The sequence below is a fragment of the Theobroma cacao genome, chromosome 4 (genome assembly GCF_053813885.1).
Source record: "Theobroma cacao isolate CCN51 chromosome 4, ASM5381388v1, whole genome shotgun sequence".
In the NCBI taxonomy this organism is placed as follows: domain Eukaryota; kingdom Viridiplantae; phylum Streptophyta; class Magnoliopsida; order Malvales; family Malvaceae; genus Theobroma; species Theobroma cacao.
The window spans coordinates 19550072-19622160 of NC_142642.1; positions in this window are offsets into that span (position 1 = coordinate 19550072).

Sequence of the window (72089 nt, forward strand, 5' to 3'; positions counted from 1 at the left end):
CTTCCTTAATGAGATCAAGTATCATAGGCCTAACCTGAAAGTGTGCCATTATAACATTAATAGGATAGTTTTGCTCATGCTTTTTCAACTGTCTAGAGGCATAAGCTATGACCTTGCCATGTTGCATTAACACACATCCTGAACTAACACGTGAGGCATCATAATAAACTATATATACACCTACTCCCTGTGGTAAGCTAAGTATGGGAGCTGAAGTAAGATAACTTTTGAGTTTTCCAAAGCTCTTCTCACAAGCATCATTCCATTGAAACTTCACATTCTTTTGAGTCAATCTAGTCGGTGGTGTTGCAAGTCTAGAGAAATCCTTGACAAACCACCTATAATATATTGCCAAACCTAAAAAGCTATGAATCTCCATCACAGAGGTTGGCCTTGGCCATTTCTCCACTACCTCTATTTTCTTTGGGTTTACCATAACTTTTTCTTTAGAAATTAGATGACCTAAGAAACAAACGTTATCTTGTCAAAACTTATACTTGTAGAAGTTAGCATACAATTGGTGGTCTTTCAACACCTGGAGCACGATCCTAAGATATCCTTCATGTTCCTCATTACTCCTCGAGTATACCAAAATGTCATTAATGAATACCACCACGAAACTGTCCAAATATGATTTAAACACCTGATTCATCATGTCCATAAAAGCTGCTAGGGCATTCATAAGACCAAAAGACATAACCAAAAACTCATAATATCCATACCTAGTATGAAATGTAGTCTTAGGCACATCCTCTCGCTTAATTTTGAGTTAATTGTAACCAGAACAAAGATCAATCTTGGAGAAACACTGTGCTCCTTGTAACTGATCAAACAAATCATCAATACGAGGAATTGGATACTTATTCTTTATCGTTACCTTATTAAGTTGTCAATAATTGATGCATAGCCTAAGTGATCCATCTTTCTTCCTCACAAAAAATACTGATGCACCCCATAGTGACACACTAGGACGTATAAAACCCTTATCCAACTAATTTTTCAACTAATCTTTGAGTTTTTTAAGTTCTGCTTGTGCCATTCGATATGGTGGAATGGATGTTAATGTGGTATCTATAACGACTGCTCCTTGATCGCTACCAGTGTTTGAGACTTCTAAGAGAACTCACTAAGTTCTGAACAAGCCTTATTAAAAACTCTCGTTATTTTCATAATACTCGTTCACCAATCGATATTATTGCTTTAAACCATATAACTCTTGTGACATGATTTGAACAATAGACATAATAAATCCACTCGATCTTTATTCCATATAATTGCAAAAGTAAATACATCGTAGTCTAAAATCTCCAATTGTACATTTATATTAAGACCAGTATCCATTTACCCAACAATAAAACACATTACAAATGACTCGACCTCTAGCAGTAGAGGGACTTAGAATAAGAGGCTATGAGATGCCTTTATCTATTTGCGATGGACAATGATTGCTGATGAATGTACGCAAGGCCGATCTTTATCTGTAAAAACGGAAATAAGGGGGGTGAGTCTCATAGACTCAGTGATCATCGGCTCTATGAGTAGGGCATAGATGGTAAACAAGCATAAAGCAGATAAATTTGAATGATAAAACTAGAATAAGAATAATAATCTTAGAAAAATCAAATCACAAGTAGAGTGTTTGTGCCTTGTAAAAATGATGCCATAAAATCATAAGGTAGTATTTCACTTGGCAAAACAGTGCCAAAAACAAGTGTAGCAAAACAGAGTTCAATCATCGAAAACATCACTTGGCATCAAAATATGAATAACAATATAAAAGCATGCACGCTCCCAAAATGTGTAGCATGTAAAGAAATTAATGTGTATAGCCACATAAACCTACTCATGATCGTCATAAGCACTGAAAGCTTTTATTCAAACAAGGGGACTAGTAGAGAAGTCTTAACTCTCCACCATGCAAAAGAGTACGTGTTGAAAAACTCACAAGGCTCTTGAGTAGCTAAAAATTGTAATCACCTGTGGACCCACTTTCACGAAATAACATTGGGAGCTCTGCTCCACCGGGTTCCTACAGCCATGGTAGTCTTGACGATGTTGGTTGACATCGGAGAAATCAAGTGGTCGCAACTGCGTATCACAACTTGTGGCCTAGCCACATATAGTAACCCATGGCCTTGCCATGAATAATCACAAACCATGGCCCCTACCATGTCTAATAGCTCGTCGGTGACCCAAAGTTCTCTAGCTAAAGCTCACTTGTGCAAAAAGGTTACACTATCCCGATGTGACATTCAGCCTACTCTCGACACTCCCAATTTGTCAAAATCGTTTTCAAACCAAATCGAGGTTTCCAAGTCTTTCACGTAAAACCATTTGAAAACAAAGTTCGATAACCTTTCAAATTGCTTTTCACGTAAAAAGGCATGGTGTAATCTCTTATAGAAAGATCGAACTAAAATTGGTACTCAAAACTTGCATTTTAGATCATTTAACAAATGCATTTAACTATGCATATCACACAAAAATATAAGGCATGGATTTTGATGCAGACATCGTAAAAAGGCTTGTTTCCCAGTGTCTAAAACACTTTACATATATAACTTATCTGTATATATATCCAAAACAACTTTCGAAACAACTTGCATCCACAATTTCCTATGGTTTTTACTACCTCATGCTTTCCATAAATCGCATTTAAAGTAAATCGACACGTCTATTAATCATATAGCAATATATATGTAGTATGGAAATTTGGAAATCGACACCCCCTACTTACCTTACAATAGCGAGATACTACATCACTATTGATTCGGGTGCGTATCTAGCTAACTCTATTTGCCAATCACTCGTTACTTCCTCCGGCACACCACCACAGCAACTTTCCTCACTTACACTTACTAGCAATAATTCAAACTCAATATCTTTAATTCCACACATGTACGGGTAGTACTTCAATCAACAAATCCTTAACCTAATTTCATAGTTAATCTCATGCTTACACACAATCATATATGGCAGTAACTTTACTAAGGAAGTCTTAAATCTTTGCATGCATAATCCTTATCCTTTACTTTCTTCAAACATTATTTTCTCACAACATCAAATCTCGCAGCCAATATAGGTATTCTTCCTAACCCATAATCATATAGCATAAACAATAAAGGATTAGGCCACAATTTTTCTTACTTTTCCTTAATAATTTAACTTGAACTAAAACCAAGAAATCTCAAGCTTCTTAGTAGTGTAATCTCACATTCCTTGCGAATCACCAACATGCATGGTTCCCTTGGCACCCTCACGGTGTCTTTTTTGTTGCCACAAACATTTTCCCACAATTACAATTCATTTCCTTAAGAAAGTCATATATCAAATTCAAACTTTACTTACCTAAACTTCCCTTGAACCCATGAATCATTCACACTTTCTTCCTTGTGGTTTCTAGGAGAAATGAAGCTTTGTGGCAAGAGGATAGTGAGAAATAGAGAGAAAGATCACACGGGTGCACTAAAGGGAAGTGTAAGTGCCAAGATATTTTTCTTCTTCTTCACGGGTTGAAGCTCCCTCATTGCTCAAGCTTTTTCATTTTCCTTTCAAATTTGTAGCTCTAATGTGGTAATTTTTGAGGTTTAGAGCTCATAAAAGGGTTAGGGAAGCACGGGTTTTTGGAGAGAACTTGGCAACTCTCCTTGTGTTGCAAATGGACGGATTCCCCAAAGAATCCTTAAAGCTTGGTGCACCTCTCAATGTTAAGAGGCAAAATCTCATTTCCTTGTTTACTCATGCATGGACGAATTGCCCAAAGTCATTTCTTTTTCTATTATTTTCTTTTCTTTTCTCTTTACATGTCATGCCATTCAACTCAAGTTTCCTTATTTTGTTTTCTTTCTATTAAATGTTATGATTTTGCCTTTTTCTTTTCAAATCACTTTACGAATCTTGCTTATTTACCATGGGCTATTCTTGCCAAACCATGGTTTTCTTCCACTTAAATACTCTTTAGTCTTTTTCTGTTTGTCAACTATCACATGGTAGGGTCCCACATGTTTCCCACTAATTTCCTTCTTCTTGCATGTAATAGTGAATTCACATGTACATCTCATATTCAACATAATCTAACCTTCCTTGGTTAGTAAATTCCTATTTAACTTCAAATGTTGAAATTGCACATAAGTCTTCAAACTTTTCCTTATTTACCATGTGACCCTTCAAACTTTCATCCTTCACAATTTGGTCCTTCCAACACTTTTTCAATTCCAATTTCCTTCTGTCTTTCTTCCTTTGCACGTGTATGATCAAAATATCAAAGTTGCACTTCACCAAGGTGTCACCATAATATTTAAATATTTACTTACCCGCTCTTGCTTTATTTAATAAGGCATGAGGGCCCCACTAACATCGTTTTTTTCTTCAAAATTCTTTCTTATTCCTTCTCCCCCACTTAGATTACTGATATAATCCTCCTTCATGACTAATTTCGATAATAGATAAAATATTAATATTTTAATATTATTTTATTCTAAAATTTTTCACTTGTCTCCTTGAGACCCAAAATGTCTCACTTTGTCCCGATTCACCTTTTAACTTGCTAATTTATCCTCGATAAAAAATATTATTATTTAATTACTATTTTCTCACGTGCAGAATATTTTATCCCAAAAAAGTCCTTTTAACTATCACCCTTCTTTGGCACTTAAATTTACATCAATTGACCCTTCGTCTTGTCAATAAGGTCATATTGGTATCTATACGAGGGTACGGGGTGTTACAGTATTATTCATCAAATATATACAGAACTCAACCTCTTTATTTAGGGGTAAGTTGGGTAATTCTTTTGAAAACACATCGAAAACTCCCTAACTATTGGCACATTGGCCACACATCCAACCTTCATCTGAGTATCTTTAATAACCACTAAAAATCCTTGGTGTCCATGTTACAACAATTTCCTCATTGTCATGGCGGATACCATATTGGTTGGAATAATACTACAATCGCCTTGAATACTAAAAGATGGCTGACTCAAGTAATTAAATCTAAATAGACTATGATAGCAATCTACGTTAGAGAAATTTGGTGATAGCCTATCCATACCCAAAATCACATCAAAGTCCAACATATTGAGCAAAATCAAAGTGGCTCATGTGTCTTTATTCCTTATTCGAACCACACATGAGTTGTACGCAAATTAGGAAATAAATATCTCCTTAAGTGGAGTAGTCACTACTAATGTGGGCATCAAATATATATATTTAATGGGAGATTAAATGTAGTACCTCGTATTTTGATACGGTGGCTAATAAAGTTTACGGATGTCAATTGAGGTTAATTACTGAGTTAAGAAGGGTAATTCAGAGGTGAACTTGTGAAATCTCGATCTCTATAGACACATAACTAGGAGTAGATGAGATAATGCGGACCAAGGGTAATTTCATAACTTCTCTTGGTGAGCTTCTACGAGTGGGTGTTTTTTTATGCTATTAAGGTCTAAATAGGCCTAAGGAATGAATGAATGATGTTTATGATGGTAAAATAAATGAAGAAGAAAAAAATAATGATAATTTCCACGATAGGGGTAAAATGGTCATTTTGCATCTCGGATCTAAATTTGTATGTTTTCATGAACCCGAGTATTTCTAGACTATTATGGACCTTGCCCTAATGTCAAAAGAGTAAAAGGTTGCACAAAGGATGAGAGGAAGACAAAGTCACCTGTTAAGGGCATTTTCATAATTTATGTGAGAAATGGATAAACTTTAGTTATAAATATCTAAAGCTCCAGTAAATTTCCAGTAGGTTCCAAAAACTCTTCTTCTTCCTCCCCTCTCTTCTCTCCATTTCATGTCTTCTTCATCTTCCATGGAAGCCTCCCATGGCAACCCTAAACCTTGTGTTTTCCTACACCTTTTCATAGGGTTTTTGATACTCTTTCTCTTTTACACCTCAAAAGTCCTTAAAGGTCTTTCCTTGGTATATTTTCTCACTAGCTGGACAGGTGCAGACACAGAGGGAGATTGTCCACAATAGCTTGAAAGCTTTTGAAAAGGAATTCAACTACAAAAAACCACCAAAGTGAGTAATGAATTAGGTTTAATTTTCAAGTTGTTGATAATGGCTAACAATGGGGTTTATGAGTGTTTTATCATTGAGGTTGTTTATTCACTCTTAGGGTGACTAGAGTAGTGTGAATAACTAGCCACTTAATGGCAATTGGAAGCTAGTTAGGAATAACTAGTAGAACTTGATTGAGAAAGAGCTTTTGGAATTATATTAATGCCAATTTGGGTTGGTTGTGATGTTATGTGTGTATACGTTCCAACAAGGCCTCACATGTCCATTTGGAGCATTAGTTGGGGTTAGAGTCAAGAAAAAGAATCAGCAAGATCGGTGAGTGAGCTTGCATCAGAGTGTTTTTGGGAAATACATATGTGTTGGGATGAAGCATTTAAATGATTTTACTTGGTTTTCATTAAATTATGCATGGGAACAAGCCCTTGAAAAAATGTTTTGATGTTGTGGAAATGTGAAATGTGTAAAAAGATGAATCCATGTGCTCCTATATTATGTTGGTATGCATACATATGAATATGTGTTGTGCATTGATGAATAATGTTGTGTGATGATGATGACCTAGCTATGTGCAATGTGGGAGTGCACATGAGTTGATGATGACCCAGCTATGTGCGAGTAGGGAGTGCGCATAAGCTGATGATGACCAGGCTATGTGCGAGTAGGGAGTGCGCATAAGTCAATGATGATGACCCAGCTATGACTATGAATGAAGTGGGGTGGTGTACGTGTTTATATATGTTTGTATATGTATATGTGATAGAAAGTTTATGATTATAATATGTGATTGAAATAAATAATGAGAAACTTGATTATTGTCAATGTGTTCACTTTGATGTGCAATATGGTAGGAATGGATTTTGTGGCATGTGAAAATCCCTTAATTGTCAACTGCCCTGAATCTCGCTGCAGCGAGAAACTCTCGGGTGGTGGGGGCACAAACCAGCCCTGTTTTTTGCTGTAGCGAAAAAGAATTCTAGCTGCAATGAGGAATTTCGCTGCAGCGAAAATGGATTCTCGCTGCAGTGAGAAACTCTCGAGTGGTCCCAAAATTCTAGTGCAATATTTCAACTTTGATGATGATTTTGACAACCTTCCACTCAGAACTGGGAAAAGTAGTAAACATAAAAGTTGTATCTCTTCCTCTTATCTTTCTAATAGTTTAAAAATCAGGTCAATTTGAATTTTGTAGTGGGAGATATGCTAGAAAAACTAAAATATATGCAAACTAAGACTGTTTCTCGCTGCAGCAATAAACTTGCTGCCATGCTTGCTACCTTGCTTGATTTTGACCTATTTTTCACCCATTTAACTTCATGGATTGATTATGGGTTTTTGAAACACTATGAGGTTATTAATCAATGTTTTAAATGAAGTTTTTGTCACGACCCAAATTCTGAGCCATGATCGGCGTAAGGGTCCAATGGACGTAATCCACTAAACCCAAGCAAGCCTATTATTTATCTTACTTATAATTCCATCTAATATCACTAAGTCATATTTCATAACTTTGAATCAAAATAGTGATATACATTTCCAACTCGTACTGGCATTACTCCTTAAAAATTTACATACAATGTCTACAACATGTATTCTAATAATTTACATTAAGTTCGTCTATACCAAACAAAATAACACTCGACTTCCAGCAGAGTACTCGGATGAATATACAGCTACCGAATGCCGGGACACCTACCAAAAGATGGACACAAGTCTACAAGGACACCTCGTCCTAGTTACCGACTGCCTCGTGATCTGAAAACATGAATTTAAAAATGGTGAGTATAAACCCAGTGAGTGAACAAGGAAGGGAACAAGCAACAACAACAAGGGAGAATTAAAATCATGATGCATTTCTTTCAAAACAATGCAATTTAGTTCCATTCATATTAAAAACCCCTCATTTTAAACTTAACTCATTTTGTCCTAAATGTTGGAAGTCCATGCTCAGATATGGTAGCAAAGAAGTGAAAAATAGGGCAGTAATTGGACAAGATAGGAGACAAAATAGAAAGTTTTTCGCTGCAGTGAGAATGAATTTTACTGCAGCAAGTTTCTGGCCAATCTACCCCTCCAAACCCAAGAGCTTCTCGCTGCAGCGAGATTCGTTTTCACTGCAGCAAGATACTACAATGACTATCTCGCGGCAGCGAGATTCATTTTCGCTGCAGCGAGAACCAGTTCTGGTGAAAGGTCCTCAAACCCGAGAGTTTCTCGCTACAGTGAGCAAGAATTTCGCTGTAGCGAAAATAGAGCAACAAAAGAAACATTTTTCCTCACTCAACAAAAAGCCATCCTGCTAAACTAACAAAATCAACATAAAACTCATGAAAATTCTCAAAGTACAATGTGCCAAATTTCACATATATGTCAACCATATATCACATTCATGAGTTTTCATTTCATAAATCTAGATATGCACAATTACATAGACAAACATCAATATCATCATAATCACTCCTGGCTCATGTACATCCCCCCACATCGTGCACATAGCCGGCACCATCATGTGCATCCCCCACATCGTGCACAATCAGTGCCATCGTGTACATACCCCCACATCGTGCACACGGGCACTATCATCATTTATCTCTCACGCCACCATCATCACCGGCATGTGCATTCCCCACATCATGTACACACACGGTTACAGTCATTGTACACAATATCATTCATCATGCACAACACACATATATATATCATCATAATACAATAAGTCATGAATCCATAGCAATCACATATTACAACATAAAACCATTTTTCAAAAGCTTGTTCCCAAGGCACTTATTTTCATGAAAAGCTTGGCAATTCATTCAAATGGATGGCAATTTCATTATATTTCCCAAAACAAGTTTTGAAGGCAGTCCACTCACAAGTGTCGAAAATTTGAATTCCGGGTGCACTCGGACTAATAGTCCTCAGGTGCAATTCCTTTACCTTTTCCGAACATCTCACTACCTTGACAAATAACAAAGCCGAGGAATTTACTATATTGTCCCTAAATTGATATAAACTAATTTAAATTACTAATACTTGATATGTAAATGCAAAAATACGTCCGATTACCGCTTAATCGCGGTATCGATTAAATTCGACCGATCACCCAATTAATTGGCAATTGTGTCCAAATCACCTCCAAATTAATCCATTTCTCCTCTACTACCTTAATTTACCACATACCATTTAAATAAAGCAAAATTCAGCATTAGAACCCTCATAGTTCCTTATAGAAAAATTCAGTCATTTGGTGCACTAGCACCGAATTTTTTTTCTACATAATCATTTCACCTTAATTCATCATTTTCCAAGCCATTTTCCTTGAAATAAAAATAATCCCCCATTGATATTCAGCCCTCATGGTTCGACCAACAAGGAACCCTAGAGAAATTGAATATTTCTTTTGTTTTTTTGTTCATAACCATGCTTAACTATCCCTAAACACTAACATAGTCTAAAATCAAATTATTCCAACAACAATTCCTCTTCCATACCCATTTTTCAGAATTGAATTCATCATGATAACTCAATATTCAACAATGGAAATTAAGAACAAAAGCATGGGTAAACTAGGTATCAAGGAGAATTAAAGAAATTCTAACTTACCTAGCTTGTTTCCTTGATTTCTTCACTTTTTCTTTGAATTTTCACCTAGGTTTTCTTGTTTTTCCTGTTTTTCTTCCTTTGTTCTTGTTGCTGGTTGCCTAGGCCGAATATGGTGAGAGAATTGGGGATTTAATGGGCTGATTTCTATAGAAAATAATAAAATAATCAAGCATGCCACGTGTCACATGCTTATTGGCCCAATTTTTTAACTTTTTGACATTTTCTTCTTAATTTTCCACCACAAATATTTTGGCATTTATCCAATCCTACCACAATTAAAATCCCTTGGTCTTGACAAGTGCTGGGGCAAAAAATTTACCGATTTGCCCCCAGGACTAAAAAATTATGATTTTGCCCCTATACTCCGAAATGTACCGGAATCACATTATTTCTACTTTTCAACCTCAAATAACACTAATATTGATCAATATTAACCAAATGGGGTAAAACATCATTTTATAAAAATTCCCGTTTAGTCCTCTAGTGGCAAAATTACCATTTTACCCTTGTGCTCCAAAAATACCGAGAATCACAATTTTTCACTGCTAAACATCATTTTATACGCCAATAATCATAATTATATTTCATATAATTATTCTTCGTCAAGTGTGATCAAATCTTGGCTAAAAATCTCCATTTTATCATCAAATGGTAAAATGATCGTTTTGTCCCTAATGAGTCAATTTTCCTGATGGACTCCAAACTGGACCTTGAACTCCGAATCACTATTCTAAGCCATTCTGTGGGTTTTAAAATTTTCAAATTCCTCTTAAAATTTCTATTTGAACTAGTTCAAGGCTCGATTTAACTTAGTTGTACCACTCGGTACAATATCGTCTTTTAATCGAGCTTGACAAGGTCTCACAAGTTTTTAGTAAGAAATTAAATCAAATGCATTTTGAAACAAGTGCATCATGATTTTTAAATTCTTCCTATCGATCGCTTGTTCCCTTCTTATGTTCACTCACTGAGTTTTATACACACGTTTTTAAACTTCATGTTTCCAAATTCGAAGGTAGTTGGGACCTAGATTGAGTGTCCACGTATGCTTATCCTCTTGGTAGGTACTATGGCATTTCAGTAGCTGTACCTACACCCACGGTCACTACGTTGACGGTCAAGAGTCTTATATTTATGTACATGTATAAGTAATGAAGACCACTAAGATTCATGTTAAAAATCAAATATGTATATTTGATTACTGATGCCACTGTAAGGTGGCAAATGAGTGATACTATGTTAACATAATACAAATGTGAATATCAGATTACTATAAAACGTTACTGAAATATTTATAATTGAGAATTGCAATATGTGGTTTTAGAAATGACGGTTGAGAATGATGATTGGGAATGCAAAAAAAAAAAAGGGCTTGCTTAGGCTTAGTGGGCTATGCCCATTGGGCCCATGCACTGATCATAGCCCAAAATTTGGGCTGTGACAAAGTTGGTATTAGAGCTTTAGGTTTAGTCGAGTCCTAAGAATTCTTGTGTCAGTTAGCGGAGTTATCGGAGTTAATGTAGAGTCTTGTTTATGGCTTGTGACTGCAGCACAAGCCATAGATAGGAGATTATATAAACTCTTATTCTTAGTAACTTACCCTTTTGCTAACATCATATAAAGGTCATATGTGGTGCTGTCGTCCGGGTTTGAGATGTCACCCGAGACATGAGCTATTGTTGGAAGATTTTAAGTAAACGTTCCTAATAAAAGGTTAATGTGATGGTACGTCCCTCCGATTAAGGATGGAGGAAAGTGTAGTTGGATTAATAATTCTATAATAACCTGTTCATTTGGTTTGGTTAAAAGTTGAGCCCAAGATTGTCAACAGAAAGAAAATTTGATGACTATGAATTGTATTTGAGGTCAATATAAAAGAGCACGTGTGATAATAGTAACAAGGGGCGCACTTTGATTGGAATGAATAATGATGGTTTTAATTCACTTAGAGTGTATAAATTTCAGCATTTGGGGTAAGAGTAAACCAATATTTGTGTTCACGGATGTAAGTGCACTATGTTAAGTGAGCTTGTTATGACATATATAAATGGTGTTGGGCTTCTGAAATAATTTATATGCGAATATGTGTGTAGTAGCCTAGATGGAGTTGGTTTTGATTCTAATTAAGTAATTGCGAGATTCCAAGGCTTGAATTGAATTATTGTGGTTTATGGTTATAATTGCATGAATTAGCTCAAGGGTGAAAATCACTGATTATTATAATTGATGTATGGTCATGAAGTAAAAGGCTAGTAAATGATCTACTCTAAGGATGAGCTTGAATTTTGCTATGCTTAGTGTGGAGCCAAAGGATTAAAGGACTAGATGTAGATTTAGCATTTTGAAATTAAATGACATGGAAATGACAAATTTAGTTTAAGTGTCATATGGAGTTCTATATGAAGATCGATATATGAATTGCTTTAAAGGTCAATTTAGAAATATGTTTGGTTCAATATGCAACCTATGATGTACATGATTAGTCTTGAATGTGACTTCTCCAAAGGTAAGGGACTTAAAACATGTGGATTTTCAAATATGCTATAAGAGGAAGCTTTTGCATCCTAAGCTTAAGAAATTTTGATCTTATGACTGTAAAAACAAGATACAAAAATTTAGTGAATTGTCTATCTTATGGATGTAATTGGTTAAGAAATGATGAGTAAAGTCAAGATCTTAACACTAAGTGGTGTACAATTTGATATATGTGTACCTAAGAGTAAATTTGGAGATCATTGCTTAATCAATTTGCACTGAATGTTGTGGTAAAGGTATATGAATGTTAGTAGTGAAATATGTCCAAAGTTAGATAAGTGGAGACTAATGTTCCGATTGCAAACTTGTGATAGCTAGTTTTGCAAATTGTGGTTTCCATGATCATAAAATATATAGAGGTTATCAATATGTAGGCATATACTTGGAGTTGTATATCTTGTGATTCCCATGCATTATATGGAAGGAGATATCCCATAAGGGAGTTTACCCTGATTTATGGTTACATGACTATAAGCTTGGCATGAGATTGAGAATGCCCTGGCATAAATGTGGAATGTATTGTGAAATGTTGAAAAGCCACATATACCTTGACAAGGTCAATAACATGAATGAGGGGGAAATATGGATGTTGATATGTTGAGCATAAAGAGCTTAAGGATAATTAATGCAATTATACTAAATTAGATGGTATGATCCAAACTAAGAACATGGACACCTTGGGAGATTTTAAAATAATGTCTAGTGGGGTCAGTGACCTAAAGTGTTATCGGGCATACAATGAACAGTTAAAGTTATCAGTGGCTTTGAAGATAAGCCTTTGATTGATTAAGTTCTCAATGGAACCCTATTAAAGGAAGTGTTTAAGTGTTTTGGAAGTGTATGGAAAAGAATAAGAGAATATATTAGCTTGACTTGCTATAAGAGGTCAAAATTTGGATGGCCATGAGTGGCTTGTGAGTAACCCAGCAATGTATAGGTAAATGTGCAAGGGAGCTATGATTGATAGATAAGGGTAGAACTTTAATGATGAGACTATGTTCACTGCTTTAGGCATTGAACTATAAATTACGAACATGTATCCACCTTGTGAACACCTTGGTGAGATAAATTCAAGAGATTTTTCACAATGAGAAAACACTAAAGCTCAAAGAGCAAATGGCTGTATAATTAAGTTGGGACTCGTAACAGATATGTCACATGAGTAAAAAAAAGAAAAGAAAAAAAATATGTTGCAAATATAAGGGTGCCTGGAAATGTTGGTTTGAGGCAATGATTACCTTGCCAATATCTAGATTTGATGAAGTTGTGGTCTCGATATGCTCGTAGATGTAAGGCATAAATTGTGAAATGTCTTTCCCCCACAAGTTTTAATTTATTTTGAGTAATTATTAAGGTAAAGTGCTTGGTAAGGGTAGGCAAAGGTTGAATTGTATTTCAAATGTTTAGAGAACGAGGGTGACATGGGTTGATTAAATGATACTACTATTGGTGAGGGAATAGAAATACATTATGGGAATTATAGAGATCTATGTAGAAAAGAGATGATGATTTCAGAATTCAAGTACTCGTATACGAGTAAAGATTTGGTAATGAGACATGACCTAAAGTTGGAATACTACTATATGAATTTTTAGTAAGAAAATCAACTTATAAAACTCGTGGTGTTTGGAGATGGTGACAATTAGTGGTTGACTCTTGTATGAGAATGAAATATTGAAATCAACTTTTTGTATTCACCACAAATGATAAGCATGATCTAACCAACCAAGAGAAGAAATGATTCTAAACTTGACTGTTGGTTATTTTGGTTTTATAGATGGCTTATTAAGCTTGATATGCCTAAGGCTATTCGAAGTTAAAAATTTTTGGAAATATATATGTATGGATATATATGTTGCATATTGGTATAAAAGCTCATGCGGAATTAGTTATAATTTGATTCGATGATGATATTCTATCAATGGTTATAGTGCTAGACAATGATTAAGATAATTTATCGCTGATTTTGGCAGTGAGCAAGTAGATTATAATACTGTTAGCTTAAAAGTAAGTGTTTATACTTATGGTATGAGTTCATCAAATTCTATTATATCATGATAAAACTTGGTGCTTTGGTATAGCTTGAGAGGCTTGGCATATGAACTAGCTTAACTGTGAGCTAGAAATTGTTAGGTTATTATGAAGTACACAAATAGAGAAGTATGACATGAATTTAATATCCTAAGTGCTAATGGAAAATGATGTATCAATTTTGGTATAGCTTTAATATATATAGTTTTGATATATAAAGATGTGGGGAAAAGTTTATAGCTTATGCGTAAAGGTGTGAGTTTGAATTCGTGTAATTAAAAGTGTAAAATCTGCCTTGATTGGCATAGAGCCCATGATTCAAAATGAATGATTATGGATTTAATTTTCTAAGGTAAAAAAGACTAAAAGAAGTTAATATCAAAAAGGTCTTAATGGATGATTCTTAAATTTTAAAGTGCACTTAAGGAGAGAAAAATGTTTAATTTGATCTTTAGATTGATAAACTAATGAGGCCATGAGATTTGATGTTTGGAGTAAATTTGAGAAATATCAAGTTAGATATGTTGTAGGTGATTGATGACGAGCAAATTAGCTATGACATTGGAAATATAGAAATGATTAGTAATCAAAATGAGACTTGGAAAGAAACTTTAAAGGGAAAATTTTGAGCAACTTTAATCTTTAGAGGTTGAGTTATTGATTAAAGAGATTGGTTAAGATTATAAGGGGGTATGTGGAATGTCATGATTTATTGAAATGCCTTGTGGAATAAGTTGAGATTTATCTAGTGAGCACTCGATCATGAAAGTATTGGAGTTTGCTTTTGGGAATATGATGACTAATGGTTACAAGATTTGAATAATCTTTGATATTAAAAAATAGATGAAATGAATAAAGAGCGTTTGATCCTTATGTATTGTGAAATGCTTAAATGGAATTTGTATGGGAGAACGAAAATGAAATAGAGATTGGTTGACAAATTAGACCCATAGTCAATGGTGGAATAGATGCTTGAATATTAGAAGGTTTGATAAAGGAGCAAGGTAAAGGAGTTGTGGATGGTTAAGTAAACATGCATAATTGATGATTTAAGGATGATTTGATCGAGGTGTGACTAGAATTAATAGTTTATTTGAATTCTCTTCATAAGATAAAGGATGATATTGTTTCGATCCAACAAGAGTAGTACACATAACTATATACTATGACATTGTCGAGTTTTCTATAAGATTGGAAGTCGATATGATGCATAAACCAAGATTCTATGTTAAGAATGCACAATGAAAGTGATGTGGCAGAACTTTAGAACTTTGATTACTCACCCTACGCCGATTTGAATTCGAGGATGAATTTATTTTAAGTGGGGGAGACTGTAGTACCCTGTATTTTGATACGATGGCTAATAAAGTTTACAGATGCCAATTGAGGTTAATTACCAAGTTAAAAAGGGTAATTCAAAAGTGAACTTGTGAAATCTTGATCTCCATAGACACATAACTAGGAGTAGATGCGATAATGCGAACTAGAGATAATTTCATAATTTCTCTTAGTGAGCTCCTACGAGTGGGGTTTTGTTTATGCTATTAAGGTCTAAATAGGCCTAAGGAATGAATGAATGATGTTTATGATGGTAAAATAAATGAAGAAGGAAAAAATAATGATAGTTTCCATGGTAGGGGCAAAATGGTCATTTGCATCTTGGGTCTAAATTTTTATATTTTCGTGAACCCGAGTATTTGTAGACTATTATGGACCTTGCCTTAGTGTCAAAAGAGTAAAAGGTTGCATAAAGGATGGGAGGAAGAAAAAGTCACCATGTTAGGGCATTTTGGTAATTTATGTGAGAAATGGATAAACTTTATATATAAATATCTAAAGCTCCAGCAAATTTCCAGTAGCTTCCAGCAACTCTTCTTCTTCCTCCCCTCTCTTCTCTCCATTTCATGTTTTCTTCATGTTCCATGGAAGCCTCCCATGGTAACCTTAAACCTTGTGTTTTTCTGCACCTTTTCATAGGGTTTTTTATACTCTTTCTCTTCTACACCTCAAAAGCCCTTAAAGGTCTTTCCTTGGTATATTTCCTCACTAGCTGGACGGGTGGAGACAGAGAGGGAGATTGTCCACAATAGCTTGGAAGCTTTTGAAAAGGAATTCAACTACAAAAAACCACCAAGGTGAGTAATGAATTAGGTTTAATTTTTAAGTTGTTGATAATGGCTAACAATGGGGTTTGTGAGTGTTTTATCATTGAGGTTGTTTATTCACTCTTAGGGTGACTAGAGTAGTGTGAATAACTAGCCACTTAATGGTAATTAGAAGCTAGTTAGGAATAACTAGTAGAACTTGATTAGGAAAGAGCTTTAGGAATTATATTAATGCCAATTTGGGTTGGTTGTGATGTTGTGTGTGTATAAGTTCTAACAAGGCCTCACATGTCCATTTGGAGCATTAGTTGAGGTGAGAGTCAAGCAAAAGAATCAACAAGACCGGTGAGCGAATTTGCATCAAAGTGTTTTTGGGAAATGCATATGTGTTGGGATGAAGCATTTAAATGATTTTACTTGGTTTTCATTAAATTATGCATGGGAACAAGCCCTTGATAAATTGTTTTGAGGTTGTGAAAATGTGAAATGTTTAAAGAGATGAATCCATGTGCTCCTATATTATGTTGGTATGTATATATATGAATATGTGTTGTGCATTAATGAAAAATGTTATGTGATGATGATGACCCAGCTCTGTGCGATGTGGGAGTGCACATGAGCTGATGATGACCCGGCTATGTTCGAGTATGGAGTGCGCATAAGCGGATGATGACCCAGCTATGTGCGAGTAGGGAGTGCACATAAGCTGATGATGATAACCCGGCTATGACTATGAATGAAGTGGGGTGGTGTACGTGTTTATATATGTTTATATATGTATATGTGATAGAAAGTTTATGATTATAATATGTGATTGAAATGAATAATGAGAAACTTGATTATTGTCAATGTGTTCACTTTGATGTGCAATATGGTAGGAATGGATTTTGCGACATGTGAAAATACCTTAATTGTCATTTGCCCTGAATCTCGCTGCAACGAGAAACTCTCGAGTGGTGGGGGCACAAACCATCCCTGTTTCTCACAATAGTGAAAAATAATTCTCACTGCAGCGAAAATGGATTCTCGTTGTAGCGAGAAACTCTCATGTGGTCCCAAAATTCAAGTGCAGTGTTTCCAATTTGATGAAGATTTTAACCACCTTTCAGTTAGAACTGGGAAAAGTGGTAAATAACAAAGTTGTAGCCCTTCCTCTTAAATTTCTAATGGTCTAAAAATCAGGTCAATTTGACTTCTTTAGTGGGAGATATGCTAGAAAAACTAAAACATATACAAACTGAGACTATTTCTCGCTATAGCGAGAAACTTGCTGCCATGCTTGCTACCTTGCTTTATTTTGACCTATTTTTCACCCATTTAACTTCATGGATTGATCATGGGTTTTGGCAACACTATGAGGTTATTAACTAAAGTTTTAAATGAAGGGTTTTTAGTAAGAAATTAAATCAATTGCATTGTTTTTGAAACAAGTGCATCATGATTTCCAAATTCTTCCTATCGATTACTTGTTCCTTTCTTATGTTCACTCACTGAGTTTTATACTCACGTTTTTAAGCTTCATGTTTTTAGATTCAGAGGCAACTGGGACCTATATTGAGTGTCCACATATGCTTATCGTCTTGGTAAGTACTATGGCATCTCAGTAGCTGTACCTTCACCCACGGTCACTCCACTAACGGTCAAGAGTCTTATGCTTGTGTACATGTATAAGTAATGAAGACCACTAAGATTCATGTTAAAAATCAAATATGTATATTTGATTACTGATGCCACTATAAGGTGGCAAATGAGTGATACTATGTTAACATAATACAAATGTGAATATTAGATTGCTATAAAACATTATTGAAATATTTATAATTGAGAATTGCAATATGTGGTTTTAGAAATGATGGTTGAGAATGATGATTGGGATTGTGAAAAAAAAAGGGCTTGCTTGGGCTTAGTGGGCTATGCCCTTTAGGTCCATGCGCTGATCATAGCCCGGAATTTGGGTTGTGACATTAAATACCTAATTAGTCTAAGTTAGACTTGATTTAAGATCAGATTTAGGCATTTTTAGTTATTTTATTAGTTTAATTTAATTTATGTTTAAATGTCAATTTTAAGTTCATAATGTTATTTTTATGTTATTAATTTTTATTTTTGTATTTTTGTAGGAGTAGGATCAAAAATAATTTCAATTGGCGAAGAAAGGTGTTTAATGGATTGGTGCTCTATTTGTATATTTTTCTATATTTCGATGATAGCTCCCACTACAGAAATCCAAATGACATTATTTTTAGACCATTAGAAAGATAAGAGCCAAGGCTATAACTTTTATGTTTACCACTTTGTCCAATTTTTGATTCGAAGGTGGTCAAAATCTTTATGGAAGTTAAAGTACTGCACCAGAAGAATAAAATTGAGATAAAACCTTTGAGAGCCGCAACTCTAGGAAATGAGAGCTGCGACACTCAACGTATTTTCCAAAAATAACAAGCTTATAGGATTTTGGAAGCTAGGGCTTTTGAGGCTATTTAAAGGGCTTTTTTCAAAGGTTTTTTGGAAGAGGCAACAAGCAATTTTTCTAGAGAAAAAGAGTAAACAACAAAGCAAGAAAGCAAGAGCTTGGACAGAGAATCAAGATCACAAAGCTTCAACTATTAGTTTTCTTTCTCTACTTTTATGTTCTTCTTATTTTCTTGGACTTGGATTAATGGTTAATTTTCTTCGTATGAAGTTTTTATTAAATATTATGAACTAAACTATTTTTCTACGATTGCAATTGAACTCATCTCTAATATGAAATTTTAATCTCTTTCTTGCTTATTTTCAATGGAATTGAATTGTTTATTCCAATTTGTTCTTAATGCTTTTAATTGCTTGGCCACCAATTAAATTGATTTGGGAACCTAAACAAACTTGGAAAAGGGAGTTTAGTGTAGACTAAAATTGAGATAGCATATGATCATATTAATTGATTTGTGTATAGGATAGGCATATACCTATATGCCATATGTAGCCAAAATTAGAGCTTGAGCTTAATGAATATGCTTTAATTTCAATTCACATAGGGATATAGTGTTTTGGTTAAAATAAATATTTTTATAAGACAAGTTGAGAGACCCTTATTAATAATTTGAGGACTCTAGGTTAGCAATTCAATCATTTGAAATAAGTTAAGGAAGAGAGATAGGATTTACATGAAGTGTGAGGGATATTGTAATCCTAGGCTTGTTTGATTTGAGTTTTACCAAGTTATTATTACTTTGACTTTTCTTTTTAGTTTAAATTGGGCAAGTAGTTTTAGTTAATTAATTTCGTTATTTGATGTTGATTGTTTGGATAAGATTAAATTGTTCTAATTTAGTCCTTAGTAAAATTTTAGATCAATTCTTTGTGGGATCAATACATTGCTTACCATTATATTATCTTTTTTATATGTATACTTGCGTAGGTAGAAATTTAACTAACAAGTTTTTGATGCCATTGCAGGTCAATTATTTTCTAAAATTTTTACTAATACTAATACCATGTAGTTTTAGTCTTAATTCAAAAATTTTTTATTTTATTTTCAGTTACTTTTGGTTGAGGTGATGAATTATTATAACTATTAGTGGCCATCTAAACAATTTGTGCTAAGGAGGGTTGCTAGTGATCATGAATTGGCTATTAGTGCTTTAATCACCCAAGTAGATGCTTTGTCTCAAAGAATTGACACTTAGGGTGCTAATATTTTTCAGAGTCATTTTGTGACATGCGAACTTTGAGGAGATGGGTATTCAAGTGATTGCTGTCCAACCTAGTATGAATCAATGCAATTTGATGAAAACTTCAATGGGCAGCAAAACAATTCATACTCCAATAGTTACAACTCAAGGTGGAATCACTCAAATTTTTCATAGAATAATGATCAAGGTTTGATATACTCATCATAACTTGTTTTCCATCATGATTTTCAGTCACAAGTTAGAGCCCTTATACTTGAGAAGAAGCCACCTTTGGAAAAGATGTTAATGCAATTCATGGCAATATATGGATGTAGTCATTGAAAGTCAATAAGCTTCATTAAGAAATATTGAGGGACATGTGAGTCAAATTAGTAATAACATCAGCAATAGGCCTTAAGAAACTTTACAAAGTGACATTGAGCCTAATCCTAGAAGAGAAAAATATGGCAAACATCTTGATGAGGTAAATAACAAGAATGTGGTAGATGATAGAGATAAAGTATATCAAGAGAATACTTCTAGCAAGCAAGTTCAAGATGAAGAAGTTAAGCAAAATGAGGAAGTTTTTACACCACCACAAATCAAGCCATATTTACCTCCCATTCCTTTTTTGGATATAGTTGATCAGTTACATAAGGATGCTATTGATATGGAAAATTGAAAGTAACTCCTTGAAGCTTGTTTGGTTTAAGATGCAACAACAAAGGACCATAATGAAAAATCATAAATGTTTTACATGTTTTGAAGGCTACACAAAAAGTGCATTAAAGTCTCAAACTTGCTTACTCTACCCTCTCGTATGCTATCTAATAGGAAACACTCCAAGAATGTTGTGATACCCAATACCCTCATATTGTGAAACCTCGACCTTCATAGACTTATAATTAGAAGTAGATGCGATAACACGAACTACGGATAATTTTATCATTTCTCATGGTGAGCTTTTGGAAGTAGGTTTCTAATGTTATTAAGGTCTAAGTAAGCCTAAGGAATGAATGAATGATGGTAAAATAAATAAAGATAGAAACACTGATAATTTCCATAGTAAGGGTAAAATGGTCATTTTGCATCTCAGGTCTAAATTTTTACGTTTTCATGAACCCGAGTATTTTTAGACTATTATAGACTTTGTCTTAGTGTCAAAAAAGTAAAAAGGTTGCACAAAGGATAGGAGGAAGACAAAGCCATCTTGTTGAGGGCATTTTGATAAATTATATGAAACTTGGATAAACTTAAGCATAAATATCTCATTCCTCCAGCAGCTTCCTTATTTTTCCAGTAACTTCGTCTTCTTCTTTCTTTCATCTCACATTTCTTTCATCCTCCATGAAAGCGCCTCTCAAAGCTTCTAACACCCTCTCAAACTAACCTTAAATTTCATGCTTTTACATAGCTTGTTATAGGGTTTTTCATGCTCTTTCACTCTCTCACCTTAAAACCTTTAAAAAGTCTTACTCCCATACTTTCTCTCACTAGCTCGGTGTTTTAGAGAGAGAAAGAGAGAGAGCTTCTATAATAGCTTGAAAATTCTTGGAAAGGAATTTACTTACAAAGCTACCAAGGTGAGTAATAAAGTAGAGTTAATTTTTAAGTGTTGAGAATGTCTAGTAATTAGATTTTTAAGTGTTTTATTGTTGAGGATGTTTATTCAATTTTAGTGTGACTAGAGTAGTGCAAATAATAGCCATTTAATAGTAGTTGGAAGCTAGTTAGGGATGACTAGTAGAACTTGATTTAGGAAATAGCTTTTGGAATGGTATTAATGCCAAGTTGGGTTGATGGCGATGTTGTTGCGTGTGATAGGTTCCAACGAAACCCCACACCTCCATTTGGAACAGAAGTCGAAGTTAGAGCCCACCAAAACATCAACAAGACTGGTGAGTGAACTTGCATTAAAATGATTTGGGGTAAATGTGTAAATGTTTGAGTGAATTGCCTGAAAGGTTTTAATTGTCTTTTTCTTTAAAATGTATACGAGAACAAGCTTTTAATGAAACATTTTGCATTGTAAAATGTGACTATGACGAGTCCACGTACTCCTTTATTTCATTAGTATACATACATATGTGTTGTGCCCTGATAAATGATATCGAGTAATAAGTATGACCGTGCGCGTGTGGTGTGGGAGAGCACATGCCGGTAATGATGTGGGCGGGAGTGCTTGTGATGATATTGAAATGTGCGAGTACGAAGTGCACTTAATGATGATATTGAAATATGCGAGTAGGGAGTGCACATGATGATGATATTTCCTTGTGCATGTAGGGAGTGCACATGAGCTTAGTGTGGCGGGATGGTATGCATGATGATGTATGTATATACAAATATATATATGTTATAGAAAGTTTATGAAAATAATTGTGATTATGTTGTATGTTGGCATTGTTAATAGCTCCCAAATTGCTTTTCATTTCAGCAAGAAAATGGCTTTTGATGTAACAAGACCCTTTTTAACTAAGTTTCTCTATTTCTCACTATAGCGAGAAACTCTTTGGTTGAAGGGGGGTGCACTGGCCTGATTCTCGCTGCAACGAGAAACTCTCGGGTAGTTCCAAAATCCTAGTGTAGTGCTTTTAATTTGACAATGATTTTGACCACATTCCGATCAGAACTGGGAAAGCGATAAACATCAAAGTTGTAGCCCAGTCTCTTAGATTTTAATGGTCTAAAAATCATTTCAATTGGACTTTTGTAGTGGGAGATATGCTTGATAAACCAAAGCATATGTAAACCCAGAATACCATTTTGCTACAGCGTGAAAATCCTCTATTTGTTGTCTTGCTTGGTCATTACTGAAATTCTCATTCTATTCAACTTTATGGTTTATCAGGAATCTTGTAACATTAAGGGATTAAACATTCAAAGTTTGGAATGAGGGGTTTTAACCAAAAATTAGACTAAATTGCATGATTTTATCGTAAGTGCATCATGTTTTCTAAAACATTTCTTATCGTTGCTTATTCCCTTCTTATGTTCATTCACTGAGTTTATACTCACTCTTTTAAATTGCATGTTTTTAGATCTGTAGATAGTTGGGACCAAGACTAAAGCATCCACTTGCATTCACTTTTGGTAGGTATCATAGCATTCGATAGTCGTACCCTCACCAAAGTCACTCTTCTGGTCGTCAGAAGTCTTTTATATGAGTACATGTACACTAAATGTAAATTGGTAGGAATCACATTACTAACGATGCATGTATAGTTTGGAATGATGGTGCCATTATGAGATGGCTATGAATCACCTTATTTTGAGATCATACAAATGTGAATTTCATATCTATGTTGTATTATGGAAATACATCTAGTTGCAAATTACAAATGGTGGTCTAGTAATGGTGATGAAAAATTGATGGGATAATGAATGGGATTATGCAAAGAGGTTTGCTTGAGCTTAGTGGGCTACATCCACTAGGCCCATGCGCTGGTCATGGCTTGGAATTTGGGTCGTGACACACTTGGTATTAAAGCCCTAGGTATAGTTGAGTCTTAGGATTTTCTATGTCTATCAGTGGAGTTGTTAGAGTTAGTGTAGAGTCCTATTCTTGGTTTGTGGGTGCGTAACATGAATCAAGGAAATGAGGCTACATGAACTCTTTTTCATCTAGAAGCCTACCTTTGTCTTAGTACTAAAAGGTTAAGAATTAATGCATGTTTGTGTACAGGTTTGAGGTGCCCCTATGACACAACATGAGCAGTAGCGGGAAGAAACGAGAAAGGTCCTCTAATGCTGAAGAGGGATCGATGGACTCCACTGCTAAGAGTCGTTATGCACTAAAGGTTGAAAGTGTGGCTAGTAATTCACTCCGACTTCCTAATGAATGGATTCCACCAAGAGTGGAAATAATGAATCGTAAAGGGAAAGGTCTCGAAAGTAGTGAAAGCCTTGCAAATAAGGAAAGCTATGGTATTTGGGGATACATGAACAAATTACTAGAGGAATGGTATAAGAAAAAGACGAAAGAGGCAATTGCCAAAGGAGATATTCATCCTAAGAAGGTATCCATTGTTTGACATTTTCCTCTTGGATGTGGAATAGGTGCTGCACCTGTGAGTAGGGAAGAATTTGAGAGGCAACAGCAAGCTTGGAAGAATAAGAAACAAAAGGATTTTGAAGAGGACCCGGAGGAGGATCTGTCGATTTGTTCGGATCAACGCAATGAAGATCCTAAGGACACTTAGTATTTTTGTTGAACTTTGTATTACCTTAAGCCTGGGCAAGCGTGGTGTAAATGAAGTAGTAGTAGTTATCTGTACAAAGGACTTAAAAGCTTGGATTTTATTTTCATGTGACTTAAACGGATTATAAAGTAGCTGTTTAAATGATTGGACGTGCATGGGAATCTTTTGGTATGAAAGAGGTAGACTAGCAATATAATTATTACGAAAGGATATTCACCTTAGTGGCGTGATTGGTCGCCTTAGATAATTATTAAGGATCTACAGAAAAAGTCGTTAATGGTATAAACAACTACGAGACCTGACAAATGATTACTAGTTAATCATGGAAAGGTGAAAATTTGAAATTTCAATTGCAATTACAATTTGGGAGAATATGAGCGAAATTAATGAGACTATAGATGACACTTTGAATGATTAAAGTGATTAAGTCGAGAATTGCAAACTTAAGTGTTGAGGAAATTGTGACCCGATATTCCTGTGGATGAGAATGTTAAGAGGCATATGCTGGATAAATAGGAAAAAGAGTCAAAGAGGATGAATCGTTGGTCAAGTGGCTGTAGTGTGTAGGTAGGTCCTAAAGAGTTGTTCAATGCAAAAAAAAAAAAAAGGTATGAAAGTGTTTTAATTAATTATTATAAAGTACGATTGGTGGTAAGAATGGAGGCACATGGTGCCCTGACATTATAAAATGATAATCTGACACAAATATATCCCATTCGAGGTAAATTATGAAACTTGGGAAAGATGAATTCCTAATTTAATAAAAAATTATGAATATGGAATGTGGAGACAGATGAACTATTTTTATGGTTATTTGTACTGAAATGTGAATAAACTATTTGAGTTACAAAACAAGAAAGATAATTAGTTATGGATAATAACAAATTTGTTGAATGCCATAAATAGTGAGTAATTATGTATGGGGTGATCTATGTATTATGAATTCATTACACCATATGGAAAAGATGCCTTAAGGTGGGATTTCATAATTGATGATAAAAGTCAAAAGATGATATGAGTTGAAAGTATCAATTTGGTCTAGTATATATGATAAGCAAAGAGAAGATACACATACTTATGGAAATTGTGGTATAGGCTTAAAGGAAAGCCATGCGATTGAGAATGATTAGTGTAGTAGCCTTAAAAGGAAATGAATTGCTTCGATAAAGTAAATTCCAATAGCTGCAACGTCACAACGCTGATTGTAAAAGAAAGAGAAGTTAAAGAGTTCTCAAGACAGCTACATTGAGATAAACTACCATGTGAAGTATTAAAATGAATAACATGTTGACTAAAGTCAAATTCTAAGAAATAAAGAAGATAAGAGGTTAAGCCTTGTTAAAGGCTAAGAAAAAAAATGAAAATGAAAAAAAAAATGAACGAAAGGTTAAATGGAGGTTTGGGACATCGACAAAGGATGTCAATACCAGGTGATGAAATGTGAATCAAGGATTACAAGAGTAGCATGGCAAATAAGTTAATATAAAGTATTGCTATGAAGATTTACAAATCTCGTTTTGACTTATGTCACGACCTGGTAATCCCTTCGAGCTTGTGACAACAGTCGCGATATCTCGATAGACATTCATTACCTAGAATGTCAACCGAAACCTCGCAAGGCTCTTGCATCAATTTTACGTCTCCCCTGTGAGCAACAGTTACTAAATATCATGTTTTAAGGGAATATAAAACTATTTTTCAATAAAAAACAAACAAAAGTAATTTCAGCCACATAGGGGTATTTTGGTCATTTTTACTCAAAAATTTTGAAACTTGGTAAAAATACAACCTACGATTGAAAAATATACATTTCTTATCTAAAAATAATTTTAGTAATCTAAATCATCCATTTAAAATGAAATTTTGGCTAATCAAACTAAATAAAAATATTAAATAAAATATTTCATTTTCTTATAAAACAATATTTATAAAATCCTGCATAAACAAGTTTTGTAGCGTAAGAGCAAAATAAATTCATATATATAATAGCACACTAAACCAGGTATACGAAAATATTTTACAATGACATGTGAGCTCCAAAATAACCGCAAATATATAAGACTGTAGACCTTCGATTTCTAAGGATGCAAATCCAAAAGCAACCCTCGACAAAATCGGCTATCTACAGACTGTCTTGAGCCTTAAATGGATAAAAAGAAGGGGTCAGTTTAAACAAACCTAGTGAGTAAGCAAAATTCATCTATAACATCTAAAGTCAAGTAAATGGAGACAGTTAAATCATCCCATCATAATATATTTCATAACATTAAAAACTCATTTCAATTCCTATAAAACAATTACATTTCATCAAAATAATCAACAAGGCTTATGATTCTCTTAAAAACTTGGCTTGTGCCAAAACTCATACTCGGTGACACCTTGGCCCAGGCATCCAACCAAGTCCGCCAAGGATGTTAAAATGACATATACCCATAAAACATGTTTTTACTTTTGAAATATAGCCATTCCTTGGCGTTGGCTGAGTTTCATCCTGACATGGTGGTTCGACGTGAAGTGAACTCCAAACTTTACCCTAGGAGATACCCTTCGCGCCTCTCATACTAAGGTAAATATAACGGGGTTTACCGTGCCCCTCTAATAGGCTGGTCCACGAAAACCCGCCAACTGCAGTAAGCTAACTACATAGCCCACCAAATCAATAAACATTTCGACAGCATGACATGGCTAATATGATATTATCCAACCTGTCAAGGTAAAACAAAAACAGTTCATATAATCCACAAACCACAAATCCAACCATTCATGCCATCACATTGTCATAAGCCATCAATCAAACCACATATATATATAGATAACACAAGTATTTAATCTCTACTTACTCAATTTCCAAATTCATCATTGAATTGCAAAACAATTTATAAATCTCATTCATTTAACCATCACTTAACTTGTAAAACATAATGATATACGATTTAAATTCATTATTCTTTAAAATCATAAAAAAAGAATATAAACTACTTTAGATAGTTAAGATGAACAATTGATTACTCACAATAGCAGGAGTTTGGAGTACTCCTATTCTTGGTCCTCGAACACAATATCTTTACAATTATTAGAGGGCTCACCACCTATACATAATACATGACACGTAATTCACTATATTTGTGCTAAACTGTTATAAAACTATTTCAGGCTCTATATGAATGCATGACATTGAATGAGAATTGTCTGAACAATCACTTAAAGACGGTGTTCTACGTGGGTTCAATTATGATCGGACTGAATTGGCATTCGAACTAACTCGCACTATGCCTTCTTTAATTAGCCAAAACATCCAATTCAACTCCAAAAATCTTCATTACATTTCCAATATTCCAAATACACCAAAGTACCTCAATGAGCTTAATTGTGACTTAATTACCCGTAACCGAAATTCATTTCGATTTCGATATCTGATACAATAAATCATCAATTACGAGCTAATTAACATGAAACACAACAAAATCCATCATCAACATGTCACCTAATAAATTCGGCCAAAGAGGGTTATTGAAGGGCATGTGATTTTCTTGCTTGCTTTTCCTTCCGAACATCACAAAATGACTAAAAACACTAGGATATTATGAAATCTAGCAAAATTCATCACCAAAACTTCTCTCTCTAGCTTTGGCCAGCAAAGGTTCCCTCTTGAAAATTTGAATTTTAGCCATGGAGAATGAAAAAGAATGCATGGGAAAGGTAGATCACAAGCTAAAATTAAAAAATCTTACCTTTACTTGCTTGATTCCTTGAAATCCAACAATTTCTCTTGAATTTTTCCTTCCTAGGGTTTGTTCTTCTCTTTTTCTCTTTGTTCCCTTGCTTGGCCGGCCATAAGAGTGTGAATGTGAAGGTTTTAAGTGAGTTTATATAGGCAATTAAAATAATATTAAAGCTTGACACTTGTCACCTTTTAATTTGTCCATGTTTAAAAACTTAATAATTAAGCATTTCATTCCCACCACATATAATCTCTTAATTATCCAAAGTATAAAATAATAATAGGTGAAATTCATGGGCTTGACAAGTGTTATGGTGGTGTAAAATTCCAAAAATTCTAATTACGTCTTGATGGACACGTAAAATGACTATTTTGCCCTTATGTTCGAAAAAATGTCAGAATTAAAATTTTTCATTTTTCAAATTCAAATCATGCTCCAATTAGTCAAACTTGGTCAAAAATTTTGTCCAACATTCCCATTTTGCCCCTATGTTATGAAAATTCCTAAATTAACTCCAAATCAATCCTCAAATTTTGAATCATCATATTAAGACATTCTAAGATTCAATAACTCTCAAATACATCATAAAATCTTTATTTGGCCTAGTTTGAGGCTTTAATCAACTTAATTGTACCACTAGGTACAATACCGACTTTTAACGATTTTTCGATACATTCATTTATGCAAACATTCTATCAAGCACATGAATGAAATGACAAGTATATAATAGAGTAGAGCTTGACAACACTACCCCCCTTAAAATAAAATTGTGACTTTAAAATTTCACTTACCGAACTCGAAGAAAAGATGCGGGTATTAGTTTCTCATCTAGTGCTAAACTTCCCACGCCATCTCTTCCATCTGAGCATTTTTTCGCAACACCTTAACCATTAGAATATTCTTATTCTTTAACACTCTATCCTTTTGGTCTAAAATACGTACAGGTTGCACCTCAAACTTCAAATCTTCTTGCAACTCAATCGAAAGTGCGTCGAGGATATGGGAGGGATCAAGTACATACTTCTTCAACATCGAGACGTGGAAGACATTGTGAACCTGATCCAACTCCGAGGGTAATTCTAGTCTCTATGCCACTGGCCCAATCCTTTCAATAATACAAAAGGGCCCAATGTATCTCGGATTGAGCTTCCCTCGCTTTGTGAACCGAATCACACCTTTTATTAACCAAAAAAATACCACAATTTATCACAATAATATAATCAAATAAGACTTAATACCTCAAAGTATTCAAATCGTTACCTTTCCAAGGAGAAACCTTAAGAAAAACCCTATCATCAATTCCAAATTCTAAATCTTTTCTCCATTTATCCGAGTAACTTTTCTGCCTGTCTTGAGCTGTCTTTAATCGCTCTCGGATAACCTTGATCTTGTCATTAGTCAAATCAATTAGTTCTACATTAAACAATTTCCTCTCACCCACTTCATCCCAACAGAGTGGAGATCGACACTTTCTCCCATACAAAGCCTCGTATGGTGCCATCCAAATACTAGACTGAAAACTGTTGTTATATGCAAACTCCACCAACGGCAAGTGTCTGTCCCAACTCCCAGTAAAGTCAATGACACAAGCCCGAAGCATATCCTCTAAAGTCTAAATGGTCCTTTCAAACTGACCATCTGTCTATGGATGAAAGGTAGTACTAAATCTTAAATTAGCTTCGAAAGCATCCTAGAATTTCAGCCAAAATCGAAAAGTGAACCAAGGGTCTCGATCTGACATGATAGAAACTAGGATCCATGTAATCTCACTATCTCATTTATATAGAGTCTAGCTAGTTTCTCAATGGAATACGTGCTATGGATAGCCGAGAAATGGGCGGACTTAGTCAATCTATCCACAATCTCCCAAATAGCATCCTTCCCACTCTACGTCCGCGGTAAACCTAATAGAAAGTCCATAGTCACACGCTCCACTTCCATTTAGGGATAGGTAGAGGTTGAAGAGTACTCGATATGTAAGACCTTAACCCCTGTAGGCTCATAACTACGCATAGAAAGCAATAACACGGGCTAGGGGTAGTTTCATCATTTCCTATAAAAAAGCTCCCAGAAGAATGTTTTATGATATTTTAAGGTCTAAATAAGCATAAGACCGAATAAATAATGTGTAATGATGAAAACACGAAGAAAACTATAAGTTTCAATAATTTTCACCATAGAGGCAAAATGGTCATTTTTCACCTCGGGTTAAAATTTTTAAGTTTCATAAACCCGAACATATCTAGACCATTATGGACTTATTTTAGTATCAAAAGAGTAAAAAGATTGCACCAAGGATTGAAGGAGAACAAGTTAATGTGCTAAGGGCATTTTCGTAATTTCAAGTGGAATGGATAAGCTTGAGCTATAAATATTTTTTTTTCTTCCAGCAGCTTCTTCTCCTTCTTCTTCTTTCATCTCACGTTGCTTCCATCCTCCATGGAAGCTTGATATGAAACTTTCATAACTTTTTGTCTCTAGCTCTAATTTTCATACTTTTATGCCCTTTTGACTAGAACCCTTGTGCTCTTTCACTCTCTCAGTTCAAAACCCTCAAAAAGTCCTTGATCAGCACTTTCTCTCACTAGTTGGAGGTTTAGAGAGAGAAAAAGAGATTTTTCACATTTATTTGGAAGCTATTGAAGAGAATTCAACTACAAAGAAACCCTAAGGTGAGTGATGAACTAGGCTTGGTTTTAAGTTATTGATAATGGCTAGTAATTGGGATTATGAGCTATTTTATTGTTGAGTTGTTTACTCATTTTTAGTGTGATTAGAGTAGTGCAAGGAATAGCCATTTGATATAGTTGGAAGCCAATTAGCAATGACTAGAAGAATTTGAATTAGAAACTAGATTTTGGAGTGATATTAATGTAAATTGGATTGGTTGTGATGTTGTGTGTGTATAGGTTCCAAGAAGGCCTCACTTGCCCATTTGAACCATTAGTGGAGGTTAGAGTCGATTAGAGGTTCAGCAATACTAGTGAGTGAACTGCATTTCAAAATTGTTTTGGGAATGTGACTGTTTTGTACAAAGCATTTGAATGATTTTATACAACTTTTTCTTAAAACAAGTGCCTTGGGAACAAGCTTTTGCTAAATGGTTTTATGTTGTGATATGTGGTTGTTATGGATTCATGCACTATTGCATTATGATGATATATATATGTATATATGTTGTACATGAGAGTTGATATTGTGTATAATGATTATAACCGTGTGTGTGCATGATGTGGGGGAATGCACATGCCGGTGATGATGGTGGTGTGGGAGATGGATGATGATAGTGCCTGTGTGCACGATGTGGGGGGATGCACACGATGGCACTGATTGTGCACGATGTGGGGGGATGCACACGATGGCACCGGCTATGTGCATGATGTGGGGGGATGCACATGAGTCGGGTGTGATTATGATGATATTGATGTTTATCTATGTAATTATGCATATCTATGCTTATGAAATGAAAGTTCATGAATATGATATATGATTGAAATGCATGTGAAATTTGGCATGATGAATCTTGAGAAATTCCCATTTTCTTACAAATTGATATTTATTGCAACACCAAATGGATTTTTTGTGCAAAGGAGGCCCCTTTTTCACTTAGGTGCCCTGCTTCTCGTTGCAGTGAGAAACATTCTGTTTTGGCAGCAAAAAACTCGCTGCAGCGAAAATAAATCTCGCTGCAATGAGAAACTCTCAGGTTCTAATACAGTGCCTTCACTTTGATGAAGATTTTCACCACCTTCCCGTCCGAACTGGAAAAAGTGCTAAACATCAAAGTTGTAGCCCTGCCTTTTAGATTTCTAATGCTATAAAAATCAGGTCAATTGGACTTTTGTAACTGAAGATGTACAAGAAAAACTTAAACACATGCAAACTGATACTGTTTCTAGCTGCAGCGAGAATGAACTTCACTGCAGCGAGAAACATTCTGTCCTACATGCTACCCTATTCAATTTTTGACATATTTTCACCCATTTAAGTTCATGGATTAATCATGGGTTTGTGAAACTCTATGAGGGTATTAATCAAGGTTTGAAATGAGGGGTTTTTAGTAAGAAATTGAATCAAGTGCATTGTTTTTGAAACAAGTGCATCATGATTTCTAAATTCTTCCTATCGATTGCTTGTTCCATTCTTATGTTAACTCATTGAGTTTATACTCATGTTTTTTTAACCTTCATGTTTTCAGATTCAAAGGCAATTGGGACCTTGATTGAGTTGCACACATATGCTCGCTTTCTTGGTAGGTACTGTGACATTTTAGGAGTTGCATCTTCACTGTGGTCACTCCGCTGGAAGTCAAGAGTCGTTTTGTTTTATGAGTACGTTCATGTGATGTAAAATACTAAAATACGTGTCTTAGACAAAATATGTATATTTTAATTGTTAATGCCACCATGAGTTGAAATGTTAAGATCATTTTGGGTTTATATTAATGAAATTCTTGATTGCTATATCCCATTATTATAAGTTGGAATTATGAAAGATGACTTGAGAATAGTTGATGGGATGTTAAGCAAGATTACATAACAGGCTTGCGTGGGCTATGCCCATTGGGCCCATGTGCCGATCATGGCCCTATAATTGGGCTGTGACATGATGGTTTATGATGTTTTGCCTTAATTTGTTGGCATGTGAGACATTTCGTTACAAACTCTGCTATGTCTCTTTTCATACCTGGCCACCAGTAACTTTCCTTGATAGTCTTGTACATTTTGGTGCTTCCGGGATGTAAAGCATAGGCGGAAGAATAAACTTCCTCCAAAATAGCCCGTCTCAACTGATCATATTTAGGGACATAAATCCGATTCCCAAGCATCAAAATACCATCATCACCAAGTATGAACTCACTAGTTTTTCCATCTCTCAACTTTTGTACTTCCCATTTCAACTCATCATCAGACTTCTGTAATTCTCTAATTTGGTTCAACATTGAGGGTCTCACAACAAAGCTAGCAAATAGGGTTCCATCCTCGTCATTACTCAACTGGATCCCTAGAGATTTCGTCTCAATTAGTATCGAAAAATAAGAATTCCGAAGTGATGCTAATGAAGATGAGGATTTACGACTCAAGGCATCTACTACAACGTTTGCCTTCCCCGAATGATAATCAATCACTAAGTCGTAATCCTTAATCAACTCTAACCAGCCTTTTTGTCTCAAGTTGAGTTCTTTCTGGGTGAGTAAATATTTCAAACTTTTGTGGTTAGTAAAAATCTGACAACTTTCACCATATAAGTAATGCCTCCAAATTTTCAATGCAAAGATTACTGTTGCCAACTCCAAATCATGGGTAGGGTAATTCATCTCATGTTTTTTTAGTTGTCGAGAAGCATAAGCTACTACTTTCTCATCTTGCATTAATACGTACCATAATCCTAATTTAGGGGCATCACTGTACACCACAAATTCTTTCCCACTAACAAGAAGTGTCAAAATAGGAGCGGAGGTCAACTGGTTCTTCAGCTCCTGAAATCGACTCTCGCAAACATCATCCCACTAAAATTTGACTCCTTTATGAGTTAGATGAGTTAGAGGAGCAGCTATTAATGAGAACCCTTGAACGAACCTCCTATGATAACCAGCTAAACGAAGGAAACTTCGAATCTCTGTCACCATTTTCGGTTGCTCCCACTATAAGATTGCCTCAATCTTCTTGGGATCGACATAAATTCCAGCTTTAGACACAACATGTCCTAAGAAAACCACTTCCTTCAACCAGAACTCACATTTAGAAAATTTGGCATAAAGTTGTCTCTTGCGCAAGGTTTACAATGCAATGCACAAATGGGCAGTATGTTCAGCACTATCCTTCGAATACACCAGGATATCATCTATGAACACTATCACAAACTTATCCAAGTATGGGTGGAACACCCTGTTCATGAGGTCCATAAAAGCTGTCGGGGCATTTGTCAAACCAAAAGGCATAACCAGAAACTCGTAATGCCCGTAACGAGTCCTGAAAGCAGTCTTGGGTACATCCTGCTCCTTGATCTTTAACTAATAATACCCAAACCTCAGATCAATCTTAGAAAACACTGTAGCACCCTGTAACTAATCAAAAAGATCATCAATCCATGGTAGAGGGTATTTATTCTTGATGGTTACTTGATTCAGCTGACGGTAGTCGATACGTAGCCGAAGAGTGCCATCTTTCTTTTTTATAAATAGGACTGGCGCACCCTAGGGAGAAGTACTAGAGCGAATAAAACCCTTATCTACTAATTCTTGCAGCTGAACTTTCGAGTCCTTTAACTCTATTGGAGCCATCCGATACGGAGGAATGGAAATAGGTGCGGTACTCGAAAGTAAATCAATAGAGAACTCCAGCTCTCGATCAGAAGGTAGTCTTGGTAATTCATCCGAAAACACATCAAAGAACTTATTTACTATTGGGACATCCTCTAATTTAGGTTCCCCTTTTGAGGTATCAATCACATGTGATAGATAAGTCGAATACCCTTTCTACACTAGTTTCAAGGCTTTAATAGCTGAGATAACACAAGATGGTAATACTCGACGTTCCCCTGCAAATACAACTTATTGTCCCTCAGAATTCTAAAGCAAAACTTCTTTCCTGAAACAATTCACTTTTGCTCGATGTGTAGTCAACCAATCCATACCAAATATTAAGTCAAAATCTCGAATCTCTAAGGGAATTAAGTCAGCCCTGAATTCTTCCTCACCAACCTTTATTCCACAGTCTCTATAACAGGTGTTTCTAATCAACTGTTCTCCTAGAAAGGTATGAACTACAATTTCCTCCTCTAAAGGTGACAGGTTTCTATAAGAAAATGATGCAAATGTCGTGCTCACATAAGATCTATCCGAACCAGAATCTATTAAGACATAAGCATCTTTATCAAATACAAACATAGTACACGTCACTGCACTGGGTCAAACTCGTGCCTCTTCCTCTGTCACAGATAAAACTCTCGTCGGAGTATGAGTTTGTGGTCTAGAAGGTGGATGCATTGGGGTATTACTCCCCATACTGGACTGTATCGCTATACCCTGTCTCGGTTGTGACCTAGAAGAATCTCTCCTCTAAATATCGGTACCAGCTTAGGGAGATGAAGCAGCTGTAGTAGTTCATCCTAACTGCTGGCAAGCACTCCTCATGTGGCCCTACTGACCACACTGAAAACACCGCATGGGCTCCTTACACTACTCGGTATGAAATCTCCCACAATTTCGGCATCTGTCAAAACTCTCAAAACTCTTCCCAAGAGCACTCGTCTCTGATCTACTGAATTTAAGAGACTTTTGCTACTGCTATTGAGATGAGGGTCGGGTAGATGCTACGGAGGCAGTGGTAGCACTCCCTGAAGCAAATGAATCCTTGCCTTTTTTCGAGGGCTGGCTGAAAAATATATTCAGATTTATCATTTTAGTAAACTCGACCTAAATCCTCTATTCTCAGTCACGAGCTTCTCAGCCCATAGAGCCATCTGCACAACCTCTTTATACGGCTCCTTACTTGTCACTTCATACGATCTCTGATTTCATTCCGGAGCCCTTCCTCAAAGTAATTAGCTTGATCCTGCTCAGTCTTCACCAGATCGAGCACAAAAGACATTAGCTCGTTAAAACGAGCCTCATACTCCTCTATTATCAAACTCCCCTATTTCAAACTCAAGAATTCCCTCTTCTTTTCCTTTTGATGAAAATGAGTATAATACTGATCGTCGAACTCTCATAGAAGATCTGACCAGGTCGGAGGAGTCGTAAAATGAGACGTCACTGAGTTCCACCAAGAAAGGGCCCTTTTCTCAAGCAATCTAGTGGCCACCATCAATTTCATATCATCTTTTAGTCTCATATCATTAAGTGTCTTCGATACCTGAATTATCTAGTCCTTTGCTGTGGTTGTGTCCAGATCACCCGGAAAAGAAATGCAACCGAGTTGTCTAGACTCCTTAAGTTTCTTAGAAATGGAGACATCAGGTACCTATGGTGGAATAGGAGGTGAGGGTGGGGGTGGCATTGAAGGAGTAGCTAGAGGAACAAAAAGAGGAACTGCCTCAGGAGGCATAGTAGGAATACTAAGAATACTAGTAGGTGGCGGAAGAGGTGGAGTATATGGAGGAGTCTAAGTCTGTTTAGCAATAAGTGCCACCCGAAAAGTAGATGCAGCTGATTCCCCCTTTATAGGATCTGGTTGACGATATTGAGAATAGCCTTTTCCCCTTTCGACTGATCTAGAGAGAGGTGGGCGTCCACGTCGAGGAGGCATAATGATTTATAAAAGGAAACAGAATGAGTTTAGACAACTTTAGGTTCTATATGCAATTGTATGCATTCAACTCAATCTAATCTAACTTGGGGCCACATTGACATTGTAGTTTTTAAAATAACTTTGAAACCAAAAGCTCTTATACCAACTTAATTGTCACGACTCGGTACTTCCTTCGAGCCCGTGACAATCGCCGTGATGTCTTGATAGACATCAATACCCGAAATGTCAATCGAAACCTCGCAAGGCTCTTGCATCAATTTTACGTCTCCCTTGTGAGCAACAGTTACTAAATATCATGTTTTAAGGGAATATAAACTCTTTTTAAATCAAAAACAAACAAATGTAATTTTTGCCACATAGGGGTTTTTTGGTCATTTTTACTCGAAAATTTTGAAACTTGGTAAAAATACAACATACGATAAAAAAATATACATTTCTTATCTAAAAATAATTTTAGTAATCTAAATCATCCATTTAAAATGAAATTTTGGCTAATCAAACTAAATAAAAACATTAAATAAAATATTCTATTTTCTTATAAAACAATATTTATAGAATCCTGCATAAACAATTTTGTAGCGTAAGAGCAAAATATATATAATAGCACACTAAACCAGGTATACGAACATATTCTGCAATGACATGTGGGCCCCAAAATAATGGTAAATATACAAGACTGTAGACCTTCGATTTCTAAAGATGCAAATCCAAAAGCAACCCTCGACAAAATCGACTGTCTACAGACTGTCTTGAGCCTGAAATGGATAAAAAGAAGGGTGAGTTTTTACAAACCCAGTGAGTAAGCAAAATTCATCTATAACATCTAAAGCCAAGTAAATGGAGACAGTTAAATCATCCCATCATAATATAGTTCATAACATTCAAAACTGATTTCAATTCCTATAAAATAATTACATTTCATCAAAATAATCAACAAGGGTTATGATTCTCTTAAAAACTTGGCTTGTGCAAAAACTCATACTCGGTGACACCTTGGCCCAGGCATCCAGCAGAGTCCGCCAAAGATGTTAAAACGACATATACTCATAAAACATGTTTTTACTTTTAAAATATAGCCATTCCTTGGCGTTGGTTGAGTTTCATCCTCACGTGGTGGTTCGGCGTGAAGTGAACTCTAAACTTTACCTTAAGAGATACCCTCTGCGCCTCTCGTACTAAGGTAAATATAACGGGGTTTACCGTGCCCCTCTAATAGGCTGCTCCACGGAAACCCACCCACTGCAGTAAGCTAAATACATAACCCACCAAATCAATAAACATTTCGATAGCATGACATGGCTAATATGATATTATCCAGCCTATCAAGGTAAAACAAAAACAGTTCATATAATCCGCAAACCACAAATCCAACCATTCATGCCATCACATTGTCATAAGCCATCAATTAAACAACAAATATATATAGATAACACAAGTTTAATCTCCACTTACTCAATTTCCAAAATCATCATTGAATTGCAAAACAATTTATAAATCTCATTCATTTAACCATCACTTAACTTGTAAAACATAAAAATCTACGGTTTAAGTTCATTATTCTTTAATATCATAAAAAAATGAATATAAACTACTTTAGATAGTTAAGATGCACATCTGATTACTCACAATAGCAGGAGTTTGGAGTACTCCTATTCTTGGTCCTCGAGCACAATATCTTTACCCTTATCAGAGGGCTCACCACCTATACATAATACACGACACTTAATTCAATATATTTGTGCCAAACTATTATAAAACTATTTCAGGCTCTATATGAGTGCATAACATTGAATGAGAATTGTCCGAATAATCACTTAAAGACGGTGTTCTACGTGGGTTGAATTATGATCGGACTGAATTGGCATTCGACCTAACTTGCACTATGCCTTGTTTAATTAGCCAAAACATCCAATTCAACTCCAAATATCTTCATTACACTTCCAATATTCCAAATACACCAAAGTACCTCAATGAGCTTAATTGTGACTTAATTCTCCATAACCGAAATTCATTTTGATTTTGATATCCGATACCATAAATCGTCAATTACGAGCTAATTAACATGAAAGACAACAAAATCCATCATCAACATGTCACCTAATAAATTCGGCCAAAGAGGGTTATTGAAGGGCATGTGATTTTCTTGCTTGTTTTTCCTTCCAAACATCACAAAATGACTAAAAACACTAGGATATTATGAAATCTAGCAAAATTCATCACCAAAACCTCTCTCTCTAGATTTGGCCAGCAAAGGTTCCCTCTTGAAAACTTGAATTTAAGCCATGGAGAATGAAAAAGAATGCATGGGAAAGGTAGATCACAAGCTAAAATTAAAAAATATTACCTTTACTTGCTTGATTCCTTGAAATCCAATAATTTCTTTTGAATTTTTCCTTCCTAGGGTTTGTTCTTCTCTTTTTCTCTTTGTTCCCTTGCTTGGCCGGCCATAAGAGTGTGAATGTGAAGGTTTTAAATGAGTTTATACAGGCAATTAAAATAATATTAAAGCTTGACACTTGTCACCTTTTAATTTGTCCATGTTTAAAAACTTAATAATTAAGCATTTCATTCCCACCACATATATATCTCTTAATTATCCAACGTATAAAATAATAATAGGTGAAATTCATGGGCTTAACAAGTGTTATGGTGGTGTAAAATTTCAAAAATTCTAATTACATCCTCGTCGACACGTAAAATGACTGTTTTACCCTTATGTTCGGAAAAATGTCGAAATTAAAATTTTTCATTTCTCAAATTCAAATCATGCTCCAATTAGTCAAACTTGGTCAAAAATTTCATCCAACATTCCCATTTTGCCCTCGGGTGGCAAAATTACCATTTTACCCCTACGTTATGAAAATTCTCGAGTTAACTCCAAATCAATCCTCAAATTTTGAATCATCATATTACGACATACTAAGATTCAATAACTCTCAAACACATCGTAAAATCTTTATTTGGCCTAGTTCGAGGCTTTAATTGATTTAATTGTACCACTAGGTACAATACCGACTTTTAACGATTTTTCGATACATTCACTTATGCAGACATTCTATCAAGCACATGAATGACATGACAAGTATATAATAGAGTAGGGCTTGACAACTTAGTTGAACGAAGAGGTTTAGTAACAACACAAGGCCAATTATATGGCATGCTAGAAACCCATGAAGATAAATTAAAGTATGAGGCATTTAAATATCTTGGTGAATAAGTTCATGCCTTTTTGGAATGATATGCTCGGAAGGTTAAAGAGCCAATAACTGATTAAGTGTTTCAGGAGTGCATGAACATCCTTGAGAAGGAATTTCCCATTATACGAGGCCAATATAATATGTGTGATTTTGAAACTTGCTAAAAAGCCTAACGGCTAAACCACGAGTTAAATAATTATATGCGGTGAGATATAAGTTCAAGGTGAGTATCTACAAGGAAATACTCAAGAGGAATCCTACTGTGAATCTTGTGAAAACAAGTATTAAGTTGGGTTGTTATAAAAAAAAAAAAAGGAAGCTATAAATCGAGAGTGATACTCACATTGACATGGAGGGGTACTTGAGAAAAACCTTATTGTCACAGTCCAATTTGCGGGCCATGACCGACGTAAGGGCCCAATGGGCTCAACCCATCAAGCCCAAGCAAGCCTATTTATATAGTCTTATACATTAATCTATATTTCTTTAAAAATCCAAAATTCGTAATGTTCAAATATAGTTCCTTTGAAAACAATTCATAAAACCCAATTATGCATTCATAATGGCATCATCAACCATTATATACATATATAGCTTGACAAATGAATCTTAGTATTTCACATCAAGTATTCATATACACATAATTAGACCTTAACCGTCAACGGAGTGACTCTGGGCACGGTTGTTAACATTAGTGTCATGTTAAACCTATCGAGCAATGGATAGGGAAGAACACCTCTTTCTAGGACCTAGTCACCTTTAACTCAGAAAACCTAAAACATGAAGTTTAAAAAAGTGAGTATAAACCCAATGAGTGAACATAAGAAGGGAACAAGCAATATTAAGGAAGGTTTAGAAATCATGATGCACTTAAGTTCAAAAATAATGAAATTTAGTTTATTTCTTATTAAAAACCCCTTAATTCAACTCATGATCATTTAATGCCTTAGTATTGAAAAATCTATTATCAATAAAGAAGTTAAATAGTGAAAGTACAGTAGAGTTCAAATAAGGCAAGCATAGCAAAATGAATCTCACTGCAGCTAAAAGGCATTCTCTTTGCAGCTACACTGCAGCGAACTTTAAGGTAAAAATTGACCAAGCTTTGTAGAAAATTACCGTTTGGCCCTCCAAGGTTTTCATCCTTTCAATTAAGTCCTCCCAAAATCTTTTAATTTCAAATATCCTCCTATTATCTTCTTTTACACATGTACAAACTAAATATAAAGTTTGTACCCCAACGTGATGTCTCCATAATATTTAAAATATATTTTCGCCTGTGTTAGTTTTATTTAATAAGATCGCGTGAGCCCCACTCACTTCATTTTTCTCCAAAATTTTCTTGTTATTCCTCTTCCCCACTTAGATTGACCATATACCCCTCCTTCATGAAAAATTTCGACACTAAATAAAATATTATTTTATTCTAAAAATTTCCTCTTGTCTCCTTGGTACCAAAAATACATTATTATGCCTAAATTCACTTCCAAATCACTTTTTATCTAGTAAATTCTTTTATGATAAAAATATTATTATTTTATTATTATTTTATTATTATTTCCTCGCGTGCAGAATATTTAATATCAAACTATTTTTTTCATCTTTCATCACTTTTAAACATTATAATTAATCTCAATTGGCATCCGATAAGCTTTGTTAGGCACCATATCAAAGTACAGGGTATTACACTTATTCTTAGTCTTGTAATTTCAAGTACAAATTGTAAATTGGTTAAGGGAGACTGATGTTATATTGGTATAAACGAATAGTGTAAATGATGATTGGAGGTAACCTTGATAATGAAGTTGGATAATGAAAATCTTCTAACGTATTATGAAAATTGGAATTCAAAAATGCATGAGGCACGCATGATTCAAATAAGTTTAAGTCTTAAGTGACTAGTTAATATCGAATTGCAAAAGGGATATATAAGGATGACTTTTAGGGATTGTGGTATTGCATAAGATGCAATGATCAAGTAAAGATGAACTTTTGAAGGATCAATGAGGTTATAAAGCATATATGCATACTAGATTGCAAGATAATGAAAATGATATTTAGTAAGTGAAATGTGACTAATGACATTGGGGTGCAAGGATATATATTGTACAATGAAATTTAAGTATATAATTGGAAATGATAAGAAGGGAGTATAAGCATGCAAATGATGTGAAGTTATGCGTAAACATGATGAGAATTCGTATGGATTACGTAAGAGATAACTTATGGTAAGATGCAAGTGGAATGATAATTTAAACATCTAAAAAGGGTAATCAAAAATTGATTATTCCCCAATGTTCGTAGATCAAATGTGAGAACGTTGACATGTACTATGAGACTTATTATATTGAATTTCGATTATGGATAGGAATGAATAGAAGTGAAATTTAGCTCAAAGGTGCTTGAACGCAAGGATCCCCACATATAATGAGGAATGTTGACATTTAGAAGTGCATGCACATTCGTATGTGTGGAATTGATGACGTAACCAACTAAGGTAATGAATTGTTCTTAGTGATTCGAAATTTGAGCATGATATATTTGATGAAGTTGGATGGATAGTACAACAAAAAGAGATCTCATCGGAAGTTGAGCTATGTTGATATAAGAAATTTGGAGAAATAGTCAAAGAAAGGATATCAAGGGAATGTAATCTATAGCGTGATTAAGACATGCAAGATGGACTAATATGATTAAGAAGATTTAAGTTGCATAAATACGAAATAAACATGAAGAGTGAGGGAATGGTCGAAAGATTCAATTCCCCCTGATGTTGAATGTGAGACCTCGACCCCTATAGGCTTGTAACTAGGTGTGGACGTAATAACACTAGTTAGAGGTAATTTTGGTATTTCCTAAATGAGCCCCTAGAAGTAGGCTTTCAAACAATATTAAGGCCTAAGTAGGCCTAAGGCATAAATGAATGATGAAAATAAGCGTAAAATGACGAAATAAATAAAAATAATGATGATTTCCAAGGTATAGGCAAAATGGTCATTTTTTAGCTCGAGTTGAAATTTTAAGTTTTCGTGAGCTTGAGTATTTTGAGACTATTATGGACTTGCCCAATGCCAAAAGAGTAAAAAGATTGCACCAATGATTGGAGGAGAAACAGTGTCACAACTCGGAACCTCCCTCGAGCCCATGATAATCTCCACGATATCCCGATTGACACTCATTACCCGAAATGCCAATCGGAACCCCGCAAGGCTTACGTATCAGTTTCTTGCCTTTCTTGTGAGCAATCCTTGTTAAACATTCCATTTTAAACAATTACTATTCAAAATATTGATTAAAATATAGCATTTTTATATAAAACAATATTTATAGAAACACGTGTAAGTAATATTTTGTAACGTGGAAGTAGAATAAATTCATACATACAATAATTTACAAAGTTATAATGTACAATAATAATTACAATGACAAGTGGCCCATAAATACACCAAGTGTTGGTAATAGTAACCTACTGTCTGTGAGATAAAGGGGTCAACTGGAATCCTCGATAAAATCGGGTATCTACAAGCTACCACAAGCCTGAAATATTTGGAAAGGAGGTGGGTGAGATTTTGCAATCTTAATGAGTAAACAGACATTATTATAAATATCTCAAGGCGAGTAAAATGGAGGCAAGTTTAAACAACAAATCACAAACCATTTCATAAGGTTTTCAATTTATTTCTTAAACCATAAAATATTTGTAATTTACCAAAACAGTTATTAAGGCTTATGACTTTTATCAGAAACAAGGCTCAAGCCAAAAACTAGTCTTCAGGGATACCTTGGCCGAGGCATCTAACCGAGTTCGCCAAGGTTGTTAAGATATTTACATGTTAAACACATGTTAATTTTGAAAACAAGTCGTTCCTTGACGTTGGTCGAGTTACATATTCACGTGGGGGTTCGACGTGAGGTGAGCTCTAACACTACCCCGGGAGTTACCCTCCTCGCCTCTAACACCGAAGTAACAATACAACTGGGTTTACCGTACCCCTCTAATAGGCAGTCCACAGAAACCCATCACTACAATGACTAAACCCACCAATTTTAATAAAATTTCAATAGTATAACGTGACTTTTATTTATTTACCCAACTTGCATAGTAAAAGACAGCTTACATAAATTCTCAATGCAATTATAAAATATAGCCACATATACTCATATATCATAAGCCATTCATAGGAAAATATATTTTTCAAGAAAATTGGCAGCCTCCAATTACTCATTTTCATAGTCAAAAGTTTCTTATTTCAGATAATCAACACAATATATTTATTTGTCAGATTTATTTGTAAAACATCAAAAGTCCCATTTTAATCTCATTTTCGTTTCATAAAATACATAAAGAGAATTTAAAAATAAACTCTAGATAATTTACAAAAATAATAGGTTTACTCACCGTTTGTACAAATTAAATGCTTTCTAGGTGCCCCGATCACTGTTCGTCGGGTATGACTTCTTTGCTTTTACCGGAAGGCTCTCCTTCTAGACACATTGCAAAAATTACACAATTCACCACATTTATGCTAAATCACTATATAATTGACTTAAATCCTATACTAATGCATGGTATGAAATGCAATAGCCTAAAACGGCTTAAACGCGGCATTAACCTATTTTTGGCACTTTACCCGATAAATTGCTAACGCGCTCTATTTTAGCTGTAAATTGTCCCATTTTCTCTCCAACATTTCTAACCATTAAATATCAGCCAATAACTCTTTAAAATCACCAAAATCAGCTCACTTTGCTCCTTGAAAAATTCGGTCAAAAATGGAACATTAACTCAGTTAATTTTCCACTTTGTTTTTTTATCACATTTAACCATTTTTCATCATTTTCTCTTCATTTCTCTTAGAATAAAAATCAGTTCATCATCATTGTACATCACTGAATATTCGGCCAAGGGTGGGTATTGTGAGAATTTCATGCTTTCTTGCCCAATTTGATTTCTATACACATTTAACTAACTAAAAGTATCAATTTAACTAAGAATCAAAACATAAAAATTTCAAAATCCTTCCCCTTTAAATTCGGCTAGCCCTTGGTATCACTTTTTGATCTCTCTCCTCAAGCATGTTAAATGGAAACAAAGGCATAGGAAAGGTATAAATCAAACTAAAGTCGAAAAATCTTACCATTAGACGCGTAAACGGACGAAAAACGCGAATTCTCCTTTGAATTTTCTAGTTTTCCTTTGGTTTTTCTCTTTTCTTCCTTTCCTCTCTATTTTCTCTCTTATTTTCTCCTTATGGCTGACCATCACCTAATGCGGGGTTTAAATGGGCTGATTTTCCTTTAAAATAATATTAAATCATTAAAAAAGTGCCATGTGTCACTTATCCATTGGCCCATTTTTAAAATTTCATCCTTTAAACTTTAATTTTTCACCACTTAAAATGCCATAGTTATTCATACCAAAAATAAATAAATCCTATGATTTTGACAAGTTTTGGGTGGTGCAAATTACGATTTTACCCTAGGGAGACAAAATTACCGTTTTGACCCTATGTTCTGAAAATTGCTGGAATTGAAAATTTTCACTTCCTATCATTAAATTATACTCCAAATAGTTAATCTTGGTCAAAATTTCACTCCATGATCAAATTATTATCTTAGGTGGCAAAATGACGATTTTGCCCCTAAACATCAAAATTTTCAATTTTTCCCCAAATGAATCCTTGAACTCCGAACAATCATTTTTAGTCATTCCTAGATTGTAAAATATTAAATTTCATCTTACTATTCCTATTTGAACTACTTCGAGGTTAAATCAATTCAAGTGTACTGTTAGGTACAATATCGGGTTTCGTCTATTCTTAAGGGCTTTCATAGCGTAATAACATGCTACTCAGTGCATGTATGTCATGACATGTGTTTATAGGGTCAGGTTTTACAAACAGCTAACTTGTTAAGGGCATTTTCATAATTTAAGTAAAGATTGGATAAACTTTAGCTATAATTATCATTTTTCCAATAGCCTCTTCATATCTCCAGTACCTTCTTTTTCTTCTTCCTCCCATCTCACATTTTTTTCATCCTCCATTTAAGCTTGTTTTGAAACCTCCATAACTTTTCTCAAGCTAGCTCCAATTTTCATCCTTTTATGCACCGTTTAATAGAACCTTTTGTGCTCTTTCACTTTCTCAGTTTAAAACCCTTGAAAAGTCTTACTTCCATACTTCCTCTAACTAGCTAGGTGTTTTAGAGAGAGAAAGAGGGAGCTTCTATAAGAGCTTGAAAATTTTTGGAAAGAAATTGAATTACAAAGCTACCAAGGGGAGTAGTGAATTAGAGTTGATTTTTAAGTGTTGAGAATGGTAGTGATTAGACTTGTGAGTGTTTTTTAGTTGAGGGTGTTTATTTATTTTAGAGTGATTAGGATAGTGAAAATAGATAGCCACTTAATGGCAATTGAAAGCTAGTTAGGAGATAGCTTTTAGAATTTATAGTTATGTGAATTGAGTTAATTGTGATGCTAATGTGATGATAGGTTCAAACGAAGCCCCATCGCCCCATTTGGACCATTAGAGAAAGTTGGAGTTGGGTAAAGATTTAACAAATACTAGTGAGTGAACTTGCATTAAAAGGTTTTGGGATTAGGGCATATGTGTTTGATTAAATCTGTCAAGCCCGCCTTTATAAAATATTATCCATGTCATTCATGTGATTGACAAAATGCTTGCATACTTGGAAAGTCTCGAAAAACCGTCAAAAGTTGGTAGTGTACCTGGTGGTGTAATTAAGTTGAATTAAGCCTCGAACTAGTCCAAATAGAGATTTTAAGATGAAATTGAGAATTTTAAAACCCTAGAATGACTTAAAATGGTGATTCGGAGTTCGAGGACCGATTTGGAAACAAATTGGAATTTTCATGACCTAGGGGTAAAATGGTCATTTTGCCACCCGAGGTTAAGATGTGAGTGTTGGATGAAATTTTTGACTAAGATTGATCATTTGGTGTATAATTTAAGTTCGAGAAGTGAAGAAATTTAATTTCGACGTTTTTTCGAGGATAAGGGCAAAATAGACATTTTGCCACCCCAGGGGCAAAATTGTAATTTTAAACCACCCAACACTTGTCCAGCACATGAATTTCATGCATTATTATTATGGATGATTGAAGGATTTTAGGTGGTGGAGAAAGAAAGCTAAATAGTTAAGAATTTAAAAATGGACCAATGGTAAGGTGACAAGTGTCAAGCTTTTATTATTTATTATTTTCCTTATAAATTAGCACAAAACCAGCCCATTTCTCTTCGTTATGGTCGGCTTCACCAAAGAGAAGCAAGAAAAAGGAAGAACAAAATCCTAGGTGGAAAAATTCAAGGGAAAAGTGTGAAAATTCAAGCAAACAAGTGAAAAAAAGTAAGATTTTTCAATTTAAGCTTGAGATCTCTCTTTCTTAAGCATTTTTTCTTATTTTCCATGGTTGAATCACATGAAATCATGATGAATCCCTTGCTGGCTGAACACTTAGAGGGAGGTTTTGATGCTTGATTTGGTTAGATTTCAATGTATTTTAGTGTTTTTAGTTAGTTAGTGATGTGTAGCATGAAAAGCCAACAAGAAAAATTCACTTCCTCCCATTACCCATTATTGGCCGAATCTTCCATGTAGAGTGTGGATGGTGGATTTGATTTTATTTCAAGTGAATGGGTTAGGAAATGATGAATTACGGTGAGAAAATCAAGTAGGAAAAATCATAGTGTTGATGCACCCACCATGGCCGAAATTCCCAAGAGAAAATGTGAAGATGATTTTGCTAAATTTTATGCTATTTGACTTGTGTTTGATGGTTTGGAGAATTGGAAGAAAAATGGAGTTAATTGGAGTTGAATTGGACATATTGGCCAATTAATCGAGTGATAGATCGAATTAGGTCAATACCATTTTATTTAGGTACACAATTGAATTTGTGTAGAACACCGTGTTTAGACGATAATCTGAACAATTTGCATTCCATTTCATGCATCCATTTAGTTTTATAACGGTTTAGCACCAATGTGGTAAATTGTTTGATTTTTCATTATGTTTAGGTGGTGAATCCTCCGATAAGGGCAAAGAAATTGTACTCGAGGATCGATAGTCGGAGTACTCTAAAAATTTGACTCCCGAAATAATGAGTAACCTTATCATCATGTTAATTATCTAAAGTGGTCTTTTTATTCGATTTTGTGAATTTTATGAAAAATGAGTTTAAATGGTTAATTTTTAGGTTTTATAAACAAAATGTGTTTAAATGAAATGATTTTATAAATTGTCTTGAAATTGAATGATGGCTTTGAAAATAGAGTAATTGGAGACCATATGATCTATTGTGAATTTATGGTTCTAATTGATTGGCTTATGGCAATATTGGCATGAATGGCTGAATTGGTATTTGTGTTGAAAATGTATAAACTGTTGTTTGCCTTGATAGGCTGGATAATGATAAAATTGCCATGTCCTGTTGTTAAATTTTTATTGTATGGTGGGTTTAGCTTGTTGCGGTGGGCAGGTTCTGTGGACCAGCCTATTAGAGGGGCATGAAATCTGGTTATATACGTACCTCGATCAGAGAGGCGCGTAGGGTATCTCTTGAGGTATGGTTAGAGTTCACGTCACGTCGAACCGCCTCGTGATGGTAAACTCTACTAACGCTAAGGGATGGTTGTGTTTTTTAAACTAAAAATATGTTTACGTGTATATGAAATTTTTAACAGCCTTGGCGGACTCGGTTAGATGCCTCGGCCAAGGTATTCCCAAGAATGATTTTGGCAGGAGCCAAGTTTTAAGATACTCATAAGCCATGTTGATTATTTAAATGAAGTGAATATTTATGTTATGAAATACATATTGAGATGAAATATTTTAATCGTCTACATTTACTTGACTTTAGATATTTTGGATGATGTTTGTTTACTCACTAGGATTATATAATCTCATCACCCTCCTTTCCACCCATTTTAGGCTCAAGATAGTTTGTAGATAGTTGATATCGTCGAAGGCTACAGTTGCTTTACTTCCTCAAAAATCGTAGGTTCACAGCCTTCGTTCACTTTTGTCATTTGGGGGCCCACGAGTCATTGTAAATTAAATTACATACCTTGACTATCTGTATTACAGTATGTATGAATTTATTTCGCTTTTACGCTACAAAAATTTCTTACCGAAAATGGAATATTTTATTGAATATTTTTATTATATTCAAATAGTCATAATTTAACTTTAAATGAATGTTTTAGACATCTAAACTTATTTTTGATTATAAAATATGTGTTTTACACTTGCATACTACACTATTAGCTGGTTTCTCAATTTTCGAGGAAAAATGACCAAAATACCTCTGAGAGATGAAAATTATTTTTCTATTGTTTTGGTTTGGAAATAGCTTATAATTTTTTAAAATATGATATTAGCAACTGTTGCTCGTAAAGGAGGTAAGAAAATTGATATTAAAGCCTTGCGAGATTTCGGTTGGCATTCCGGGTAATGAATGTCTATCGGGACATCGCAACGGTTGTCATGGGCTCGAGGAGAGTATCGGGTCGTGACAATTATATTGGTATCAGAGCTTTTGCTTTTAAAGTTGTTTTAAAATTTACAGTGTCAGTGTGGACCCAAGTTAAGTGAAGTTAAGTTAAGTTAGGTTAGGTTTAATAGAATGCATGCGTCTGCATAAAGAGCCTGAGGTTGCCTAAATTTGCTTGTTTCCTCTTCTAGATTATCCTGCCTCCTCGATGTCAGCACCCACCTCTTACTAGATCGGCTGGGAGGGGAAAAGGTCGTTCCCAACATCGTCAACTAGATCATAGGGAAGAGGAATCGACTGCGTCGACCATTCGGGCAGCACCTACTATTAAGCAGGTCGAGACTCCTCCACATCCTCCACATTCTTCACATCCTTCGCCACCTACAGCCTTATTTACTACTATTACTGGCCAGGCTTAGGCTGGTCAAGCTCCTCTTGCAAATCCTCCAGTTGCTCCTTCAGTACCACCACCCCCACCACATGTTCCACCACTAGTGCAGAATGTCTCTATTTCTAATAAGCTTAAGGAGGCTAGGCAACTTGGTTGTGTTTCTTTTACAGGTGATTTGGTTGCAACCGCAACCAAATACTGGATTATTCAGGATTTGGAGACACTATCGGATATGAGGTTGGATGATGACATGAAGCTAATGGTGGCCACGAGATTATTGGAGAAGAGGGCTCGCACGTGGTGGAATTCAGTAAAATCCCATTCCACTACTCTTCAAATCTGGTTAGACTTTCTAAGAGAATTTGATGGTCAATATTACACTTATTTTCATGAAAAGGAAAAGAAGAAAGAATTTCTAAGTTTGAAATACAGGAATTTAACTGTAGAGGAGTACGAAGCTCATTTTAACAAGCTGATGTTATATGTGCCGGATCTAGTGAAATCTGAGTATGATCAAGCCAATTATTTCAAGGAAGGGCTCTATAATGAGATTAGAGAACGGATGACAGTGACTGGTAAGAAGCCACATAAGAAGGTGGTACAAATGGCTTTAAAGGTCGAGAAGCTTGCAAATGAAAATAGGAGAATGCGAGCTAAGTTTGCAACAAGGAGAAATAAGAGTGTATCTTACAGTTAGCCACGAAAAAGGGGCAAAGACTCATCTGCTTTAGGGAGTACTACCTCTGTTTCAATGACATCTCCTCGACCTCCATTTTCACAGACACAATAGAGGCCTTCGAGATTAAGCAGATTTGCGATGACTACTTCTGGGAAGAGTTTCAGAGGTTTTGATAGATACAGAAAATGTGGGAAGAATCATTTTGGGCCGTGTAGGGGACCAGTACGATGTTTTCATTGTGGTCAGCCGGGTCACATTAGGAGTGATTGCCCATAGCTAGGACGAGCTACTAAAACTGCTCCATCTCCACCAGTTCGCATGGATATGTAGAGGAAAGATCCTTTTGGGTTACCACCGAGATAAGGAGTAGCTATACAGTCTGGTGTAGAGAGTAACACCCCGACATATCCACCTTTGAGACCATAAACTAGTACTTCGACAAGAGTGTTTACCGTGACGGAAAAAGAGGCACGAGTCTGACCTGGAGTAGTGACAGGTACTATGATTTTATTTGATAAAAATGCATGTGTATTAATAGATTCTGGCTCGGACAGGTCTTATTTAAGCACGACATTTGCATCATTTTTTGATAGAAACCTGTCACCATTAGAGGAAGAAATTGTAGTTCACACCCCTTTAGGAGAAAAACTAGTTAGAAATAGTTGTTATAGAGATTGTGGAGTAATGGTTGGTGAGGAAGAATTTAGGGGTGACTTCCAAGATTTTGAATTGATATTGAGTATGGACTAGTTAACTGCACATCGGGCGAATGTGGATTATTTCAGGAAAGAAGTTGTTCTTTGAAGTTCGGAGGGAGCAAAGATTGTATTTGCAGGGGAATGTCGAGTATGACCGTTCTGTGTAATCTCGCCCATCAATGCTTTGAAACTAGTGCAGAAAGGGTATCCAGCTTATTTGGCACATGTGATCGATACTTCAAAAGGGGAACCTAAGTTAGAAGATGTCCCAATAGTACGTGAGTTTTCTAATGTATTCCTTGATAAGTTACTCGGACAACCTCCTGATCGAGAGCTCGAGTTCCTTATTGAATTACGTTCGGGTACCGCACCTATTTTCATCCCTCCATATCGAATGGCTCCGATGGAGTTGAAAGAACTAAACGTTCAGTTGCAAGATTTGGTGGATAAGGGTTTTATTCGCCCTAGCACTTCTCCTTGGGGAGCATCAGTTCTATTTGTAAAGAAGAAGGATGACACTCTTCAATTATGTATCGATTACCGTCAGCTGAACCGAGTGACCATCAAGAATAAATGCCCTCTACCACGGATTGATGATCTTTTTGATCAATTATGAAGTGCTATGGTGTTTTCTAAGATTGATTTGAGGTCTGGGTATTATTAGTTGAAGATTAAAGAGTAGGATGTACCCAAGACTACTTTTAGGACGGGTTATGGGCATTATGAGTTTCTAGTTATGCCGTTTTGTTTGACTAATGCCCGAGCAACTTTTATGGATCTTATGAACAAGGTGTTTCATCCATACTTAGATAAGTTCGTGATAGTATTCCTAGATGACATCTTGGTTTATTCGAAGAATGATGATGAACATGTTGCCCATTTGAGTATTGTGTTGCAAACCTTACGTGAAAAACAACTCTATGCCAAGTTCTCTAAATGTGAGTTCTGGTTAAAGGAAGTGATTTTCTTTGGACATGTGGTGTCCGGAGCTGGAATTTATGTCAATTCTAAGAAGATTGAGGCAATTTTACAATTGGAGCAATCGAGAACGGTAATTGAGATTTGCAGTTTCCTTGGCTTAACCAGTTATTATCGAAGATTTGTTTAGGGATTCTCATTGATAGCTGATCCTTTGACTTGTTTGACTCGTAAAGGAGTTAGGTTTGAGTGGGATGATGTCTATAAGAGTCGATTTCAGGAGCTAAAGAATCGATTGACCTTCGCTCCCGTTTTAACACTTCTTGTTAATGGGAAAGAATTTGTGGTATATAGTGATGCCTCTAAGTTGGGATTAGGGTGCGTATTGATGCAGGATGAAAAAGTAATAGCTTATGCTTCTGGCAGTTGAAGAAGCATGAGACGAATTACCTTACCCATGATTTGAAGTTAACAGCAGTAGTCTTTGCATTGAAGATTTGGAGGCATTACTTATATGGTGAGCATTGTCGGATTTTTATCGACCATAAGAGTTTGAAATACTTGCTCACCCAGAAAGAGTTTAACTTGAAATAGAGATGATGGTTAGAGTTGATTAAGGATTACAACTTAGTAATTGATTATCACCTTGGGAAGGTAAATGTTGTAGCAGATGCTTTAAGTCGTAAATCCTCATCTTCGTTAGCAACACTTCGGAGTTCTTATTTTTCGATGTTACTTGAGATGAAATTTGTAGGGGTCCAACTGAATAATGGCGAGGATGGAACCCTACTTGCTAGTTTCGTTGTGAGACCTTCATTGCTGAATCAAATCAGAGAATTGTAGAAATCCGATGATTGGTTGAAACAGGAAGTTCAAAAGCTGCAAGATGGAGAAATTAATGAGTTTAGAGTCAGTGATGATGGTACTTTGATGCTTAGAGACCGAATTTGTATCCTTAAGGATAACCAATTGAGACAAACGATTTTAGAAGAAGCTCATTCTTTTGCCTATGCTTTACATCCCGGAAGCACCGAGATGTATCGGACTATCAATGAAAGTTATTAGTGGTCGGGTATGAAACAGGACATAGCAGAGTTTGTAACAAAATGTCTCACATGCCAACAGATTAAGGCGGAACATCAGAAACCATCAGGTACTCTTCAGCCTTTACTTATTCCGGAATAGAAGTGGGAACACATGACTATGGAATTTGCATTAGGTTTACCGCAGACACAGAGTAGGAAGGATGCTATTTGGGTGATTGTGGATAGATTGACTAAGTCCGCCCATTTCTTGGCTATCCATAGCATGTATTCTATCGAGAAACTGGCTAGACTTTATATAGATGAGGTTGTGAGATTACATGGAGTTCTAGTTTCTATTGTGTCAGATCGAGACCCTCGATTTACTTCTCGATTTTGGCCAAAACTTCAGGAAGCTCTTAGAACTAATATGAGATTTAGAGCTGCCTTTCATCCACAGACAGATGGTCAATCTGTAAGGAGTATTCAGACCTTGGAGGATATGTTACGGGCTTGTGTCATTGACTTTATTGGGAGTTGGGACAGACACTTGCCGTTGGTGGAGTTCATGTATAATAACAGTTTTCAGTTTAGCATTGGGATGGCACCATACAAGGCTCTGTATGGAAGGAAGTGCCGAGCTCCGCTCTGTTGGGATGAAGTGGGTGAGAGGAAATTGTTTAATGTGGAATTGATTGATCTGACAAATGATAAGATCAAGGTTATCCGAGAGCGATTAAAGACAGCTCAAGATAGGCAGAAGAGTTATTATGATAAACGAAGGAAGGATTTGGAGTTTGAAGACGACAATAAAGTTTTTCTTAAGGTTTCTCCTTGAAAAGGTAATAATTTGAAAATTTTAAGTATTAAATCTTATTTGATTACACTATTGTGATAATTTGTGGTATTCATTGGGTAATAAAAGGTGTGATTCGATTCGCGAAGCGGGGAAAGCTTTATCCGAGATACATTGGACCCTCTCGTATCATTGAAAGGATTGGGCCAGTGGCTTACAGACTTGAATTACCCCCGGAGTTAGATAGGATTCACAATGTTTTCCACGTCTCGATGTTGAAGAAGTATGTACTTAATCCCTCCCACATTCTAGAGACACCACCGATTGAGTTGCATGAAGATTTAAAGTTCGAGGTGCAGCCTGTACGTATTCTAGATATAAAGGATCGAGTGCTAAGGAACAAGAGCATTCCAATGGTGAAAGTATTGTGGAAGAATGCTCGAATGGAGGAGATGATGTGGGAAGTTGAGCACCGGATGAGAAACCAATATCCACATCTTTTCTTCAAATCCGGTAAGTGGAATTTTGAGGTCAAAATTTTATTTTAAGGGGGGTAGTGCTGTCAAGCCTGACTTTAAAAAATATTAGCCATGTCATTCATGTGATTGACATAATGATTGCATACTTGAAAAGCCTCGAAAAATCATTAAAAGTTAGTAGTGTACCTAGTGGTGTAATTAAGTTGAATTAAGCCTCGAACTAGTCCAAATAGAGATTTTGAGATGAAATTGAGAATTATAAAACCCCAAAATGAGTTAAAATGGAGATTCGGAGTTCGAAGACCGATTTGAAGTCAAATTAGAATTTTCATGACCTAGGGGCAAAATGGTCATTTTGCCACCCAAGGTTAAGATGTGAGTGTTGGATGAAATTTTCAACTAAGATTGATCATTTGGAGTATAATTTGAGTTTGAAAAGTGAAGAATTTTAATTTCGATGTTTTTTCGAGGATAAGGGCAAAATAGTCATTTTACCACCCTAAGGGCAAAATTGTAATTTTACACCACCCAACACTTGTCCAGCACGTGAATTTAACCCATTATTATTATGGATAATTGAAAGATTTTATGTGGTGGAGAAAGAAAGCTTAATAGTTAAGAATTTAAAAATGGACCAATGGTAAGGTGACAAGTGTCAAGCTTTTATTTCTTTATTATTTCCCTTATAAATTATCACAAAACCAGCCCATTTCTCTTCGTTATGGTCGGCCTCACCAAGGAGAAGCAAGAAAAAGGAAGAACAAAACTCTAGGTGAAAAAATTCAAGGGAAAAGTATGAAAATTGAAGGAAACAAGTGAAAAAAAGTAAGATTTTTCAATTTAAGCTTGAGATCTCTCTTTCTTAAGCATTTTTTCTTATTTTTCATGGTTGAATCACATGAAATCATGATGAATCCCTTGCTAGCCGAACACTTAGAGGGAGGTTTTGATTCTTGATTTGGTTAGATTTCAATGTATTTTAGTGTTTTTAGTTAGTTAGTGATGTGTAGCATGAAAAGCCAACAAGAAAAATTCACTTCCTCCCATTACCCATCATTGGCCGAATCTTCCATGTAGAGTGTGGATGGTGGATTTGATTTTATTTCAAGTGAATTGGTTAGGAAATGATGAATTACGGTGAGAAAATCAAGTAGGAAAAATCATAGTGTTGATGCACCCACCATGGCCAAAATTCCCAAAAGAAAATATGAAGATGATTTTACTAAATTTTATGCTATTTGACTTGTGTTTGATGGTTCGGAGAACTAGAAGAAATATGGAGTTAATTGGAGTTGAATTGGACATATTGGCCAATTAATCGAGTGATAGATCAAATTAGGCCAATACCGTTTTATTTAGGTAGACAATTGAATTTGTGTATAACACCGTGTTTAGACAATAATCCGAACAATTTGCATTCCATTTCATGCATCCATATAGTTTTATAACAGTTTAGCACCAATGTGGTAAATTGCTTGATTTTCCACTATGTTTAGGTGGTGAATCCTCCGATATAGGCAAAGAAATTGTACTTGAGGATCGATAGTTGGAGTACTCTAAAAATTTGACTCCCGAAATAGTGAGTAACCTTATCATCATTTTAATTATCTAAAGTGGTCTTTTTATTCAATTTTGTGAATTTTATGGAAAATGAGTTTAAATGGTTAATTTTTAGGTTTTATCAAGAAAATGTGTTTAAATGAAATGATTTTATAAATTGTCTTGAAATTGAATGATGGCTTTGAAAATAGACTAATTGGAGACCATTTGATGTATTGTGAATTTATGGTTCTAATTGATTGGCTTATGGCAATATTGGCATGAATGGCTGAATTGGTATTTGTGTTGAAAATGTATAAATTGTTGTTTGCCTTGATAGGCTGGATAATGATAAAATTGCCATGTCATGCTGTTGAATTTTTATTGTATGGTGGTTTAGCTTGCTGCAATGGGTTGGTTCTGTGGACCAGCTTATTAGAAGGGCACGGAATTCGATTATATATGTACCTTGGTCGGAGAGGCATGTAGGGTATCTCCTGAGGTCTGGTTAGAGTTCACGTCACGCCGAACCACCTAGTGATGATGAACTTCGCTAACGCAAAAGCACGGCTATGTTTTTTAAACTAAAAATATGTTTACATGTATACGAAATTTTTAACAGCCTCGGTGGACTTGGTTAGATACCTCGGCCAAGGTATTCCCGAGAATGATTTTGGCAAGAGCCAAGCTTTTAAGATACTCATAAGCCATGTTGATTATTTAAATGAAATGAATATTTATGTTATGAAATACATATTGAGATGGAATATTTTAATCGTCTCCATTTACTCGACTTTAGATATATTTGATGATGTTTCTTTACTCAATGGGATTATATAATCTCATCACCCTCATTTCCACCCATTTCAGGCTCAAGATAGTTTGTACATAGCTGATATCGTCGAAGGCTACAGTTGGCTTTACTTCCTCAAAAATTGTAGGTTCACAGCCTTCGTTCACTTTTGTCATTTGGGGGCCCACGTGTCATTGTAAATTAAATTACATACCTTGACTATCTGTATTACAGTATGTATGAATTTATTTCGCTTTTATGCTATAAAAATTTCTTACGGATAACTCTATAAAAATTGTTTTATAAGAAAATGGAAAATTTTGTTGAATATTTTTATTATATTCAAATAGTCATAATTTCACTTTAAATGAATGTTTTAGACATCTAAACTTATTTTTGATTATGAAATATGTGTTTTGCACTCGCATACTACATTATTAGCTTGTTTCGAAATTTTTGAGAAAAAATGACCAAAATACCCTTGAGAGATGAAAATTATTTTTTTATTGTTTTGGTTTGAAAATAGCTTATAATCTTTTAAAATATTATTCTAGCAACTATTGCTCGTAAAGGAGGTGAAAAAACTGATATTAAAGCCTTGCGAGGTTTCGGTTGGCATTTCGGGTAATGAATGTCTATCGGGACATCGCGACGGTTGTCATGGGCTCGAGGAGAGTACCGAGTTGTGACAAAATCCATTGAAATATTTTATTTGTTTTTCTCTAAAATATGCATGGGAACAAGCTTTTAATGAAACGTTTTGCGTTGTGAAATGCGACTGTGATGAATCCATGTGCCTTGTGTTATGTTGATATAGATATCTAAATATATATGATATGTGTTGATAGTAATATTGTTTGTAATTATAACCGAGCCTGTACGAGATGTGGGGGATGTACATGGTGGTATTAGTTGTGCACGATGTGGGAAATGCGCAGAATGACTCTAGCTATGTGTGCGATGTGGGGGTTACACATGAGCTGGGTAAGACGGTAGTGGTATTGGTGTTTATATATGTACATATATATATTTATGCAATAGAAAGTTCATGAATATGGTATATGGTTGTAATGTATGTGAAATCTTACATGTTGAACCTTGGAAATTGTTAAGTATTTTCAAGTTGATTTTGTCATTACAGCAGAATGGCCTTTGCTTGACATAATGAGAATTTTTCTTGGTGTGCTGTTCTCGCTGCAGCGAGAATCATTCTCACTGAAGTGAGAAACTCTCGGGATTGGAGTCTTACTGCAGCGAGAATACATTCTCACTGCAGCGAGATGTCTACAAAAATTTTGCTGCAGCGAGAAACATTCTGTCTTGCTTGTTACCTAGTTTGGTTGCTGCCTTATTTTCCACTTATTTAGCACCATAATTGATCATGGACTTCCAACATCAAGGAATTAATTAATTAAGTTTGAAATGAGGGGTTTTAGTGAGAAACCTCGACCAGCTGATGATTTGAGCCCAAATTTCACTACAGCGAGGACCTATCACTTCACTTGACTTTCTTGAATGGTACTAAAGTTTTCACTCTTCAAATTCTTTGTTATGTATGGATCCTTCACCATCAAGTGATTAACCAATTAAGGGTTTAATGAGGGGTTTTAATAGGAACTAAACTAAATTGCATTGTTTTGAAAATAAGTGCATCATGATTTCTTAAACTTTTCTTATCGTTTGCTTGTTCCCTTCCTTTGTTCACTCATTGGGTTTCTGCTCACTGTTTTCAACTTCATGTTTTCAAATCAAGAGGCAGTTTCTAACAAGGTCGAGGTGTCCTCGTAGATTCGTCTCCTTGGTAGGTATCTCAACATTCAATAGCAGTACTTTCGCCAGGGTCTCTCAGCTGAAAGTTGAGTATCCCTTTTGTTGTGCACAGACAAACTCGATGTAAATTATTAAGATATATGTTTTAAACAATATCTGTATATTTTGATTAGTAATGCCACTATGAGTTGGCAATGGTTAGCTTTGTTATAAATTGAAATTATGAAATGTGACTTTAGGAACTTTTGATGGAATGATGAACAGGTTACATAAATAGGCTTGCTTGGGCTTAGTGGGCTATGCCTATTAGGCCCATGTGCCGGTCATGGCCCAGAATTTGGGTCGTGACATTGAAATTATGTATAGGAATGAGTAGGAAATGTTTATAATGCCATAAGTTATGCAATAGAGTATGGGGATAAAATAAGGAATGAATATCGGGGAGTTGACAGGGAATGAGGTAAGAAGATGATGATTAGATATACGTAAGCAAGTATAATTTATGATCGAAATCGCTATGATTGAGCTGGAGTTATGATTCGGGGATTAATGATGGAAGATAATGCACGCTCGGTGCCTCAATGATAAAGAGAGAACATTAGTGAAAATACTATGGTTCTGACTCGAAGATGATAATAGATATAGGTTACGTACCCTGATCTTGTAAAATATTTTAGACGAACGGATGGTAACGAAGTGCATAAATCAAAATTCCCTATAAAGGAAGGAATGGAATAAGATCATAGAATGAGATTAATAACTCGACATCAACGTGAATTTGAGGATGAATTCCATTTAAGTGGGGAAGATTGTGATACCCAATACACTCGTATTGTGAAACTTTGACCTTCATAGACTCGTAACTAGAAGTAGACGCGATAACACGAACTAAGGGTAATTTTATCATTTCTCATGGTGAGCTTTTGGAAGTAGTTTTCTAATGTTATTAAGGTCTAAGTAAGCCTAAGGAATGAATGAATGATGGTAAAAAAAATGAAGAAGATAGAAACACTGATAATTTCCATAGTAGGTGTAAAATGGTCATTTTACATCTTGGGTCTAAATTTTTACATTTTCGTGAACCCGAGTATTTTTAGACTATTATGGACTTTGTCCCAGTGTCAAAAGAGTAAAAATATTGCACAAAGGATAGGAGGAAGACAAAGTCACCTTGTTGAGGGCATTTTGGTAAATTGTATGAAACTTGGATAAACTTAAGCATAAATATCTCATTCTTCCAACAACTTCCTCATTTTTCTAGCCGCTTATTCTTCTTCTTCCTTCCATCTCATGTTTCTTTCATCCTCCATGGAAGCTTCTCTCAAAGCCTCCATCACCCTCTCAAACTAACCTTAAATTTCATGCTTTTACAGACCTTGTTATAGGGTTTTTCATGCTCTTTCACTCTCTCACCTTAAAAAGTCTTACTCCCATACTTTCTATCACTAACTAGGTGTTCTAGAGAGAGAAAAAGAGAGAGATTCTATAATAGCTTGAAAATTCTTGGAAAGAAATTTACTTACAGAGCTACCAAGGTGAGTAATGAAGTAGAGTTAATTTTTAAGTGTTGAGAATGTCTACTAATTAGATTTGTGAGTGTTTTATTGTTGAGGTTGTTTATTCAATTTTATTGTGACTAGAGTAGTGCAAATAAAAGCCATTTAATAGTAGTTGGAAGTTAGTTAGGGATGACTAATAGAACTTGATTTAGGAAATAGCTTTTGGAATGGTATTAATGCCAAGTTGGGTTAATGGAGATGTTGTTGTGTGTGATAGGTTCCAACAAAACCCCACACCTCCATTCGGAACATAAGTCAAAGTTAGAGCCCACCAAAACATTAACAAAGACTGGTGAGTGAACTTGCATTAAAATGATTTCGGGTAAATGTGTAAATGTTTCAGTGAATTGCTTGAAAGGTTTTAATTATCTTTTTCTTTAAAATGTATACGGGAGCAAGCTTTTAATGAAATGTTTTGCATTGTGAAATATGACTGTGATGAGTCCACGTACTCCTTTATTTCATTAGTATACATACATATGCGTTGTCCCTTGATAGATAATATCGTGTAATAAATATGACTGTGTGTGTGTGGTGAGGGAGAGCACATGCCGGTCATGATGTGGGCGGGAGTGCGTGTGATGATATTGAAATGTGTGAGTAGGGAGTGCACATGATGATGATATTGCCTTGTGCGTATGGGGAGTGCACATGAGCTGAGTGTGGTAGGATGGTATGCATGATGATGTATGTATACACAAATATATATATGTTATAGAAAGTTTATGAAAATAATTATGATTGTGTTGTATGTTTGCATTGTTAATTGCTCCCAAATTGCTTTTCATTTCAGCAAGAAAATGGCTTTTGATGTAACAAGGCCCTTTTTAACTAAGTTTCACTATTTCTCGTTGTAGTGAGAAACTCTTTGGTTGGAGGGGGGTTACACTGGCCTGATTCTCGCTACAGCGAGAAACTCTCGGGTAGTTCCAAAATCCTAGTGCAGTGCTTTTACTTTGACAATGATTTTGACCACATTTCGATCATAACTGGGAAAGTGGTAAACATCAAACTTGTAGCCCAGTCTCATAGCTTTCTAATGGTTTAAAAATCATGTCAATTGGACTTTTGTAGTGGGAGATATGCTTGATAAACTGAAGCATATGTAAATTTAGAATGCCTTTTCACTGTGGCGTGAAAATCCTCTGTTTGTTGTCTTGCTTGGTCATTGCTGAAATTTTCATTCTATTCAACTTTATGGTTCATCATGAATCTTGTAACATTAAGGGATTAAACATTCAAAGTTTGGAATGAGGGGTTTAACCAAAAATTAGACTAAATTGTATGGTTTTATCGTAAGTGCATCATGTTTTCTAAAACATTCCTTATCGTTGCTTGTTCCCTTCTTATGTTCACTCACTGAGTTTATACTCACTCTTTCAAATTGCATGTTTTCAGATCTGTAGATAGTTGGGACCGGGACTAAGGCGTCCACTTGCATTCACTCTTGGTAGGTATCATGGCATTCGATAGCTGTACCCTCACCAAAGTCACTCTGTTGGTCATCGGAAGTCTTTTATATGAGTACATGTACATTAAATGTAAATTGCTAGGAATCACTTTGCTAACGATGCTTGTATAGTTTGGAATGATGGTGCCATTATGAGATGGCTATGAATAACCTTATTTGGAGATCATACAAATGTAAACTTTGTATTTATGTTTTATTATGGAAATACGTCTAGTTGCAAATTACAAATGGTGGTCTACTAATAGTGATGAAAATTTGATGGGATGGTGAACGGGATTACGTAAAGAGGCTTGCTTGGGCTTAGTGGGCTACGTCCACTAGGCCCATGTGCCAGTCATGGCCTAGAATTTGGGTCGTGACAAATGCTATGATGAACTTCTTCTAAGTCATTGGAGTAGCATTAGGTGTCCTATATTGCATAACTTCTCATACTACTATCGAGGCTACCTTGCCAAGTCGAAAGATGGCAAACTAAACTAGTCTAGTACTGGTGCAACTCAAGGAATTACATATCACTAACATTTCATCCAAAAACTCCTAAGCATCTTCTGTCACATCAAATCTTGAAAATCATAAAGGTCTCAGCCTCATAAACTTTGACAATGGAACTTCAGATACAACGCTAGTAATGTCAAACTATTGGTGGTCATCATCACTTTGTAACTTAAGGGAGGCTTGAACAGTAAGGTGGTGCTCACCCTATCTTCTCTAATCTAATATTTCCTGAGCTAGTAGTTTCATAGTCTGACTAACCCTCTGCAAACCGATGGATAGATCCTGTAAGGTCACTGCCCTTGTTGAGGCTGTTACACCCTTGGCAGCTTGTCCTTCAACTACTACCTCGGGACCATGTCCCTATGTTTGTGCATTGGTGGAGGTATTAGTCCTCACCAAACTAGCAGCCTTGCAGCACTTGCCATGCCCTCAGTAATAGGTGTACATGATATATCAATAGTCTTCGCGAGAGCCTCGCACTCTGCTTCACCTTTAATACTAGCCCAAGTCCTATAATAATAGCTATCAAACCACAATCGGTATGGCTCCTTATGAGGCTTTGTATTGGTGAAGATGTAGATCACCTATTGGTTGGCTTGAAGTTAAGGCTAGATAAGGTCAAAGAACCAAAGCAAGATGTCCAAGTAATTCAAGACAGGATGCTCACAACTTAAAGTTGTCAAAAGTCTTATACTGATAATAAGCGAAAACCTTTAGAGTTTGAAGTTGGTGACTATGTGTTTTTGAAGGATTAACCAAACAAAAAGGGTTAAAAGATTTGGGAAGAAAGCGAAATTGAGCCCTAGGTACATCAGACACTTTGAGATGCTAAAGCGCGCGGGTGCAGTTGCTTATCAATTGGCGTTACAACCTAAATTGTTTGATATTCATCCAGTTTTCATATATCCATGCTTAGGAAGTATATTCCAAATCCTTCACATGTGATATAATATGATGAGGTCCAGTTGCAAGATGGACTTAATTATGAGGAGTAGCCCATAACCATATTAGATTGGCAAGTGAAACGGCTTTGTTCTAAGGACATTGCTATTGTGAAAGTATTGTGGTGAAGCCATTTAGTTGAGAAAGCCACATGGGAACTCAAGGAGGAAATGCAAAAGAAATATCCCCACCTATTTAAGGATTAACAACTGTAAATTGTGAGGTATGATTTGAAATTCGGGGATGAATTTCCTATAAGGAGGGGAAAATGTAACACCCCTAATTTTCGATGTAAATTAAGTAAACTAAAGATGATTTATGAATATGTGAAGTCTTGAGGACTTTGACGATATGTTATGTGTGCCAAATGTTTGAGAGTGCATATATTGACAATTAGGCGAAATTTTGAGGAAATATGTGATAAATCCCATAGTTAGAGATTTTGATCTAAGTTTGATATTATGTTTGTGAGATTATGTGTATGGGATTAATTTAAATGAATGATTCGAGGTACGATATTTACAAGGAATCATTTTGGGGTTGTAAACTTGGATTTTCGAAAAGTTTTAGAACCTTAAAACTATCAACGGGGAAAAATGTATTGATACATCGCCTGATGTATTGATTCATTCTTAGTAGGAAGAACAATATGAGGTGTGTAACGACCCTTTCCTTGATCGCTACCGGCATTCGAGTCTTGTGGAAGAACTCACTAAGTCCTGAACAAGCCTTATTTGAAACTCTTGTTAATACCTTGTATTCATTCCACGATCTATGTGGTTGCCTTAAACCGTGTAACTCTTTGTAATTTGATTGAATAAAAGTCGTTATAAATCGACTTAACTTTTATTCCACATAATTGTAGGATACATAAAGGTTTATAATCTCTAATTGTACATTTGCATTAACACTAGTGTCTATTTACAAACAAATTACGCTATGAATGACTCGATCTCTAGCAGTGGAGCGACTTGGAATAAAGTGCTATGAGATGCCTTTACCTATCCGTGGTGGACAATATGTACCAATGAATGCACGCTAAGTTGATCACTATCTGCAAAATGGGAGATAAGGGGGTGAGTCTCACAAACTCAGTGATCATCGGCTCCGTAAGTAGGGCGTAGATAAGAAACAAGCTTAGAGTAGAACTTTTTGAACAATAAATCTACAGTATAAACGATAACCTTATAAAGCCAAATAACAAATAAGGTATTGGTGCCTTATAAAAATAATGCCATAAAAATCATAGTGCAATACTTTACTTGGCAAACAATGCTGAATCAAAGCATAGTAAAATAGATTTCAATCTTTGAAATCATTTATTTCCTTCATAAATATAAATGGCTGTATAAAAACACGCACACTCCCAAACCGTGTGGCATGTAAAAATAACCAAGTGCATCCACCTAAATCAATTCATGGTAAACATATAAGCACCGAAAGCTTTCAATTAAAAAGAGGAGCTGCAGAAAAACAATATCTCTCCACCATGCAAAAGAGTACGAGTTAAAAATCTCTCAAGGCTCTCGAGTAGGTAATCATAGATAATCAACTCGTGGACCCTCTTCCATGTAATAACAATCTGAGAGGCCCTCCTCCACCGGATTCCCAAAGCCGTGGTCGTCTCAACGATATTGGCCGACATCGAAGAAATCATGTGGTTGCAACCACGTACATCAACTTGTGGCCTTGCCACGTATAACAACACGTGTCCTTGCCACATATAATCACAAACAATGGCCTAGCCATGTCTAATAGCCTGTCGGCAACCCAAAAGGTTCTCTAGCTAGAGCTCACTTGTGCACAAGGGTCATAGTATCCCGATATGATATTCGGCCTACTCTCGATGCTTTCGGTTTGTCAAAACTGTTTTCAAAACCAAATCAAGGTTTTCAAGAGTTTTTCTTTAAATCATTTGAAAACAAGGTTCGGCAACCTTTCAAAATTGTTTTTCACATTAAAATGCATGGTGTAAACATTTGCATAAAGTTTGGACTAAAACCGGCTCACAAGAATTTGCATTTAAGCTATTTATCGAGTGCAATTAACTATGCACGTTACACAAAGATACAAGGCACAGTTTTGATGCAAACCATTGCAAAAGGGCTTGTTTCCCGATTTCTAAAACACTTTACATATATGTATATATATATATATATATAGTATACACAAACAACTTCCAAATCAATTTGGATCCACAATTGCTTATTGTTTCTACCAGCTCATGCTTTCCAAAAAAATAGTGCGTAAATCATTCCAAACCATACATTCAAATCTCTTATCATTTTCTAGCAACTCATGCTTTCCACAAAAGCATTGAATATTACTATACATATACTTTGATATAGCATAGAATTTTTTAAAATTGACACCCCCTACTCACCTCTCTTGGCTGGATATTACTTCGTCAATTTAACTCTTTGCCTTCTTAATTGATCAATATTACTTGTTGTTTAACTGTTATCCTTCTCGATTTATATGCATGGCAACTATCCTTTACTTGTCAATTTCTTGGCAGCAATTAAATTCAAATTACTTAACAACATTACAAATTATTCTATCCCACACTTGTTGCCCACACATAGTTTGAGGCTTTTATATCCCATTCCATTCTCTTTCTCATTCAAACATTAATCATCATTTTAATAACGCAAATCATGTTAAAATCACCATTCTTTCTCAATTAGCCTTTGCATATTCATATGCATATTGACATATTTTTACTAAAGGAATTCATATCCTTTACATGCATAATTCTTTTTATTACATGTACCGGAAACTTATTTATAACATTAAGTGCACATTTCAACCTTTCCAAGCAACATTCATCATAGTCCATCTTATATTTTCATAGCATTAACTACTTGGCTCCAACATTCATCATGACAGCAATAATTAATCCAATTTCACTCAATTATTTCCACATTATTCATCCTTATTTCTTTCAAACAACATAGTAAACAACCTTAACATTTCTAACAGCACCCGAGCAATTGGCTCATTAGTTGGTGCATTATCCCCCTGTCTAAAGAGCAGGGTTCGAATCCCCCCTCCCCAAATTATATAAAAAAAAAACCTTAATGTTTCTAACTAGCTCATGAATTTTTTGATCTTTCCAACAATCATCATTCTTCACAATGTGTCTTTCAAACATTCAATCAACACAACAATAGCCATTTTCTCAAAATCTTCTAACCATACTTAAAGCATTATACGTTTTTACCTTTGAGGTTTCTTGAGCCTCGCACGCATTCCAATATTCTTCCAAGTTTTAATCACCAACCTGCCAACAGTATTCATAGATTATTTTCTTAACAATTCTACCAAAACGTAGACCTTAAAACATAATACCATGTTTACCTTTTCTCTTTCACTTTGAATCCATCATGCATCCAAGAGTTTGATGGCTTGCATGTCACTAAATCCTCTCCAATCAAGCTTTTTTTTGCTGCCACAATACATTTCTTATGATTACCAACTGCTTGTCAAAACATAATCAAACCAAAACCACAATGCTTACCCTTGTTTCTCTTGAAACTCTGGAACCAAGCATTCCTCTTTCCTCAAGCTCCACGGTTCCTCTCTTGCATGTTGAAGATTCCTTTTTTGGGTGATGAAATGCTAAACTCAACAATGAAGAGCAAGGAACCCACGATTTTCTTGAATCCTCACAAACCCAAGCCTTCCCCATTTTCTTTTTTTCTTCCTCTCTTTTCTTTTCTCCTTGGGTGAAACCTTTCAAGACCTAGTTTTCTTTTTCATTTCCTCTATTTTCTTCTCTTTTTGGGTGGAACCTCTCAAGAACCAAGCTCTTTCTCTATTCTTTCACTATGGCCGATTCTCACAAGCTTTCCAAGGCCAATTCTCACTTATTTTTCCCTTTAAAATTTTGCTCTTTATTTGGCCACTCACTTATCCAATCAAATTGCATGCACACATTTGCCTTTATATTCTATTTGGCCAACTTGCAAAACCTATAAGATTTCATGCATCCAATTTCCATCTCTTTTAATTGGTTGAATATCTACTTCCATTATCCATCCATTCTTTAATCTATCTTCATGCATTGTTAATGCATTTCCATTTCATCCACCTTATTTATGTCCAATAGCCTTTCAAGCATTCTCCCACATTATTTCTGATTTGGCCTCCCATTTAGCCAATAACATTACATGCATATATATTTCCTTTCTTTTAGTCTAACATTGCCACCAATTGTCTTCCATGCAAAAATTCCTTATGCTTTCTTTAACTAGAAAAATCACATGCATATTTCACCTTCTGCATGTGTCTCCTTCCTTGTTATTTGTCACATGGTGGGGTCCCACATGTTCCCCACTAAGATTACACCTTTATATGCCATCTTTTGCATGTAATAGTATTGTCACATGCATATGCCATTCTTCCACATAACCTCATTTTTCATGACTAATTATTTTCTTTTCATCCAATTTTGCATGTAACCAATAATTTCTCTATCTAAATAATATAATATAATATAAATGAATAAAGTATTATTTTATTCATGTCATCCAAAAATTCTATTTTTGATACTTAGATGTAACCTATCTCTCGCAAGATGCGACTCATTTTGCCATTGTATTATTTTATTATTATTTTATCGTGTATAGAATATTTTATTCATTCCACCCGTCTCCACTCTTTCGTACTTAAATTAGCATCAATTGACCCTTGTCCTATCGATAAGGTTGTATTGGCTTTTGTACAAGGTTACGGGGTGTTACAAAGTATTCTGCAAAAATTGTATCGATAGGTTTTAGGATGTATCGATAGATTTAGCAAGGGATGAGCATGCATCGATACGTTGCCTTAATGCGTTAATACATTTGAGGCAAAGAGCAGCAAAGACAATTCTGCTCGAAATGTATCGATACATTGCCTCAATGTATCAATACATTCATTCAAAATTGGGGCAGAGGTATCGATACATCATAGACAAAAGGCAAAAATGAAAAGGGGTGTTGGGCCATTTTGGCTAAATCCTTGTTCTCCACTCTTTCTCTCCCTAGAAACTTAAAACCCTAACCCCCAAATTAATTTCCAAAGCCATTTGAGGCTATTTAGAGCTTGGCAAACCATCATGGAGGTAAGATTTAATGTCTTGATCAATTATTTTTCAATTTAATCGGTTAATAACTTCAAAATATGATTTCTTCAAATTTGGTAATTTTCCCTTTTTTGTTTGGATTTGAGAATTTGAAGCTAAGACTCGTGCAATCTTGCTTCTAAGGTATGCGTTTAGCTCATTAATGAAGAATTTGAGCTTAAATAGTCAGATTGGTAAGATTTGCTTAATTATGGAAAAGCTAGCTTTTTTGAAAGTTGGGAATGATTAATATTTTCACGTTTTGATTTGTTTGAAGGGGGAAACAAAGTTAGATCAACTTGTTAGCTAGCTAGACAACGATTGGGGGCTAAGGATCAAAACTTGGCTTGGAGTACTTCTAATTTGTCACTATGAGTGGGTTTAGATAAAATGCATTTAATGCATGATGCATGATAGATGCACTACCATGGTATTAGAATGAAATATGTATGCCTAAACGAATGAACCCAGGCTAGAGAGCAATATATAAGTATATGTATACATGCAAATCGTGTGTGATTGTGTGCTGTAATGTGAGCCATATAGGTTGCCTACGTTGTGTGTGTCTAAACTAGGATGTCTAGAGGCTATGATAAACCCCTAGGAGTAAATTACCCTACGTGAATGATATTTTGAGATGATTTGATTAAATGATGCCTAGGAGATTTAAAGACACCTAGAAACTAACTGAGCTTAAGATGATTGAAGCTCAATAAATGTGAATTGAGGTTCGTTAAGGAAAATTTGAATGATAAAGGCATGATGGCCTTATTTATGGATTTATGTTTTCATCTGAGGAGTGAATTTCAGATGTTAATCTAAATTTTGGTGAAGTGTAGTTCCACCCCGCAGTGACTGTGCGTGCTTGTAGGGATGGTGGTAAGTAGGGACGGTGGCATTAATCCCACCTGTGATTCCTGCCTACAGTTCTTTGATGCCATCCATTGAGATTACTCTAGGTGATGCCGACGTCTGGAGATTACTCTGGTCGATGATTTGATTCTCTATCAACTACTTTGATGCTAAGTGTGATTAGTTTTTTGCCCGATTGCTTCAACATGTGTGTGATCTATTTCTTCACCAGCTACTTCGACATTGAGCATGATTTGTTCTTTGCTCGTTGCTACGGCACACACATGATCTGTTTCTTTGTTTACGAGTTTGCCTTCAGCATGATTTTATTCTCAGTCGGTTGGCCACTGAGTGTAGTTTGACTATTTCCAGGGGAGGACCCCTTGTTAATTTGATTTGCATATGGCATGAGATAGCCATGGAGAGGCTTTGATATGTATGATATGAATATAATGTGATAGTCCGATAACTAGAGTGTGCCATGGAGAATGGTTTGAATAAATTTGATCTATTTCGTGGGTAAGCCTAATGATATGTGTGATGATCTTTGGAGACATTAAGGATGATGTCATGCCTTCATATTGGAAGTTTTAAGGATAATGATATGCCCTATGTTTGGAGATGTTTGTTGGATTACGTGGTTGCACTGAGAGTGTAATATTTATTGTGTGATTATATATATATATATATATATATATATATATATATATATATCTATATGATTTTGTTTATCTACACCACTCACTAAGTATTATAGTACTCACCCATTTGTGTATCATGTTCTGATAAATAGGTCACAGAGTTGTGTGGTAAAGGACATCCCACGACAGACCGATTTTGGCATTCGGTAGGTCTTAATTTTGATGTTTTCACTTCGTTGAGTCCATCACAAGCTTTCGTATAGGTTTGGTGTGGTTATGTATGTAGACACATTGTGTCATATGAACTTATGTAAGGGTTGCTATGTATGAACCCATCTTGGATGGCCAAAGTATGGCCTTATAAATGTTTGTATGAATTATGTGCTAAAGATAATTTATTATATTTGGTTTTATTATGAATATTTGATTATTAAATCCCTTGTCTTATGTTATATGATTTTGGATTTTGAGTCTTGCTCGGATCTAGTGGGATTTCTTGTTGGGCTCATGTGCTAGTCATGGACCCTTGGATTTTGTGACAAAGTTGGTATTAGTGCACCTAGGTTAGAGTGTCCTAGGTCATTCTATGTGTATTAGCAAAGTATCGGGAATTAGTATAGAGCCTTGTTCATGGTTAGTGACTGCAGCACTAATTAACTTACATTTTGAACAAAGTTTCCATTAAAGCCATGATTTATAAAACCCTTTATGAGCTTTACAAAGGAAGAAAACCAAATATATCTCATCTAAGGAGTTTTGGATGCAAATGTTTTATCTTAAATAATAGAAAACACACCTTGGGAAAGTTTGATGCTAGGAGTTCTTAGGTTATGCATTGAATTCTAAAGCATATATAATGTTTCAGAAAAGAACTGTAGTCATAGAAGAGTCAATTAATTTTTTTTTAATTAGATTAATGCTGCACAAAGAAAGGTAGTGCTTGATGATGATGAAGCAGATGACATTAAGAAGAAAATGGAGAAGATGAGCTTGGACAACAAAGAAAATGATGGAGAAAGCTCAAAGAAGAAAGATGAAAATGAACCACCTTTAGAAGACTTACAAAGAACTGAATAACAACACAATGATGTTCCTAGAAGCTAGAGATTCATAAGGAATCATCCTTAAGAACTCCTCATTAGTGATCCCTTGGATGGTGTCAAAACTAGAAAAGGCTCAAGGGAAGCTTGTGAGTTTGTAGCTTTCATATCACAAGTGGAACCAAGGAGCTTTGAGGAAGCTGAAAACAAAAGAGTTGGATGATTGCTATGCAAAAAGAGTTGAGTAAATTTGAAAGGAACAAGGTTTGGACCTTAGTTATAAGGCCAACCAACCAGTCAATTGTCGATACAAAATGGGTGTTTAAGAACAAGTTGGATGAGTTGGGAAATGTGATAAGAAATAAGGCAAGGTTAGTAGCTCAAGGATACAATCAAGAAGAAGGTATCGATTATGATGCAACTTTTGCTCTCGTAACTAGATCAGAAGCCATTAGACTCTTACTCACCTTTGTATGCTTTATGAAATTTAAATTATTTCAAATGGATGTTAAAAGTGCATTTCTTAATGGCTTTATATAAGAAGAGGTATATGTTGAACAACCCTTTGGTTTTGAAGTGTTTGATAAAATTGATCATGTATATAAACTGCATAAAGCTCTCTATGGATTAAAACAAGCTTCTAGAGCTTTGCATAAAGCTCTTTATGGATTAAAAGAAGCTCCTAGAGCTTGGTATGAAAGACTTTCTAAGTTTTTAATTGAAAAAGGATACTTTAGGGGAAGTGTTAATAATACTTTGTTTATTAAGAAAAATGAGACTAATTTGATTGTTGTTCAAATTTGTGTTGATGATATAGTATTTGGTGTTACTAATGAAAGGTTGTGTGAAAATTTTGCTAAAGAAATGCAAAAAGAATTCGAAATGAGTATGATGGGAAAACTAAAGTTCTTATTTGGTCTACAAATCAAGCAATGTGAAGATGGAATATTCATCAACCAAGAAAAGTATACCAAAGAAATGATGAAAATGTTTGGTGTTATGAATATGAAGTGAATTGGAACTCCTATGAGCTCCTCCACAAAGCTTGACAAAGATGATAACGGAAAAGATGTGGACCAAAAGCTCTATTGAGATATGATTGGTTCACTCTTTATCTTACTACAAGTAGACCTGATATATTATTTAGTGTATGCCTATGTGGCAGATTCCAATCATGTCCCAAGGAATCACATTTAACTATAGTGAAAAGAATTTTTAGATATCTCTTGGATTCTCAGAGCTTAGGCTTATGGTATCTAAAAGGTTCATCTTTTAATCTTTTTGGCTATTCCGATACTAATTTTGCTGGTGGCAAGAATGATAAGAAAAGCACTAGTGGTACTTGTCAATTCCTTGGAAACATACTTGTGTCTTGCTCTTGCAAGAAACAAAATTCTATTGATTTATCAATTGCTGAAGATAAGTATATATCACTAGGTAGTTGTTGTGCACAAATTTTATGGATTAGGCAGCAACTGAATGATTTTGGAATGGCTATACAGAAAGCTCCCATTTATTGTGATAATATAAGGGCCATAAATATCTTCAAAAATACTGTTCAACACTCTAGAACCAAGCACATTGAAATTGGACATCATTTCATTGGAAATCATGTGCTTAAGGGAGATATTGAAATAGATTTTGCAAATACCTTGCATCAATTGGCTGACATTTTCACAAAACCATTGATTGAAGAACAATTTTGTAAAATTTGAAGAGATTTAAGGATGATTAATGCTACTGAGATTTGAATTATGATGAAATGATGATGTTCTTGACGTATATATATTGCCTGATGTGTTTGTCTATTGCTTGGTGTAATTGATTAGTGAATATTCAAAGTTAGCTAAAGGAACTTGCATGGAAGATAGAATTCATTCTACTCAGTTAAGAACTTCCCTAATCAATTAAAACAATTTTGTGTTGTAGGAATTAACTTGAGCCAGTGAGGTAATAATCAGTTAGCAACTCCCTTAATCAATTAATGCAAGTCTAGTAGTTAAAAGGCCTTCAAGTCAGAAACATAGTAATCAATTAAGACCTCCTCTAATTGATT